We start from the raw sequence: 72,089 nt of genomic DNA, 5'->3' as shown, positions 1-72,089 counted from the left end.
ATACAACAAATTGTGTGTGCAGGTCTTTTGTTATGTGGTGCTTAATTACTGATATATACTGTGCATATATAAATATTTACTATGTTTGCAGATCTCTTGTAATGCAGTACTTAATTGCTGATATATACTGTGCATGTATATATATATATATATATGTACTGTATGTGCAGACCTTTTGTAATGAGGCGCTTAATTACTGATGCATACTATACAAATAAACATTTAATCTGTGCACAGACCATATGTAATGTGGCAATTACTGATATTTTTTGTGCACATATAAAAAATGATTGTATCTGCAGACCTTTTGTAATTAGGAGCTTAATTACTGATATATACTGTGCAATGAGCAAATATAGCTATTAACTGTTTGTGCAGACCTTTTGTAATGGAACACAATTATTGATATATACTGTGCATATATAAACATTTATTGTGTGTGCAGACTTTTTGTAATGACGTGCTTAATTACTGATATATACTGTGCATATATAAATATTTACTGTGTGTGCAGACCTTTTGCAATGCAACACTTAATTACTGATATATACTGTGCATATATAAACATGTATTGTGTGCACAGACTTTTTGTAATGCAGCTCTTAATTACAGATATATACTGCTCATATACAAACATTTATTATGTATACAGACCTTTTGTAATGCAGCACTTAATTACTGATATATACTGTGCATATATAAACATTTATTGTGTGCATACCTTTTGTAATGAGGAGCTTAATTACTGATATATACTTTGCATATATAAACATTTATTGTGTGCAGACCTTTTGTAATGAGGTGCTTAATTACTGATATATACTGTGCATATATAAATACTTATGGTGTGTGCAGTCCTCTTTCCAGAACAGCGTGTAACCTGTTGGCAACGACATCTGAGTGGATCATTCTATAGCAAACCTTTCTTTGAGATCACAGACACACGCAAGACCTTGGATGTGGCGTGAACCACGGTCAGCTGTTTGCTTTGTTCGCAGCAACTCCTTGAAGAACTCAGAAGAAAGAAGAAGAGTGAAGTAAGGTAAAAAGGGTATTAAGAGGTGAAAGGGTGGGAATATTACTCTAAAATAAAACCTTTTCTGCATCATTGTAAAAACTATGTTCTAGATTCCGAGTTGCGCATTAGGGTTAAAAAGCAGCGTTGGCAGGTCCCAATGCTGCTTTTTAATGCCCGCTGGTATTACGAGTCTTGCAGGTACGGGTGTACCGATCACTTTTTTGGCCACACTCGGAAATACCGCAAATCCACTTACATCAATTGCGTATCCTATATTTTCAATGGGACTTGCATAGCGCCGGTATTACGAGTCTGACCAAAAGTGAGCGGTAGACTCTCTCCTGTCAAGCCTGGTACCACATTTAAAAGTCAGTAGTTAAGAGTTTTACACTACAACGCCATAGCATAAACTCTTAACTAAAGTGCTAAAAAGTATACTAACACCCATAAACTACCTATTAACCCCTAAACCGAGGCCCCCCCCACATCGCACAAACTAAATAAATATTTTAATCCCTAATCTGCCGAACCGGACATCGCCGCCACTATAATAAATATATATTAACCCCTAAACCGCATTGCAAACACTAGTTAAATATTATTAACCCCTAATCTGCCGTCCCTAACATCGCCGCCACCTACCTACATTTATTAACCCCTAATCACCGCCACTATATTAAATGTATTAACCCCTAAACCTAAGTCTAACCCTAACTTAAATATAATTACAATAAATCTAAATAAAATTACTACAATTAACTAAATAATTCCTATTTAAAACTAAATTCTTACCTATAAAATAAACCCTAAGCTAGCTACAATATAACTAATAGTTACATTGTATCTAGCTTAGGGTTTATTTTTATTTTACAGACAAGTTTGTATTTATTTTAACTAGGTATAATAGTTATTAAATAGTTATTAACTATTTAATAACTACCTAGTTAAAATAAAGACAAATTTACCTGTAAAATAAAACCTAACCTAAGTTACAATTACACCTAACACTACACTATAATTAAATAAATTAACTAAATTAAATACAATTAATTACAATTAAATAAAATTATCTAAAGTACGGAAAAAACCCCCACTAAATTACAGAAAATAATAAAGAAATTACAAGTTTTTTAAACTAATCTAATCCCCCTAACAAAATAAAAAAGCCCCCCCAAAATAAAAATGCAATCAGCCAATAGGATTGAAGTTCAATCCTATTGGCTGATCCAATCAGCCAATAGGATTGAGCTGTCATTCTATTGGCTGTTCCGATCAGCCAATAGAATGCCAGTTCAATCCTATTGGCTTATTGCATCAGCCAATAGGATTTTTTTCTACCTTAATTCCGATTGGCTGATAGAAATATCAGCCAATCGGAATTGAAGGGATGCCATCTTGGATGACGTCATTTAAAGGAATCTTCATTCAGTCGTTGGTTGTGGAAAGAAGAGAATGCTCCGCGTCGGATGCCTTGAAAATGGACCCGTTCCGCGCCGGATGGATGAAGATAGAAGATGCCGTCTGGATGAAGACTTCTGCCCGGTTGGATGAAGACTTCTCCCGGCTTCGTTGACGACGTAACCCGGTAAAGTGATCTTCAGGGGGTTAGTGTTAGTTCTTTAACGGGGGATTGGGTGGGTTTTAGAGTAGGGTTGGTTGTGTGGGTGGTGGGTTTTAATGTTGGGGGGGTATTTGTATTTCTTTTTTACAGGTAAAAGAGCTGATTACTTTGGGGCAATGCCCCGCAAAAGGCCCTTTTAAGGGCTATTTGTAATTTAGTGTAGGGTAGGGTTTTTTTTTATTTTGGGGGGGCTTTTTTTATTTTGTTAGGGGGGTTAGATTAGGTGTAATTAGTTTAAAAATCTTGTAATTTCTTTATTATTTTCTGTAATTTAGTGTTTGTTTGTTTTTGTACTTTATTTAATTGTAATTAATTGTATTTAATTTAGGTAATTCATTTAATTGTAGTGTAGTGTTAGGTGTAATTGTAATTTAGGTTAGATTTTATTTTACAGGTAAATTTGTCTTTATTTTAACTAGGTAGATATTAAATAGTTAATAACTATTTAGCAACTATTCTACCTAGTTAAAAAAAATACTAACTTGCCTGTAAAATAAAAATAAACCCTAAGCTAGCTACAATGTAACTATTAGTTATATTGTAGCTATTTTAGGGTTTATTTTATAGGTAAGTATTTAGTTTTAAATAGTAATTATTTAGTTAATGATAGTAATTTTATTTAGATTTATTTAAATTATTTTTAAGTTAGGGGGGCTAGGGTTAGACTTAGGTTTAGGGGTTAATATGTTTATTATAGTGGTGGCAACATTGGGGGCGGCAGATTAGGGGTTAATAAGTGTAGTTAGGTTGCGGCAACATTGGGGGCGGCAGATTAGGGGTTATTAAATATAATGTAGGTGTCGGCGATGTTGGGGGCAGCAGATTAGGAGTTCATAAGTATAATGTAGGTGGCGGCGGTGTCCGGAGCGGAAGATTAGGGGTTAATAATATAATGCAGGTGTCGGCGATGTTGGGGTCGGCAGATTAGGGGTTAATAAGTGTAAGATTAGGGGTGTTTAGACTCGGGGGTTCATGTTAGGGTGTTAGGTGTAGACATAAATGTACTTTTCCCATAGGAATCAATGGGGCTGCGTTAGGAGCTTTATGCTGCTTTTTTGCAGGTGTTAGGTTTTTTTTCAGCCTGCTCTCCCCGTTGATTCCTATGGGGAAATCGTGCACAAGCACGTTTTACCAGCTCATCGCTAACGTAAGCAGCGCTGGTATTGAGGTGAGATGTGGAGCAAAATTTTGCTCTTCGCTCACTTTTTTTGCGGTTAACGCCGGGTTTGTAAAAACCCATAATACCAGCGCTGTCTGTAAGTGAGCGGTGAGCATAAACTGCTCGTTAGTACCGCATAGCCTCTAACGCAAAACTCATAATCTAGGCGTATATGAGTTTCATTTGATATGAAAGGTTTGCTGGCATCTGGGAAAAAAGTGCTTTATACCTAAATGGTGAATGATCAGTGCCAATCTTGCTAAAAACACAATAGTTTGGCTGCTGACTGCTATATGTACCATATGTATAACCATATGTATAACCAAGCATGCTAGCTAACCTTGCAAACTAACAATGAAGGGCTTTTTTGTGCTATAAAATTCATGCATGATCTATTAACAAGTTGCTTTGTTTTTTTTTGTGGATAATTACTTAAAGGGACAGTAAAGTTATAATTACACATTCATGTTTGTACTGTTGTGTGCATTTTTAACAATTGAAGCAATAAACTTTGACTCTTGATCTTTAACAGAGTGCTGAATTCCCTTTTCCTTTAAAGGGACACTCAAGTCAAAACTAAAAACTTTCATGATTCAGATAAAGCAGCTATTTCAAACAAGTTTCCAATTTACTTCTATTAACAAAATGTGCACAGTCTTTTTATAGTTACACTTTTTGAGTCACCAGCTCCTACTGAGCATGTGCAAGAATTAACGGAAACATAATTTATGCTTACCTGATAAATTTATTTCTCTTGTAGTGTATCCAGTCCACGGATCATCCATTACTTATGGGATATTAACTCCTCCCCAACAGGAAGTGCAAGAGGATTCACCTAGCAGAGCTGCTATATAGCTCCTCCCCTAACTGCCATTACCAGTCATTCGACCGAAAACATGCAGAGAAAGGAAAACCATAGGGTGCAGTGGTGACTGTAGTTTAATGGAAAAATTACCTGCCTTAAAGTGACAGGGCGGGCCGTGGACTGGATACACTACAAGAGAAATAAATTTATCAGGTAAGCATAAATTATGTTTTCTCTTGTTAAGTGTATCCAGTCCACGGATCATCCATTACTTATGGGATACCAATACCAAAGCTAAAGTACACGGATGACGGGAGGGACAGGCAGGCTCTTTATACGGAAGGAACCACTGCCTGAAGAACCTTTCTCCCAAAAACAGCCTCCGAAGAAGCAAAAGTGTCAAATTTGTAAAATTTGGAAAAAGTATGAAGAGAAGACCAAGTTGCAGCCTTGCAAATCTGTTCAACAGAAGCCTCATTCTTAAAGGCCCAAGTGGAAGCCACAGCTCTAGTAGAATGTGCTGTAATTCTTTCAGGAGGCTGCTGTCCAGCAGTCTCATAGGCTAACCGTATTATGCTACGAAGCCAAAAGGAGAGAGAGGTAGCCGAAGCTTTTTGACCTCTCCTCTGACCAGAATAAACGACAAACAGGGAAGACGTTTGTCGAAAATCCTTAGTTGCCTGTAGATAAAATTTCAGGGCACGGACTACATCTAGATTGTGTAGCAGACGTTCCTTTTTCGAAGAAGGATTAGGACACAAAGATGGAACCACAATCTCTTGATTGATATTCCTGTTAGTGACCACCTTAGGTAGGAACCCAGGTTTAGTACGCAGAACTACCTTGTCTGAATGAAAAATCAGATAAGGAGAATCACAATGTAAGGCAGATAACTCAGAGACTCTTCGAGCCGAGGAAATCGCCATTAAAAACAGAACTTTCCAAGATAACAACTTGATATCAATGGAATGAAGGGGTTCAAACGGAACCCCCTGTAAAACATTAAGAACTAAGTTCAAACTCCATGGTGGAGCAACAGTTTTAAACACAGGCTTGATCCTAGCTAAAGCCTGACAAAAAGCTTGAACGTCCGGAACTTCTGACAGACGTTTGTGTAAAAGAATGGACAGAGCTGAAATCTGTCCCTTTAAGGAACTAGCGGATAAACCCTTTTCTAAACCTTCTTGTAGAAAAGACAATATCCTCGGAATCCTAACCTTACTCCATGAGTAACTCTTGGATTCGCACCAATATAAGTATTTGCGCCATATCTTATGGTAAATCTTTCTGGTAACAAGCTTCCTAGCCTGTATTAAGGTATCAATAACTGACTCAGAAAAACCACGTTTTGATAAAATCAAGCGTTCAATTTCCAAGCAGTCAGCTTCAGAGAAATTAGATTTTGATGTTTGAAGGGACCCTGGATCAGAAGGTCCTGTTTCAGAGGTAGCGACCAAGGTGGACAGGATGACATGTCCACTAGATCTGCATACCAAGTCCTGCGTGGCCATGCAGGCGCTATTAAAATCACTGATGCTCTCTCCTGTTTGATTCTGGCAATCAATCGAGGAAGCATCGGGAAGGGTGGAAACACATAAGCCATCCCAAAGGTCCAAGGTGCTGTCAAAGCATCTATCAGAACCGCTCCCGGATCCCTGGATCTGGACCTGTAACGAGGAAGCTTGGCGTTCTGTCGAGACGCCATGAGATCTATCTCTGGTTTGCCCCAACGTCGAAGTATTTGGGCAAAGACCTCCGGATGAAGTTCCCACTCCCCCGGATGAAAAGTCTGACGACTTAAGAAATCCGCCTCCCAGTTCTCCACTCCCGGGATGTGGATTGCTGACAGGTGGCAAGAGTGAGACTCTGCCCAGCGAATTATCTTTGATACTTCCATCATTGCTAGGGAGCTTCTTGTCCCTCCCTGATGGTTGATGTAAGCTACAGTCGTGATGTTGTCCGACTGAAACCTGATGAACCCCCGAGTTGTTAACTGGGGCCAAGCCAGAAGGGCATTGAGAACTGCTCTCAATTCCAGAATGTTTATTGGTAGGAGACTCTCCTCCTGATTCCATTGTCCCTGAGCCTTCAGAGAATTCCAGACAGCGCCCCAACCTAGTAGGCTGGCGTCTGTTGTTACAATTGTCCAGTCCGGCCTGCTGAATGGCATCCCCCTGGACAGATGTGGCCGAGAAAGCCACCATAGAAGAGAATTTCTGGTCTCTTGATCCAGATTCAGAGTAGGGGACAAGTCTGAGTAATCCCCATTCCACTGACTTAGCATGCACAATTGCAGCGGTCTGAGATGTAGGCGTGCAAAGGGTACTATGTCCATTGCTGCTACCATTAAGCCGATCACCTCCATGCATTGAGCTACTGACGGGTGTTGAATGGAATGAAGGACACAGCATGCATTTTGAAGCTTTGTTAACCTGTCTTCTGTCAGGTAAATCTTCATTTCTACAGAATCTATAAGAGTCCCCAAGAAGGGAACTCTTGTGAGTGGAAAGAGAGAACTCTTCTTTTCGTTCACCTTCCATCCATGCGACCTTAGAAATGCCAGTACTAACTCTGTATGAGACTTGGCAGTTTGAAAGCTTGAAGCTTGTATCAGAATGTCATCTAGGTACGGAGCTACCGCAATTCCTCGCGGTCTTAGTACCGCCAGAAGAGCACCCAGAACCTTTGTGAAGATTCTCGGAGCCATAGCCAATCCGAATGGAAGAGCTACAAACTGGTAATGCCTGTCTAGAAAGGCAAACCTTAGATACCGGTAATGATCTTTGTGAATCGGTATGTGAAGGTAAGCATCCTTTAAATCCACTGTGGTCATGTACTGACCCTTTTGGATCATGGGTAAAATTGTCCGAATAGTTTCCATTTTGAACGATGGAACTCTTAGGAATTTGTTTAGGATCTTTAAATCCAAGATTGGCCTGAAAGTTCCCTCTTTTTTGGGAACCACAAACAGATTTGAGTAAAACCCTTGTCCTTGTTCCGACCGCGGAACCGGATGGATCACTCCCATTAATAAAAGATCTTGTACGCAGCGTAGAAACGCCTCTTTCTTTATTTGGTTTGTTGACAACCTTGACAGATGAAATCTCCCTCTTGGGGGAGAGAATTTGAAGTCTAGAAGGTATCCCTGAGATATGATCTCTAACGCCCAGGGATCCTGGACATCTCTTGCCCAAGCCTGGGCGAAGAGAGAAAGTCTGCCCCCCACTAGATCCGTTCCCGGATCGGGGGCCTGCGATTCATGCTGTCTTAGGGGCAGCAGCAGGTTTCCTGGCCTGCTTGCCCTTGTTCCAGGACTGGTTAGGTCTCCAGCCTTGTCTGTAGCGAGCAACAGCTCCTTCCTGTTTTGGTGCAGAGGAAGTTGATGCTGCTCCTGCTTTGAAATTTTGAAAGGAACGAAAATTAGACTGTCTAGCCCTAGGTTTGGCTCTGTCTTGAGGCAGGGCATGGCCTTTACCTCCTGTAATGTCAGCGATAATTTCTTTCAACCCGGGCCCGAATAAGGTCTGCCCTTTGAAAGGTATATTAAGCAATTTAGATTTAGAAGTAACGTCAGCTGACCAGGATTTTAGCCACAGTGCTCTGCGTGCCTGAATGGCGAATCCGGAATTCTTAGCCGTAAGTTTAGTTAAATGTACTACGGCATCTGAAATAAATGAGTTAGCTAACTTAAGGGCTTTAAGCTTGTGTGTAATCTCATCTAATGGAGCTGATTCAAGTGTCTCTTCCAGAGACTCAAACCAAAATGCTGCTGCAGCCGTGACAGGCGCAATGCATGCAAGAGGTTGCAATATAAAACCTTGTTGAACAAACATTTTCTTAAGGTAACCCTCTAACTTTTTATCCATTGGATCTGAAAAGGCACAGCTATCCTCCACCGGGATAGTGGTACGCTTAGCTAAAGTAGAAACTGCTCCCTCCACCTTAGGGACCGTTTGCCATAAGTCCCGTGTGGTGGCGTCTATTGGAAACATCTTTCTAAATATCGGAGGGGGTGAGAACGGCACACCGGGTCTATCCCACTCCTTAGTAACAATTTCAGTAAGTCTCTTAGGTATAGGAAAAACGTCAGTACTCGCCGGTACCGCAAAATATTTATCCAACCTACACATTTTCTCTGGTATTGCAACTGTGTTACAATCATTCAGAGCCGCTAACACCTCCCCTAGTAATACACGAAGGTTTTCCAGCTTAAATTTAAAATTTGAAATATCTGAATCCAGTTTGTTTGGATCAGAACCGTCACCCGCAGAATGAAGCTCTCCGTCCTCATGTTCTGCAAATTGTGACGCAGTGTCTGACATGGCCCTAATATTATCAGCGCACTCTGTTCTCACCCCAGAGTGATCACGCTTACCTCTTAGTACTGGTAATTTAGCCAAAACTTCAGTCATAACAGTAGCCATATCCTGTAATGTGATTTGTAATGGCCGCCCAGATGTACTCGGCGCTACAATATCACGCACCTCCCGAGCGGGAGATGCAGGTACTGACACGTGAGGCGAGTTAGTCGGCATAACTCTCCCCTCGTTGTTTGGTGAAATATGTTCAATTTGTACAGATTGACTTTTATTTAAAGTAGCATCAATACAGTTAGTACATAAATTTCTATTGGGCTCCACTTTGGCTTTAGCACATATAGCACAGATATCTTCCTCTGAATCAGACATGTTTAACACACTAGCAAATAAACTAGCAACTTGGAAATACTTTTCAAGTAATTTACTATAATATGAAAACGTACTGTGCCTATAAGAAGCACAGAAAAAGTTATGACAGTTGAAAATTAATAAACTGAAAAGTTATAGCATCAAATCTTTGTAAAAAACACAATTTTAGCAAAGGATTGCTCCCATTAGCAAAGGATAACTAACCCTGATAGCAGAAAAAAAATACAGAAATAAACGTTTTTTTATCACAGTCAACTACAATCTCACAGCTCTGCTGTGAGTGATTACCTCCCTCAAAACAAGTTTTGAAGACCCCTGAGTTCTGTAGAGATGAACCGGATCATGCAGGGAAGACAATAAACTTCTGACTGAATTTTTTGATGCGTAGCAAAAGCGCCAAAAAAGGCCCCTCCCCCTCACACATAACAGTGAGAGAGATCAGTAAACTGTCATAAATTAAATAAAACGACTGCCAAGTGGAAAAAATAGTGCCCAAAACATTTTTTCACCCAGTACCTCAGAAAATTAAACGATTTTACATGCCAGCAAAAAACGTTTAACATTAATAAATTGAGTGTTATTAAAAAGCCTGTTGCTAGTCCCTGCAAATTAGGCTAAAGTTTTATGCATACAGTATAATTCCAGTGAAGTGCCATTCCCCAGAATACTGAAGTGTAAAATATACATACATGACAGCCTGATACCAGTTGCTGCTACTGCATTTAAGGCTGAGTTTACATTATATCGGTATGGCAGAATTTTCTCATCAATTCCATTGTCAGAAAATAATAAGCTGCTACATACCTCTTTGCAGATTAATCTGCCCGCTGTCCCCTGATCTGAAGTTTACCTCTCCTCAGATGGCCGAGAAACAGCAATATGATCTTAACTACTCCGGCTAAAATCATAGAAAAACTCAGGTAGATTCTTCTTCAAATTCTACCAGAGAAGGAATAACACACTCCGGTGCTATTATAAAATAACAAACTTTTGATTGAAGGTATGAAACTAAGTATAATCACCAAAGTCCTCTCACACATCCTATCTATTTGTTGGGTGCAAGAGAATGACTGGTAATGGCAGTTAGGGGAGGAGCTATATAGCAGCTCTGCTGGGTGAATCCTCTTGCACTTCCTGTTGGGGAGGAGTTAATATCCCATAAGTAATGGATGATCCGTGGACTGGATACACTTAACAAGAGAAATTTACGTATATGCATTTGTGATTGGCTGATGGCTGTCACATGATGCAGGAGGAAATAACTTTGAAAGCTGTCAGAAAAAAATCTACTGCTCATTTGAAGTTCAGACTAAGTGCTATTACGTTATCCTTTTATCATGTGTTTGTTGATTATGCAAATCTACTGTATTTACTGGTCCTTTAAGTGAAATCCAAATTAGGTTGCTTTCACAGCTTAATATATGATATGCTTTTTAGGGTCTGCACCACGATAAATAAATATGATGAATAATAATTTTGTGACTTATTAGCCTGGAGGTATAAACCCTTTGTTCTCTTCCATATAAGGATAACTATCGTAGAAAATATACAAATATTTATGCACCCTACCAGTGTCAATAGGAAAGCAATATCCTTAGCATTTAAAGTGATATGCAAGTCAAAATGAAACTTTCATGGATCAGACACAGCAGCAGTTTTAGATATTTTAATTTGCTTCTATTGACACATTTACTTTATACTCTTAGTATTCTTTGTTGAAAACCTAGTTAGGCTCAGAAGCAGCAATGCACTACTGTGAGCTGGTTGCTGATTGGTGGCTACACGCATATGGTGAATGCCGTTGGCTCATCAGATATATGCAGCTAGTTCCCAGTAGTGCATTGCTGCTGTGGAGCTCACTTTAAAAGGACAGTCTACTGCAGAGTTTTTATTGTTTAAAAAGATAGCTAATACTTTTATTACCCCTTTCTCCAGTTTTGCATAACCAACACAGTTATTTTGATACACTTTTTACCTCTGTAATTACCTTGTATCTAAGCCTCTGCAGACTGACCCCTTATCTCAGTTCTTTTGGCAGACATGTATTTTAGCCAATCAGTGCTGACTCATAAATAACTCCACAGGCATATGCACAATGGTATCTATATGGCACACATGAACTAACGCTGTCTAGCTGTGAAAAACTGTCAAAATGCACTGAGATAGATCAAAGAATAACATGAGAACAAAGCAAATTTGATGCTAAAAAATAAATTGGAAAGTTGTTTAAGATTACATTACTTATCTGATTCATAAAACATTAATTTTGACAAGACTGTCCCTTTAAGTATGTGTTTTGCTAGGATAAAATCCATAGGTCTATACAAACAATAGTGTAACAATAGACTGCTCTCACACAGAGCATATTCTACTTACTTAGGCCTTTGACAAAGCCCGGAGGGGCGAAACGCGTTAGGGGACTATTGTGAGCGTTTGGGCGCTCTAATTTTAACTTGCCAGACACTCGCCAGTTTGTGATTTAGCAATAATACTTGTCGCTCCAAGCAGTTAACTTGTTGTATAGTCTGGGTTGTGCCAGACTTAGCTAGAGTCACAGATCAATACAGATTTTCCAAAGGACTAACTGCTAGACTCTTCCCGTGCACGCTACATAGTAACAAAGCTACATAAAATGATTTATTGACCTAAATGTAATTTGTGTATATAATAACAAAATATTGCTAATCCGTGTAGGGCAGCGCAGAAAAAAATAGATTCAACTCTGTATATGTGAAAGCATTACATATTACATTGAGAAGATAATCACAACTACCTAACTTATGGTGTTTTATTTTATATTTAAAAATCAAGTATGTGGCCAATTGATTTAAGCACCTACAAATACACTCTTTAGGTGGTATGTGACGTTGATTACACAGATACAATAGTAGCCATTTTTGGCAACCTTTATGTATAATATCCTAGCTCTTGCTTATCTTCACATGGATGATACAATTAATGTATTATAATTTATATAGGAATCCAATAATTAGAAGTCAATAGCCAAACATTAGCTTCACAATCAGTGAAGTACATGAATAGAGCAAGGAATATATAGATGTAACAAACGTCCTAAATATCTGTGTATTATTCAGCATTAGCATTTTATTGCATAATACTAAACACAGATAAAACAACGAGGATCATAAAATTATAAAGGCCACACGCATTAGCTTTATATGTAGCTACAAAATTATAATGCACAAGGGAATTTACATGGTTTAATCACAACATTTGACCTCACAATATTAATGTGGGCAGTATAACAGATAGCACATATTTAGACCCAACCCGTATGAGAACTTATTCAAACTTAGACGAGAGCAAATCCAATTGTATATTTGGAACAGATGATAATAAATTAATATTGTGAGACTCAATTCGCAGCTAATATTATTAAGTAATTTCCAATACTTTGTGTGCATATTTTTCAAGTAGACGGTCGCAATTCTCTCGCGATACTCTACTTTTTGTTCACACATTCTACTTACTGCTTGTAACTATATATGATGTAAATAACCTGCCTAATTTAACTTTTTGTGTTCGTGGAAAGACTTTCACCATAAAGAAATAGTTGCTGCCTTCTGGGAGCACAAAATTGAAAAAGTACCTTTTCAGGTGCAACTAAGTGCACAACCAATGAACATAGTTCAAGTTATTGATTCCCTTAAGACACTCAGTTCCTCTAAAGTTTTCTGTAGTCTGTTGTGCGCAACCTGAACAACATAAATAAATAATATACTGTATTACAAATTATTTTACTATGCATAAGGGGTTCAATCGGAGTTGTACATCCCTTTAAAGTTATAAAGGAAGTCCCTAAACTCTACCCATTGAAATCCATTCTGTAACGAAGAACGCCAGGGTGTTTTTAATTAAAGGGACAGTCTACACCAGAATTTGTATTGTTTTAAAAGATAGATAATCCCTTTATTACGCATTCCCCAGTGTTGCATAACGAACAGTTATATTAATACCTCTGTGATTACCTTGTATCTAATTTGGAATGGATAGAGCAATGGCACCACTGGCAGACACACTCAGTATTATAGTTACAGTAATAAGCTTTATTTACCTGATATATCTTTTAATAGTATGATAGGGAGGGGTGCTTCGCACAGTTAAATTATTAAGAGCACATTGTGGGAATGCAAGGGAGATTCCCACCAAAGAATGCAAATACAGCACTCACTGTCCTAACTACTAGGCGGTTATGAGAGACAACTATATTAAAACATAACTTTTAATATTGTTATATAAAAAGGGGGGGGCATGTTTAAAACCAATGAAAGGAGTAGTTCCAATTCCGTGACCTTAATATATATAATATTAATAATAGGCCTCTGAGGTATGATAGCCTTGATAAATATTAAAGTGAATGTAAATTTTGATGCTAAAGTGCCCAGTTTTTAAAAATTCGATTAAAAACAGGGGCACTTTAATTCTTTAAAATTTACATTTCCCTCTTGTTGTGAAAGAAAATTACCTTTGAATCCTGACAGCCGCTCCAGCTTCCTCCGCCCGTTGCAAGCCTCTTCCTGGGTGTAAAATGATGAATCCGGCTTCCTCCAATCACGGTATTGAATCAGACACTGATTCCCCCGGGTGGAAGCCGTGATTGGAGGATGACCGATCCATCATTTCTGACGTCAGAAATGGCTTGCGACGACCGGGAGAAGCTGGAGCAGCTGTCAAGTTTAAAAGGTAAGTTTTTTTCACAACAGGAGGGAAATGTAAATTTTGATGAATTAAAGTGCCCCTGTTTTTAATCGAATTTTTAAAAACTGGCACTTTAGCATCAAATTTTACATTCACTTTAAGGTAAAGTACACAGCATCAGTTTGTGACTAGAACAAATATCTAAACATGTAATTGAGTATACTTTGCATTCAATTCAACTTGTTGGGATAGAGGTGGGAGCTAGCTCATGGGATACTCATATATAAATGCGTTAGCATTATGACTCCATTGAGAATATCGTCTGCTAAGTCCTGCCTAAATTCTGGTGCTTGTCAATGGAACCCTTGAGAGTATAATGTTAGGCTTTAACACCTGTGTCTAAGTATTCATCTAATTCCCATCATCTTGTGGAACCATCATACCCAGAGTAGCTTCAAATTTTATTACAAAGATTAATTGCACCGCCACAGTGTAAAGTAATATTCTATCAATGGAATCCTAGCAATGTAATGTTGTGCTTAAACATGTGTATCTAAATACTGATCCTAGGACAGACGTCTGATTCCTGATGTGTCATTTCTCTAACATCACCTTATAGCTCTTAACTACTTTGTGTTAAATTATGCTCAAATACTCAAGTTGAATTCAATGCTGTAGCTTAGTATCAAGATGAATTATATATGTTGGTCATGTGCTGCTGTTGATCTTTATTTTTTAACATATGTTAAATGTGAGATTAATCTTGTGCAAAATCTTATCCATACATCACTAGTCTTAGGTGTAGGTCGCTAATAGTGGGCCACTTGGCTAAGGTAGTTATGCACTACTAAAAGTTCTTTTGTTACTGGGTATCCGTCTTAAGGGAGACTGCGGTAACAGCCATGTGCAATAACGCTGGGATTCCATACAATTACACCAATTGTAACACAGTATCTCTATCGCCTGCAGTTATTGAAAGTATCGCCAGGATATCTAGCTCCAAGCGGTTATGTACACCAATCTAGATAATTATGTTCCATAAAGTACAGGTGGTTTTCAAAGGTATTATGAGCCCTGTACTGCCTATACTGCTGACAGCATATGCTATATATTGTGCTACAATTATTTCCCAAGGTAGGTATATAAATAACTGTGGATGTGTGATCTTATTACTTGAGTCAGAGAATATCGCTCAACAATTAGAGCATAATATAAAACATTTGTACTTGGTAACTAGTATTAACATTCAGAGCGTCCTACTGACCCATCTTGTGCTACAAATCAGTTCCCAGTACTTGTAACTCTCTAGGTGAGCTTAGTTTGAATTATTATGTTACACTACCCAGCCAAAGCGGATGGCTGCACCTGTATAGTATACTGCTAAGTCGATTATAGAGAAAACTAAATGCTATAACTACTCCTATCCTAGTTTAAAAAAGAGCTCCCTTGTGCTCTTCAGTAGACTCCTAACACGTTTCACCCGACTGGGCTTTATCAAAGGCTTTTTTAAAGAGCCCTGAGTATTATACCAATACAATTGCAGATACACAAGTGTAACTCTCATTATTATATCTATCAGGAATCAGATGTCAGTCCTAGGATCAGTATTTAGATACACATGTTTAAGCACAACATTACATTGCTAGGATTCTATTGATAGAATATTACTTTACACTGTGGCGGTGCAATTAATCTTTGTAATAAAAATTGAAGCTACTCTGGGTATGATGGTTCCACAAGATGGTGGGAATTAGATGAATACTTAGACACAGGTGTTAAAGCCTAACATTATACTCTCAAGGGTTCCATTGACAAGCACCAGAATTTAGGCAGGACTTAGCAGACGATATTCTCAATGGAGTCATAATGCTAACGCATTTATATATGAGTATCCCATGAGCTAGCTCCCACCTCTATCCCAACAAGTTGAATTGAATGCAAAGTATACGCAATTACATGATTAGATATTTGTTCTAATCACAAACTGATGCTGTGTACTTTACCTTAATACCTTATCATACCTCAGAGGCCTATTATTAATATTATATATATCGAGGTTATGGAATTGGAACTACTCCTTCCGTTGGTTTTAAACATTTCCCCCCCCCCCCCCATTTTTTATATAACAATATTAAAAGTTATGTTTTAATATAGTTGTCTCTCATAACCGCCTAGTAGTTAGGACAGTGAGTGCTATATTCACATTCTTTGGTGGGATTGGGAATCTCCCTTGCATTCCCACAATGTGCTCTTAATACCTTGTATCTAAGCCTCTTCTGACAGCCCCCTGATCACATGACTTTTAATGTATTATCCATTGACATGTATTTTAGCTAATTAGTGCTGTGTTGTGCTGACTCTTAAATAACTCCACAGGCATGATCACAATGTTATGTATATGGCCCACGTTAACTAGTAGTCGCCTGTTGTGAAAAGCAAATAAAAAAGCATGTGATAAGAAGCTGTCTGTAGTGGCTTAGAAACAGGCAGAAATTTAGGTTTAAATGTTATAAAGTAAATTAATATAACAGTGTTGGCTGTGCAAAGCTGGGGAATGGGTAGTAAAGGCGTTATCTATCTTTTTTTAAAAAAAAAAAACAATTTTAATGTTGACTGTTCCTTTAAATTAAAGGTCACAGGTGCAGCTAAATAATCTATAGAAGTGACACTGCCTCTGCCTGCAGGAGTAACTCAGAATTTCCCAAGAAATCTCTGTAGACTCACAAGCAAATTTGAATGAGGTTAATTACCTTAATTAAAGTCAATGACACATTAATTCAGATTGGAAAACAGTTAGTGTTCTAGTGGTGCAGTCACCTTTATGCCAAAGATTTCAGCCACTACAGTGTTAACGCGTGAGTTTGGTCACATTTTTGTACAAACCTTTTATCTTCCATCTACCATCCCAGGCTATTCATTACTATCAGTGCGTGTCTGTTCTTGCTCTCTCATTCACATACGTTTATTTTTACCTCTGCTCCTAACACAAATGCAATACACACTGTTCAGTCATTGTAGCCCTCGCTTACAGTGTTTAACCCCTGCAAAAGGGAAAAAGCGCATTGTTAAACATACGATAGATAAAAACCAAAGGGCTGTCAAGTCTCCCCAGATGACTTATTTCTAAGGATAGCCTCCTGCATGTCCCAGGCATTTTTTTCACTCTTTTACCGTCTCTATTGGAAGTTTATTCCAGGTATACAGCATCCTTTCTGTAAAAACCTGCTTCCCTCTAACTTAAAGTGAATCAAACGCCATATATTTAATCTTTGCCATTAAAAAATATGTGTACCTTTTTGTTTTTGATCTGTGAAAGGGTTAAATTAATGCATATAGTAATGTTATGCCGGCCCACTTGGATTAACTCTTTTTTTTATGACAGTTCAGATAGAACATACAATTTTATACAACTTTCCAATTTGCATAGGGTTGCCACCTCAGCCATGTTTTCCTGGACACTTATGAGTTACACATGCTGCAGGGTGTGCAGGGAGGAACATGTATTGTGTTTCTGGACAGCACTATTCATATTCCTCCCTGCACACCCTGCAGCATGTGTAACTTATAAATGTCCAGGAAAACATGGCTGAGGTGGCAACCCTAAGTGTGCAGCCATGTTTTCCTAGACACTTACACATGCTGCAGGGTTAGCAGGGGTGAACATGTATTGAGCCTCTAAACATCACATGAATGAACAACACATGTTCCTGCCTGCAGCATGCGTAACTCATAAGTGTCCAGGAAAACATAGCCGAGGTGGCAACCCTAGCGTGCGCATGTCTGAAGCACTATATGGCAGCAGTTTTGCAAGAATGTTATCCATTTGCATGAGCAAAAGACGGGAGCACTATTTCCTGCCATATAGTGCTTCAGACCCCTACCTAGGTATCTCTTCAACACAGGCTATCACGGGAATGTTCTGTCTGAGTCACAAAAGAAAATGTTTGATATTCATATCCCTTTAATCTTTTAACGCTGTTATGCCGTTCTATTCCGTCATAATTACACTGGGCTTTAGAGCCGTTATGCCGTTCTATTCCGTCATAATTACACTGGGCTTTAGAGCCGTTATGCCGTTCTATTCCGTCATAATTACACTGGGCTTTAGAGCCGTTATGCCGTTCTATTCCGTCATAATTACACTGGACTTTAAAGCCGTTATGATGGAATAGAACGTCATAGCCAACGGCTGTACTGAAGCCTACTGTGCTTCTCAGATTTGATCACGGCCTGGAGGGCATTCCTAGGGTTATAGGGATGCCCCCCAGACCCGATCCAATAATTGAAATCTCGCGATCATGTGCACGATCGCATGATTTCAATTTGTCTACATCGGAACAGTTGTTCCGATATAGACACTTTAACCCCGGCAGCAAAGGGTTAAGATTGTCACTTGTTATGTTATTACTTTTTTGTGGAAAATGCTTTCAGCTTCCACTTTATGAAGTCCTTTCTTATATATGAAGGTTTCTATCATGTCACCTCTTCCCTTCTCTCCTCTAAACTATAGATCAGTATTTGTACAATTTATATTGTAGACCATAAAGGGACACAAAATACCTTGTGATTACAGGAGTTTTACAATAAAGGTTAATGTAGTAATTGAATGGGATTTTTAATAACATTAACACTGTGTTTGCTGCAGTTGTTTTCAATAAATAACCAGGAACCACTTGGCCTGTTAAGAGGAGCCACTCCAGAGTAGACAGAGTATAATAATTATAAGACAATTCTGTTCTGCTGCTAAAGAATAACATATATAAGTCAAGTATTAACATTTTCAAAACAAAAAAACATCATTTTTATTGCAATTATTTTTAAATTGCCAAACTATACCCATCATTTGTCTTATTTGGAGGAGCCAATTAGGGTTTTAGTCTGCAGACAACAAGGCTAGACACTATGATATTGTTAGTAGAAAATACTATATCATTTTTTTACAATCGTCATCTGATAAACATTTAGGGACATATATGTATCAGGGTTAGCCTTACAAAGTTGTCCAATTTTCAGAGCTAAATTACATGAAAGGGGTGCAAAATAAATAAATAAAATACATTGTAAAGATGTTTCATTATTCATAACTATACATTATATATACAAATCTCAAGGTGTTTACTGTGCAATATTGCAAAAATATCAGTCTAACAAATGAGTATTCTATTTGTATCATTATTATGTACCTTTCAGTGTGTTTATACAATTCCCCAATGTTGTTGAACATTTAGTAAATGATACTGTATAAGCCGATCTATGTGTGTCAGTGCTCACAGATATCACCAGTGACATTCCGACAGATGGCACCAGTGAAATTCCCACCGATAGCACTAGTGACATTCCCATCAATAGCACCAGTGACATTCCCACAGATAGCACCAGTGACATTCCCACAGATAGCACCAGTGACATTCCAACTGATAGCACCAGTGACATTCCAACTGATAGCACCAGTGACATTCCCACTGATAGCACCAGTGACATTCCCACAGATAGCACCAGTGACATTCCCACAGATAGCACCAGTGACATTCCAACTGATAGCACCAGTGACATTCCCACTGATAGCACCAATGACATTCCCACTGATAGCACCAGTGACATTCCCACCGATAGCACCAGTGATATTCTGACAGATGGCACTAGTGAAATTCCCACAGATGGCACCAGTGACATTCCCACAGATAGCACCAGTGACATTCCCACTGATAGCACCAGTGACATTCCCACTGATAGCACCAGTGACATTCCCACAGATAGCACCAGTGACATTCCCACAGATAGCACCAGTGACATTCCAACTGATAGCACCAGTGACATTCCCACTGATAGCACCAGTGACATTCCCACTGATAGCACTAGTGACATTCCCACAGATAGCACTAGTGACATTCCTACAGATAGCACTAGTGACATTCCCACAGATACCACCAGTGACATTCCCACAGATAGCACTAGTGACATTCCAACTGATAGCACTAGTGACATTCCCACAGATAGCACCAGTGACATTCCAACTGATAGCACCAGTGACATTCCCACTGATAGCACCAGTGACATTCCCACTGATAGCACCAGTGACATTCCCACTGATAGCACCAGTGACATTCTGACAGATGGCACTAGTGAAATTCCCACAGATGTCACCAGTGACATTCCCACAGATAGCACCAGTGACATTCCCACTGATAGCACCAGTGACATTCCCACTGATAGCACCAGTGACATTCCCACAGATAGCAATACGTAGAAAAAAGGAAATTATAGGCGCTAAAGGACAGTACCCAGCTTAACTAGTGAATTCCCCTCCAAGAATACAAAGTGGCAAAAGCAATGTGAAAAAGTGAAGTTAAGCGCTCAAAGCACGGGTATATCTAAGAGATGTGTATTTAAACAAAGGGAACAGTGTCCAGTCTGTAATCAACGAAAAATTAATATATTCATCAAAGTAATAATATATAATAATATATAGGAAGGAATATATATATATGTACCAGAACAGAGACAGAGGCGTAAATATAGTTCAAATGGAAAATTCCAAAAGGCAATTTATTATACTAGTAAAACAGAGGTGTCAAGATATCTAAAATGATACAAAATGATACAATGTAAAACAAAGGGACGTCTCCCTTAATAAATGTATAGATACATATAAAATAAGCATAAAAGAACGATAAGAAAAAGTACTTGCGCTTTAGCGAAAAATGTACTGATGTCCCAAGATATTAACTTGCCAAGTGACAAGAAAGTAACTGTCCAGTTGTAGGCTTGAATTGCCTGTATTAGGTGGTTGGCGTTACTGGATGAAAGAAAAGGGCGCCTTTTTGTGTAAAGGTGACGTGACGTCACGTTTTAAAATGGTAGGTGATGTTGCCGTGGCAACCCCTATTCCTAAATCTGTAAGGAAATCCTGGGGGATTTGAAGATAATCTTTGCGCTCACGAAAGATGATAGCTTTGTTGTCGTGAGGAACGACTAGCAGGATCTTGAAATTTAGAAATGGGTCTTTGCGGTCGCTAGTGGCGACTAGTTTATCCTTTGTTGAAGGACTTGGCGGTCGCAAACAGCGACTAGGAGAAACATATAGATCCTTCCAGTTGAAGATAAGGTGGTCGTTAGTAACGACTTGAGGATCTTTAAGAAGTATAGGTTGGTCTTTGCGGTCGCTGGTAGCGACTGGTTTATCCTTTGTTGAAGAACTTGGCGGTCGCAAGTAGCGACTAAGGAATTCTTTGGTTTAGGATTAGGTGATCGTTATTAACGACTAGCGGATCTTAGGATAAGTAAGATGGTCTTTGCGGTCGCTGGTAGCGACTGGGTTATCCTTTGTTGAGGAACTTGGCGGTCGCAGGGAGCGACTAGGAAATTCTTAGGAGACAGTCAGTTTTGTGGTCGCTAGTAGCGACTAGGAGTTTCTTTGTAGCAAGGTTGGTGCCAAATGGCACAGCAGTTGGTGGAGTTAGTTGTCAGTTGACCAAAGACCAAAGACCAACCTATACTTCTTAAAGATCCTCAAGTCGTTACTAACGACCACCTTATCTTCAACTGGAAGGATCTATATGTTTCTCCTAGTCGCTGTTTGCGACCGCCAAGTCCTTCAACAAAGGATAAACTAGTCGCCACTAGCGACCGCAAAGACCCATTTCTAAATTTCAAGATCCTGCTAGTCGTTCCTCACGACAACAAAGCTATCATCTTTCGTGAGCGCAAAGATTATCTTCAAATCCCCCAGGATTTCCTTACAGATTTAGGAATAGGGGTTGCCACGGCAACATCACCTACCATTTTAAAACGTGACGTCACGTCACCTTTACACAAAAAGGCGCCCTTTTCTTTCATCCAGTAACGCCAACCACCTAATACAGGCAATTCAAGCCTACAACTGGACAGTTACTTTCTTGTCACTTGGCAAGTTAATATCTTGGGACATCAGTACATTTTTCGCTAAAGCGCAAGTACTTTTTCTTATCGTTCTTTTATGCTTATTTTATATGTATCTATACATTTATTAAGGGAGACGTCCCTTTGTTTTACATTGTATCATTTTGTATCATTTTAGATATCTTGACACCTCTGTTTTACTAGTATAATAAATTGCCTTTTGGAATTTTCCATTTGAACTATATTTACGCCTCTGTCTCTGTTCTGGTACATATATATATTCCTTCCTATATATTATTATATATTATTACTTTGATGAATATATTAATTTTTCGTTGATTAAAGACTGGACACTGTTCCCTTTGTTTAAATACACATCTCTTAGATATACCCGTGCTTTGAGCGCTTAACTTCACTTTTTCACATTGCCACAGATAGCACCAGTGACATTCCCACAGATAGCACCACTTGACATTCCCACTGATAGCACCAGTGACATTCCCACAGATAGCACCAGTGACATTCCAACTGATAGCACAAGTGACATTCCCACTGATAGCACCAGTGACATTCCCACTGATAGCACTAGTGACATTCCCACTGATAGCACCAGTGACACCCACAGATAGCACTAGTGACATTCCCACAGATAGCACCAGTGACATTCCAACTGATAGCACTAGTGACATTCCCACAGATAGCACCAGTGACATTCCCACTGATAGCACCAGTGACATTCCAACTGATAGCACTAGTGACATTCCCACAGATAGCACCAGTGACATTCCCACTGATAGCACTAGTGACATTCCCACTGATAGCACCAGTGACATTCCCACAGATAGCACTAGTGACATTCCCACAGATAACACTAGTGACATTCCCACAGATAGCACCAGTGACATTCCAACTGATAGCACTAGTGACATTCCCACAGATAGCACCAGTGACATTCCCACAGATAGCACTAGGGACATTCCCACAGATAGCACTAGTGACATTCCCACAGATAGCACCTGTTAAGAGGAGCCACTCCAGAGTAGACAGAGTATAATAATTATAAGACATTTCTGTTCTGCTGCTAAAGAATAACATATATAAGTCAAGTATTAACATTTTCAAAACAAAAAACATCATTTTTATTGCAATTATTTTTAAATTGCCAAACTATACCCATCATTTGTCTTATTTGGAGGAGCCAATTAGGGTTTTAGTCTGCAGACAACAAGGCTAGACACTATGATATTGTTAGTAGAAAGTACTATATCATTTTTTTACAATCGTCATCTGATAAACATTTAGGGACATATATGTATCAGGGTTAGCCTTACAAAGCTGTCCAATTTTCAGAGCTAAATTACATGAAAGGGGTGCAAAATAAATAAATAAAATACATTGTAAAGAAGTTTCATTATTCATAACTATACATTATATATACAAATCTCAAGGTGTTTACTGTGCAATATTGCAAAAATATCAGTCTAACAAATGAGTATTCTATTTGTATCATTATTATGTACCTTTCAGTGTGTTTATACAATTCCCCAATGTTGTTGAACGTTTAGTAAATGATACTGTATAAGCCGATCTATGTGTGTCAGTGCTCACAGATATCACCAGTGACATTCCGACAGATGGCACTAGTGAAATTCCGACAGATGGCACTAGTGAAATTCCCACCGATAGCACCAGTGAAATTCCCACCGATAGCACCAGTGACATTCCCACAGATAGCACCAGTGACATTCCCACAGATAGCACCAGTGACATTCCCACAGATAGCACCAGTGACATTCCCACTGATAGCACCAGTGACATTCCCACTGATAGCACCAGTGACATTCCCACTGATAGCACCAGTGACATTCCCACTGATAGCACCAGTGACATTCCCACCGATAGCACCAGTGACATTCTGACAGATGGCACTAGTGAAATTCCCACAGATGGCACCAGTGACATTCCCACAGATAGCACCAGTGACATTCCCACTGATAGCACCAGTGACATTCCCACAGATAGCACCAGTGACATTCCCACAGATAGCACCAGTGACATTCCCACTGATAGCACCAGTGACATTCCCACAGATAGCACCAGTGACATTCCCACAGATAGCACCAGTGACATTCCAACTGATAGCACCAGTGACATTCCCACTGATAGCACCAGTGACATTCCCACTGATAGCACTAGTGACATTCCCACTGATAGCACCAGTGACACCCACAGATAGCACTAGTGACATTCCTACAGATAGCACTAGTGACATTCCCACAGATATCACCAGTGACATTCCAACTGATAGCACCAGTGACATTCCCACAGATAGCACCAGTGACATTCCAACTGATAGCACCAGTGACATTCCCACTGATAGCACCAGTGACATTCCCACTGATAGCACCAATGACATTCCCATTGATAGCACCAGTGACATTCCCACTGATGGCACCAGTGACATTCTGACAGATGGCACTAGTGAAATTCCCACAGATAGCACCAGTGACATTCCCACTGATAGCACCAGTGACATTCCCACTGATAGCACCAGTGACATTCCCACTGATAGCACCAGTGACATTCCCACTGATAGCACCAGTGACATTCCCACTGATAGCACCAGTGACATTCCCACTGATAGCACCAGTGACATTCTGACAGATGGCACTAGTGAAATTCCCACAGATGGCACCAGTGACATTCCCACAGATAGCACCAGTGACATTCCAACTGATAGCACTAGTGACATTCCCACAGATAGCACAAGTGACATTCCCACTGATAGCACCAGTGACATTCCCACTGATAGCACTAGTGACATTCCCACTGATAGCACCAGTGACACCCACAGATAGCACTAGTGACATTCCCACAGATAGCACCAGTGACATTCCCACTGATAGCACCAGTGACATTCCCACTAATAGCACCAGTGACATTCCCACAGATAGCACCAGTGACATTCCCACTGATAGCACCAGTGACATTCCCACAGATAGCACCAGTGACATTCCCACTGATGGCACCAGTGACATTCTGACAGATGGCACTAGTGAAATTCCCACAGATAGCACCAGTGACATTCCCACTGATAGCACCAGTGACATTCCCACTGATAGCACCAGTGACATTCCCACTGATAGCACCAGTGACATTCCCACTGATAGCACCAGTGACATTCCCACTGATAGCACCAGTGACATTCCCACTGATAGCACCAGTGACATTCTGACAGATGGCACTAGTGAAATTCCCACAGATGGCACCAGTGACATTCCCACAGATAGCACCAGTGACATTCCCACTGATAGCACCAGTGACATTCCCACTGATAGCACCAGTGACATTCCCACAGATAGCACCAGTGACATTCCCACTGATAGCACTAGTGACATTCCCACAGATAGCACAAGTGACATTCCCACTGATAGCACCAGTGACATTCCCACTGATAGCACCAGTGACATTCCCACAGATAGCACCAGTGACATTCCAACTGATAGCACTAGTGACATTCCCACAGATAGCACAAGTGACATTCCCACTGATAGCACCAGTGACATTCCCACTGATAGCACTAGTGACATTCCCACTGATAGCACCAGTGACACCCACAGATAGCACTAGTGACATTCCCACAGATAGCACCAGTGACATTCCCACTGATAGCACCAGTGACATTCCCACTGATAGCACCAGTGACATTCCCACTGATAGCACCAGTGACATTCCCACTGATAGCACCAGTGACATTCCCACTGATAGCACCAGTGACATTCCCACTGATAGCACCAGTGACATTCCCACTGATAGCACCAGTGACATTCCCACTGATAGCACCAGTGACATTCTGACAGATGGCACTAGTGAAATTCCCACAGATGGCACCAGTGACATTCCCACAGATAGCACTAGTGACATTCCCACTGATAGCACCAGTGACACCCACAGATAGCACTAGTGACATTCCCACAGATAGCACCAGTGAAATTCCCACAGATAGCACCAGTGACATTCCCACTGATAGCACCAGTGACATTCCCACTGATAGCACCAGTGACATTCCCACTGATAGCACCAGTGACATTCCCACTGATAGCACCAGTGACATTCCCACTGATAGCACCAGTGACATTCTGACAGATGGCACTAGTGAAATTCCCACAGATGGCACCAGTGACATTCCCACAGATAGCACCAGTGACATTCCCACTGATAGCACCAGTGACATTCCCACTGATAGCACCAGTGACATTCCCAGATAGCACCAGTGACATTCCCACTGATAGCACTAGTGACATTCCCACAGATAGCACAAGTGACATTCCCACTGATAGCACCAGTGACATTCCCACTGATAGCACCAGTGACATTCCCACAGATAGCACCAGTGACATTCCAACTGATAGCACTAGTGACATTCCCACAGATAGCACAAGTGACATTCCCACTGATAGCACCAGTGACATTCCCACTGATAGCACTAGTGACATTCCCACTGATAGCACCAGTGACACCCACAGATAGCACTAGTGACATTCCCACAGATAGCACCAGTGACATTCCCACTGATAGCACCAGTGACATTCCCACTGATAGCACCAGTGACATTCCCACAGATAGCACCAGTGACATTCCCACTGATAGCACCAGTGACATTCCCACAGATAGCACCAGTGACATTCCCACAGATAGCACCAGTGACATTCCCACTGATGGCACCAGTGACATTCTGACAGATGGCACTAGTGAAATTCCCACAGATAGCACCAGTGACATTCCCACTGATAGCACCAGTGACATTCCCACTGATAGCACCAGTGACATTCCCACTGATAGCACCAGTGACATTCCCACTGATAGCACCAGTGACATTCCCACTGATAGCACCAGTGACATTGACAGATGGCACTAGTGAAATTCCCACAGATGGCACCAGTGACATTCCCACAGATAGCACCAGTGACATTCCCACTGATAGCACCAGTGACATTCCCACAGATAGCACCAGTGACATTCCCACAGATAGCACCAGTGACATTCCAACTGATAGCACAAGTGACATTCCCACTGATAGCACCAGTGACATTCCCACTGATAGCACTAGTGACATTCCCACTGATAGCACCAGTGACACCCACAGATAGCACTAGTGACATTCCCACAGATAGCACCAGTGACATTCCAACTGATAGCACTAGTGACATTCCCACAGATAGCACCAGTGACATTCCCACTGATAGCACTAGTGACATTCCCACTGATAGCACCAGTGACATTCCCACAGATAGCACTAGTGACATTCCCACAGATAACACTAGTGACATTCCCACAGATAACACTAGTGACATTCCCACAGATAGCACCAGTGACATTCCAACTGATAGCACTAGTGACATTCCCACAGATAGCACCAGTGACATTCCCACAGATAGCACTAGGGACATTCCCACAGATAGCACTAGTGACATTCCCACAGATAGCACTAGTGACATTCCAACTGATAGCACCAGTGACATTCCCACTAATAGCACTAGTGACATTCCTACAGATAGCACCAGTGACATTCCCACGGATAGCACCAATGATATTCCCATATATAGCACCAGTGATAGTCCCATATATAGCACCAGTGACATCCCCATATATAGCACCAGTGATAGTCCCATAGATAGCACCAGTGACATTCCCATATATAGCACCAGTGATAGTCCCATAGATAGCACCAGTGATAGTCCCTTATAATTGCCAAACTATACCCATCATTTGTCTTATTTGGAGGAGCCAATTAGGGTTTTAGTCAGCAGACAACAAGGCTAGACACTATGATATTGTTAGTAGAAAGTACTATATCATTTTTTACAATTGTCATCTTATGAAAAACATTTAGGGACATTATATGTATCGGTTAGCCTTGCAAAGTTGTCCACTTTTCAGAGCTAAATTACATGAAAGGGGGCAAAATAAATAATGACAAATACATTGCAAAGATGTTTCATTATTCATAACTAACCATTATATAAACAAATCTCAAGGTGTTTATACAATTTCCCAATGTTGTTGAACATTTAGTAAATGACACTGTATAAGTCGATCTATGTGTGTCAGTGCTCACAGATAGCACCAGTGACATTCCCACTGATAGCACTAGTGACATTCCCACAGATAGCACCAGTGACATTCCCAAAGATTGGAAATTTGTGCGGAAGTACCGCTACCTACAGGAAAGTATACACTACACCTATTGCCAAACATTGGGGTATATTTCTACTTGGGACTTACCAATATTGTTTTCAGTGATCATTTGATAAAAGACTGTCCTTGGGGAGACGTCCCTCCTTTTTATGATCCAAAGCATTTAATATTGTGTTCATTTTGATTTTATACATTATCTATGTTTTATGGTGATTGAAGAGTCTTACACTGATAAGCGCTTTTAAAAACCACTATATAAGATTTACCTATACTGAATAAATTATATACATTTTAGTTTGATCTGTTTCTCCTATACAAATACATATTTAACCCTTGGTGTGAGCTAGTGATAGCGCCCTCTTATATACCTGATTTAACAGTCATGAAGGCCTCATGCTTTTAGAATGTCAGGGGTTAAAATTACCTTTGCTTTTCTTCTCTGCTATTTACAACCCTGTATAAGAAATGTCTAACAGAATCAGACTTATGGGACCACTGACTTTTATTATTTGCACCTAGTGCAACAGGATACCGATAGAGAGCTGAGGTTAATCAGAGGTGACACTAGTATATCTGGAAACATGCTTTTATTACATACAGTATATGACACTGGATGATAGAAATATGACAACCATGTCATATTTGTTATCAAAATGCCCCCTGCTGCCTAAAACTGTATTGGGCCAGCTGGCAGGTAACTTAATTGTATCTGGGAAATGTTAAAGGGACATTGAACCCAAATTTTTTTCTTTCATGATTCAGATAGAGCATGCAATTTTTCCTTGAGTGCTAATGACTGCTCAGAGCTGTTGCTAGCACTCAACCACCTTTTGAGCAATCTAGGGGCTCCCCCCCGACTCCTACCCCGGCGATCGGGCCTGTATAGTGACAGGCATTGCCGGGGCTTCCTGTTACGTGCGGTGATGTCACGCGCAATGACGTGATTATGTCACCGTAGAACTTTATTTAACATTAACAATACAAAGTATAGGGAAAGGGGCATGCTGCTTAGAAGCCTGTATCTCAGGCAACTAAGCATCTACAGACCCCCAAGACCCACCATTGGAAAGGTAATCACCTAAACCTGTCCAACGGTATAAGTCTTGGTGATCTGGGGGGGGGGGGTGTCAAAATTTTTTTCTAAATAGTGAAAAACTGAAAAAAATCAAATCCTGCTTAGCACTCAAAGGGTTAAGCAACTTTCTAATTTACTCCTATTATCAATTTTTCTTAATTTTCTTGCTATCTTTATTTGAAAAGCAAGAATGTAAGTTTAGAAGCCTGATTGGACAGCACCAATAAACTAGCGCTGTCCAGGTTCTGAAACAAAAATTGTCTAGCTCCTTAGATTAGATGCCTTCTTTTTCAAATAAAGATAGCAAGAGAACGAAGAAAAATTGATAATAGGAGTAAATTAGAAAATTGCTGCTCTATCTGAATCATGAAGGAAAAAAATTGGGTTCAGTGTCTCTTTAAGTTACTGGAATAAATTTGGGATTTGCTCTTCATTAAAATATAAATGCTGGGGGCGGACTATCTAACCCCCCCCTAACCCAGAGAGGCTGGCTTAGGAACCTGAGATGATTTTGTCATGTATATAATTGTGAAAGTTACACAATAACTGTGTCATTTTACATGGGAAACTGTGCATAACAGCATAACTGGCCATTTCCTAATTCCATTTCCCTGGAAAGATAAAACTATAGGACGGGTAAAGTTACAAGTTTCTGTTGTTTCTCCTTTTTATTTTAAAAAACAGTTTGTTTGTGTGCAAATTGTTAACTGTTTTTTATATCAATGCACTTCGACTAATTTTTTGCTCACAATAAATGTTCATTTATTAAGTTTTGCTTATGTCTAATATTTAAACCATGTTACTGAAAAAGACTGGTAATATAAATACTTTTTTCTATAGCTTAATTTTGTTTAATTGTATTCTGGGATTTTAATTTGTTAGTATGGGAGTTCCCAATTAATAAATCTTAAGTGGTGGCAGCTTAGATATAGTTTAGTGTGGGTGGCATTAAAGTGAAGGTAAACTTTGGTGAATGAAAGCGCGTTTTTTAAAAATACTATTAAAAACAGGGGCACTTTCATTCATCAAAGTTTACAAAGCAGCCGTTTTGTTAAAAAAATTACCTTTTTTTCTTTTCACAGCCAGAGCAGCTTCCCTCACCTAGAGATCCTCTATTCACACGTCAGCAATGACTAATCCGGCTTCCTCCAATCACAGCATGGCCTCAGGCAATGACTACCCTGGGGGGAAAGCTGTGATTGGAGGAAGCAGGATTAGTCATTGCTGACGTGTGAATAGAGGATCTCTAGGTGAGGGAAGCTGCTCTGGCTGTGAAAAGAAAAAAAGGTAATTTCTTTTAACAAAACGGCTGCTTTGTAAACTTTGATGAATGAAAGTGCCCCTGTTTTTAATAGTATTTTTAAAAAACGGGCTTTCATTCACCAAAGTTTACCTTCACTTTAAAGGGAAGTTTGGGCATTTTTTTTCTAGGTCTAGAACAAACTAGAGTGTTTGTTAACCCTTGCACCCACTGAACTAAGTCACAGGCTTGCCCGGACTGGCTATACTGTAACAAATTGATTAAGGTGCAAAGGGTCTGTTAACCCTTTCTGTGCCAAACAAGTGACTGGTGCAGGATTGGTAAACCATGGCTGTCACAGGAACTTTCTGCTATGGGTTTACAGACCTATGCACCAGGAAGCCTTAAACACTCAATGTGTTTCCTCTAACAATTGGTGGTTCAGGTTCCATTTTTATTTAATAAAGATAGTTTGCCAGAATCACGTCAGGACTTCCAAACATAAACAGCAGATTGTTTTGTGCACCAGGCAGAGGAGCTGGGTTAGTCTCTTGTTTTTGCCAGAGAGCTATCTGACTTTACCTATGAAAGGTTATATGTTAGTATAAAGTCTGCCCTTTGATTGATCTGCCCAGTGTAACATATCTTGTAACTATAACAACTATATACAATAGACTTTAATTGCAGTTGGTGCTCAGTGGGTCTTGTTCGGATGATCCCTCTCCATGACGCGTGGGTCTTGTTCGGATGATCCCTCTCCATGACGCGACATCCTCATCATCCACATCGAACCAGTTAAACTGAGCAACTAGACTAAGTTAGAAACTGTGACAATAAAATACTTATTACAGAGAAAATGTAATGTCATAAAATAAGTAGAAAAGAAGGTAGTGTTGTCATTTTAAATACAGGCAGTTATGTAAACAAGACTCTACACCAATTAGGTAATTTAGACAAATACCCAGATAAATGGCCATTTTGTCTTGCAATCCATGCATCAGGCTATATTTATTTATGTTTTTGTTTTGTTTTTTAAAAGGAGGCAGACCTTCTTTGTCCTGACGAGTGGTCGATGTGCCTTTCATAGGAAACAGGGGTCACTGCCTGAACAAAAATCCGCCCACAATGCCAGTGAACTCAGTTCTCGCCAGTGGGGAGAGGGCATGTATTCAAATCATGTTAACACAACATATACTGTGTATTCAAACGTAAAACTGGTTTCTGTGTAGCAACAGCTCAAATAATATATATTTAAACTAGGTTTTAATATACATTCAGTAGATTTCTTTCAATTGCAAATCTCACCACTGAAAGGCTGGTGAGCCTGGCATAAGTGAAACTGTGCACCTAAGATGGAGGATAGTCCTTTGAAAATGAAAAACTCCTGCCAATGTTTCCCCATTAAAATAAACATTACTCCCATGGCACACACATGAAACTCCCATGGAATGCATTTATATTTGTTACAAATGTGATCAACATTGTTAATAATAAGAACACTGTATCCCAAAGATTGGAGTCAGAGACCAGAGGCTTGGTAACAATTTATTTCAGCAAAGTTGCCAGGTAAAGGTGAATAACCCAAAGATCACCTGACGCGTTTCACGCATGCGCTTCATCAGAGGCCTCAGGTGATCTTTGGGTTATTCACCTTTACCTGGCAACTTTGCTGAAATAAAGCCTTGAGCCTCCGACTCCTCTCTTTGGGATACAGTGTTCTGCATATAGCGGATGGGATACCGCTTCAGGCTGACTGGGGACTCTGCCCTTTGTTCGCTTCCCATTGGTGCCTATTGCTTTCCTCACTGACCTCATCATCGAGCGCTTACAATTAGCGCTGTCGCTCTGACGTCAGAGCATTCCTGTTACCACGTGTTGACGGCTGAACCAGCGTGCTGTGGCCATTCCCTACCGACGGGACCGGGAGGTTTCTGCCTATCGGGACACGCCAGTGGATGTTGACTACAGCAGCAGTCTATACAGACCGTCTGGTATTGAGGTTCAAGATTGGACTTCTATGTCTATGAGGATCTAGCAACACTTTGGTCAAGCGGAGCTAAGCTAAGTATTAATTTAAAGGGACACTGAACCCAAATTTTTTCTTTCGCGATTCATATAGAGCATGACATTTTAAGCAACTTTCTAATTTACTCCTATTATCATCAAATTTTCTTCAGTCTCTTGGTATCTTTATTTGAAATGCAAGAATGTAAGTTTAGATGTCGGCCCATTTTTGGTGAACAACCTGGGTTGTCCTTGCTGATTGGTGGATAAATTCATCCACCAATAAAAAAAAGTGCTGTCCAGAGTGCTTAAAAAAAAAAAAAGCTTAGATGCCTTCTTTTTAAAATAAAGATAACAAGAGAATGAAGAAAAAATAATAATGGGAGTAAATTAGAAAGTTGCTTAAAATGGCATGCTCTATCTGAATCACGAAAGAAAAAAATTTGGGTTCAGTGTGCCTTTAATGGTTACACCATATATTGGTTGACTTCCAGGACTGAGTCTATTACCAGAATAATGTGACTAGAACTGTCTGTCTTTGGATATCTTCCGGTTCAGGAGTTTCTTTGTAAAGGGACTCTGTTTTGGACACTAACACACTACACTAATTAAGTGTTTTATCTACTACATTTGGAGGACTCCATATCTTTGGATACACTTGTACCACTGGAACTTTTTCCTGTATTTACCTAGCTGTAGCTAATATTTTACTATCTTACTTAACAGTTTTATATTCATTGTGCTCTGTTACAATTGTTAATAATAAACCTAACCTCTAGGAGCTGTGTGAATCTGGGTATATTATACATGTGTATGCAGTTTCTTAGATGTATGTATTAGTGTAAAATACTATAATATGTTTTTAAAGTCTTTTTGTTATTTAAATAAACGTGGTTTTAACTTTTGGCGTGTTCTCATCTTAGAACGATTTAGTTATGAGATTTTAATATCCCATAGAAGACAGAAGCCACTGCTTTTCCGTTTTACAAGTTTGCTTGCACTCATATTTTTTGGATTTGACATCTTTTCACTGTACCGAACACGCATTCGCAATATTAGAACTAAAACACACGTTCAGTACAGTGAAAACATATAGTGGCTAAACAAATACAATATTAAAAAAGCCGTCAATCCAAAAGAGAAGTGTTGTAAAACGTGTCTTGGTGATACTTCTTCAAACACTTATTTTGCAAGACAGATCCCTTTTAAAACAATGCTATCATCACAGTGCATTTAACATTGGGGTCCTTCACTCATCCCTTTTACAGTTGCCTATTTGTGAGATCATACAAACCACATTGCTGCTATTTTTCATAACTTTTTGTGAAAAAGGTTAAATTGGTTTACATTAATCACCTTGCTGTATTTTTCAATTTGCATAAACGTTGCACTGTGAGGTTTTAAGATATCAATAGGTTTACACAGTTTCGGTTACAACACAACTGCTTCACAATTGATATCTGTTCTCTCTGGATGAGCAGCACTGCGACAGGCGCTACGTTTCACCCATGATAATCTCTTTGAGTATATACATACTGGTTATATTGATGACCTTTTGACTTAGTGGCAAGTAGGCCTGTGCATTCAGCAGCCATCTTAACTGGCGGCTGTTCAAGGCCTTCAGTTCTTTTCAGAGCCGGATTTATTCTTGTGTTAGTTCAGCACAATATGATCCGGATTTGCACAGATATTAGTGTATTGAACTTTCACAAGAATAAATCCGGCTTAAACCGAGTGGCAAGGCAGTAAAAAAAAAAAAAAAGCAAGACACTATATAGTACCCGCATCCTGGAACAAAAGTTTCACTTTTGTTTACTTTATAGGAATCAGGAAGTTGGTGGTTGAGGTACAAAGGTACTTTTTATTGCAGCAACAGCAGATGTGTATATTTTTTCATGTAATTAGTGAAAGGTTTTATCAGCCTTGTGATGTATCTGATTACATACTGGTTTATAGGGACTTGTACAGCCAATGTCTTTAACTACATGAACTAGAATACATAACCATGTGATGATATATCTGATTACATACTGGTTTATAGGGACTTGTACAGCCAATGTCTTTAACTACATGAACCGGAATACATAACCATTTGATGATATATCTGATTACATGCTGGTTTATAGGGACTTGATGGGTGTTGACTCGTACGGCATATGTCTTATGTCCCTTTAACTACATGATCATGTGATGATATATTGGATTACATGCTGGTTTATAGGGACGTAATGGGTGTTGTACAGCATATGTCTTATGTCCCTTTAACTACATGAACTAGAATACATAACAATGTGATGATATATCTGATTACATACTGGCTTATAGGGACTTGTACAGCCAATGTCTTTAACTACATGAACCGGAATACATAACCATTTGATGATATAACTGATTACATGCTGGTTTATAGGGACGTGATGGGTGTTGACTCATACGGCATATGTCTTATGTCCCTTTAACTACATGAACTAGAATACATGATCATGTGATGATATATTTATTATTATTATCGGTTATTTGTAGAGCGCCAACAGATTCCGCAGCGCTGATTACATACTGGTTTATAGGGACTTGATGGGTGTTGACTCGTACTGCATGTCTTATGTCCCTTTAACTACATGAACTAGAATACATAACCATGTGATGATATATCGGATTACATGCTGGTTTATAGGGACGTGATGGGTGTTGTACAGCATACGTCTTATGTCCCTTTAACTACATGAACTAGAATACATAACCATGTGATGATATATCGGATTACATGCTGGTTTATAGGGACGTAATGGGTGTTGTACAGCATATGTCTTATGTCCCTTTACATGAACTAGAATACATAACCATGTGATGATATATCGGATTACATGCTGGTTTATAGGGACGTGATGGGTGTTGTACAGCATATGTCTTATGTCCCTTTAACTACATGAACTAGAATACATAACCATGTGATGATATATCTGATTACATACTGGTTTATAGGGACGTGATGGGTGTTGTACTGCATATGTCTTATGTCCCTTTAACTACATGAACTAGAATACATAACCATGTGATGATATATCTGATTACATACTGGTTTATAGGGACTTGATGGGTGTTGTACAGCATATGTCTGATGTCCCTTTAACTACATGAACTATAATACATAACCCTGTGAACACTATTACTTTGGGTAAACCATGTTCTACTGTTGAACGCCATTTCATTGTTAAACTATGTACACAATCCCCTAATTTCACTAGGATAACGATTACATACTTTCAAAATCCAGTGAAATCAGCTTCTAACCCAGATGATAAATGGCTTTAAAAGGGACAGTCTACACCAAAATGTTTCTTATTTAAAAAGATATATAATCCCATTATTACCCATTCCCCGTTTTTGCATAACCAACACAGTTATATTAATACACTTTTTACCTCTGTGATTACCTTGTATCTAAGCCTCTGCAGACAGCCTCCTTATCTAAGTGCTTTTGACAGACATGCAGTGTAGTCAATCAGTGAAGACTCCTAAATAACCTCACGGGAGTGAGCACAATGTTATCTATATGACACACACATGAACTAACACTGTCTAACTGAAAAACTTTCAAAATTCTCTGAGCTAAGAGGAGGTTTTCAACGGTTTAGAAATCAGTTTGAGCCTAGCTAGGTTTAGCTTTTCAAAAATACCACCAAGGGAACAAAGCAAATTTGATGATAAAAGTAAATTGAAAAGTTGTTTAAAATTGCATGCCCTATCTGAATCATGAAAGTTTAGTTTTTACTTTACTGTCCCTTTAATTCCGAATGTGATGTCATCGACTTTTGGCAATGCTAATATTAAGAGAAAATAAAGAGACGTTGAAATCATTGTATATATTTATGCATAATTAATTACTCACTGTATTGCTAAAGATTTGCAAAGAAAAATGTTTTTATCATTTAAAAATTGCCATTTGTTTAAAAAATATGAAATTTTGTAGCCCCAGGACACACCCATTGAAAAGCCTCTTTAAGGATTACTTTCTGTTATAATTTTTAAGCTAAACAACTAACATATTAAAGTTAATAAACATTAATTAAAACCTACTGACCTATATTTTCTCCAAAACGAAGTTTCATAACGTTCTAAAAGTTATATCTTTTATTCGCCGATGATGTCACGTTATCCTGCCCACTATTTTCAGCACTGAGTGTTCAAAATACTTAAACCAATGAAATTGTGTTTATTTGCATCTCATTATCTACCTATATGTTCCCAATACGTATGCGTTTAAATGCTGCTCTAATGCACATGCGCAATATGACCTGTTGAAGACGAAGTTGCACAAACTTTTTAAAGCGCCATTTTGAAACCTAGGTATTGTAAACGGATTGGTACAGAGCAAAGGATACTCACGGAGTGGGTTTGGATAACAATTAAATTTGCAGACAAGATTTCTGATATATGGTAGAGATATGTTAATGAAATGCTATTGATAAAAAGCGTATTTGGGGTAGTTTGTTAGTAACAGGCATAGAGAATATTTACTTACAGTGGCCCTTTAATGTCATCAAATCATCTTTGCTGTGATCAATTAGAGACTAGTATAAACAAGCTCCAGCAAATCAACCAATCACTGTGCAGGCATGTGAGAGTTCTGCATTCCCATCTCTGAATAGAGTACAACCGCTACAATTACAGGAAAAGCAGGCAAAATAAACAAAAAAAAGTGCAAAGCAGTTTTCTTGAATTATGCATAATTATGCATTTTATGGGGAATAAAACTGAATTTAAAGGGACAGTACACACTTTAATTACAATATTTTTTTGTTGTCTTCATAAAGAAAAACAAATCAGCCAAGTCTAAACATTTACAAAAACAAACTAAAACATTGTTAGTCAAACTCCACCCACCACTAGTCTTAGAGGAGCCAATCCGGGCTTGAGTCTGCAGACAAGGCTAGCTAAGGTCATTATGTTAGTATAAAATGCACTGTTCAGCAGTTTTTATCTGTTAAAGCCAGCTCTCTGACTACAGCAGGGGACGTACCACATCTCTAGGGGATAGGTATGGCTACAATTTAATGCTCCAGCACTGTGACTACAGCAGGGGACGTACCACATCTCTAGAGGATAGGTAGGGCTACAATTTAATGCTCCAGCACTGACTACAGCAGGGGACGTACCACATCTCTAGGGGATAGGTTTGGCTACAATTTAATGCTCCAGCACTGTGACTACAGCAGGGGACGTACCACATCTCTAGAGGATAGGTATGGCTACAATTTAATGCTCCAGCACTGTGACTACAGCAGGGGACGTACCACATCTCTAGAGGATAGGTATGGCTACAATTTAATGCTCCAGCACTGACTACAGCAGGGGACGTACCACATCTCTAGGGGATAGGTTTGGCTACAATTTAATGCTCCAGCACTGTGACTACAGCAGGGGACGTACCACATCTCTAGAGGATAGGTATGGCTACAATTTAATGCTCCAGCACTGTGACTACAGCAGGGGACGTACCACATCTCTAGAGGATAGGTATGGCTACAATTTAATGCTCCAGCACTGACTACAGCAGGGGATGTACCACATCTCTAGGGGATAGGTATGGCTACAATTTAATGCGCCAGCACTGTGACTACAGCAGGGGACGTACCACATCTCTAGAGGATAGGTATGGCTACAATTTAATGCTCCAGCACTGACTACAGCAGGGGATGTACCACATCTCTAGAGGATAGGTATGGCTACAATTTAATGCTCACGCACATGTTTAGCATCTTTGCTAATGGATCCACAGAGAGTTGTGAATGTGCTGGATCTACAGTGCTCTGCTGCATTACCACAGGTGAAAGAAAAGTTATAGAACTATGTAGGGAACTTTGGGGATACAACATTCCCTTTAGTTGACAAAGGAAAATGCAACGCTTTGTATCACTCTCTGGCAGCCAAGGGGTTAAGAGATTGTTTTTTTTTGAGACTCTTAAAACTAACAAAAAAAAAAAAAACAACAAAACAACAAAAAAAACACGTTTTTAAAATAAATAGCTTATGCAATATATTGTATTGTATATATGTAAAACCACTGTATAGAAAAGCATGAATACAGAGTCCACTTTAAAAAGATCAAATTTGAAATGCACCAATTTGCAAGTGTTGTAGATCTGGTAGAAGCGATGCACTAAGAGGACTGAATAATCGCTTCAGACTGTCTTATGCAAGTGTTGTATAGCTGGTAGAGGCAATGCACTGAGAGGAGGACTGAATAATCACTTCAGACTGTCTTATGCAAGCGTTGTACATCTGGTAGAGGCGATGCACTGAGAGGAGGACTGAATAATCGCCTCAGACTGTCTTATGCAAGCGTTGTACATCTGGTAGAGGCGATGCACTGAGAGGAGGACTGAATAATCGCTTCAGGCTGTCTTATGCAAGTGTTGTACATCTGGTAGAGGCGATGCACTGAGAGGAGGACTGAATAATCGCCTCAGACTGTCTTATGCAAGTGTTGTATAGCTGGTAGAGGCGATGCACTGAGAGGAGGACTGAATAATCGCTTCAGACTGTCTTATGCAAGTGTTGTACATCTGGTAGAGGCGATGCACTGAGAGGAGGACTGAATAATCGCTTCAGACTGTCTTATGCAAGGGTTGTACATCTGGTAGAGGCGATGCACTGAGAGGACTGAATAATCGCTTCAGACTGTCTTATGCAAGTTTTGTACATCTGGTAGAGGCGATGCACTGAGAGGAGGACTGAATAATCGCTTCAGACTGTCTTATGCAAGGGTTGTACATCTGGTAGAGGCGATGCACAGAGGGGATGACTGAATAATCGCTTCAGACTGTCTTATGCAAGGGTTGTACATCTGGTAGAGGCGATGCACAGAGGGGAGGACTGAATAATCGCTTCAGACTGTCTTATGCAAGCGTTGTATAGCTGGTAGAGGCGATGCACAGAGGGGATGACTGAATAATCGCTTCAGACTGTCTTATGAAAGTTTGGAATTCATTGTATAGTTTTTATTTCTGTAAGTAGAATTATTTGAGTCGGATTAAAAGGTTTGAAGATTTTACCTTATTTGTCCCTCTATGTCTCTGTTGCTTCAGGAATTGCTTAGGTGTATAAACATCTACAGGTCTCCACATTTTTAAATTTAAAAAAACATAACATACCCCAAGAAAAATAAATATCAGTGTTTTAACCTCTTAAGGACATATGACGGAATTTTTCCGTCATAAAACAATTGAGCAAACTGAAAGCTGTGTCCTTAAAGGGTTAAATGCTAGAGCTGGCTTCTAGATTAAAGGGATAGTAAAGTCCAAATTAAAACGGTCATGATTCAGATAAGGCATGTAATATTAAAGGGACAATCAACACCAGAATTATTATTGTTTTAAAAAGATAGATAAACCCTTAATTACCAATTTCCCAGTTTTGCATAACCAACAGTTATAATTATACACATTTTACCTCTGTGATTACCTTGTATCTAAGCCTCAGCAGACTGCCCCCTTATTTTAGTTCTTTTGACAGGCTTGCATTTTATCCAATTAGAGCTGACTCCATGGTAAATTCATGTGCATGAGCTCAATGTTATCTATATGAAACACATGAACTAATGCCCTCTAGTGGTGAAAAACTATCAAAATGCATTTAGATTAGAGGCAGCTATAAGGTCTAAGAAATTAGCATATAACCCTCCTAGGTTTAGCTTTCGACTAAGAATACCAAGAGAACAAAGCAAAATTGGTGATAAAAGTAAATTGGAAAGTGGTTTAAAATTACATGCCCTTTTTGAATCATGAACTTTTTTGGACTTGACTGTCCCTTTAAACAACTTTCTAATTTACTTTTATCATCAAATTTGCTTTGTTCTCTTTGTATTCTTAGTTGAAAGCTTAACCTAGGTAGGCTTATGCTAATTTCTAAGCCCTTGAATAGCACCTCTAATCTGAATGCATTTGACAGTTTTTCCACAGCTAGAGGGCATTAGTTCATGAGTTTCATATAAATAACATTGTGCTCCTGCACGTGGAGTTATTCAAGAGTCAGCACTTATTGCCTGAAATGCAAGTCTGTCAAAAGATCTGAGATAAGGAGGCAGTCAGCAGAAGCTTAGATACAAGGTCATCTCAGAGGTAAAAAGTATATATTTCTATAACAGTGTTGGTTATGCAAAACTGGGTAATGGTAAATAAAAGGTAGTATCTATCTTTTTAAACAAAAACATTTTTGGTATTTACTATCCCTTTAAGAAGAAACATGCCAATTCCTGCATTAAGTAAAACTTCAACAAGCTTATTCTGTTTTTTATTTTTTTATTTTGTGCAGGTATAAATGTTGTAGCTTCAAATACATGATATAAACTATAAATATACCTTTAAAAAAAAAACTGGTTTAAATCTGTCTAGTTGAGACCAACAGTTTTTTTGGGTGGGGGAGAGTTGGAGAGAATGATTTGGTTATATGAATAGAATACACAAGTCCTTCACGTTTAACAACACTTATTCCCGACACTAAGATGTTCTCTGCTATAATGACCCGTTCTTTACGAGTCATCCTCACTGCAGGAATCTGCCTTTAGTCTGATATTTTTCCTGCTGCGTTTCTTGACTCCATGGAACCCAACACTCTCAGTCTGCACTTGTAAAGGTTTACCCTCTTCCTGGCCTTCATCACCCAAATCCTCTGCGATAAGAATTAAACCCTGCTGTGCCCCTCTCTTTTCCGTAGTCCCTTTGCATTCTTTAAGGGGCTTGCTAAACAGAATTCTACCCTCGTTGGAGCTGGAAGCGCCTTGATTGTAAGAGCGTGAGCTGGAGTCAGACGTTGACTCCTTGTCCTCTTTTTGCTGCTGCAATTCAGCCAGGAAGCGTAGAGCGGCACTGCGGTTGCTGCTGTCACTTGTTTCTGGAACTTCCTCTAGACTGTATTTAGTCCAGCGCTCTGGATGGGTAAGGTAATCGGGCAGCCGCGAAGCTGCCTGGGGAACCTCTGCAACATCTGCACTCACAGAGACAGTAGCTGTTTCTTCTGCAGTAGGCGAGTGCGACGTGCTTGATGAGTCACTTTGCTTGGATACGTTTGGTGGTGAGTAAGTCTCCAAGGGACATTCTTTCACTGAACTGAGGGACTTCTGGCGTTTTCCTCTATTCCTGCTCTGGCTAGGAGAAAACATTGTTTCCAGCTCCTTTAGTCCTCCAAATATGTCAGTGCTGCGCTGTGAGAAACCGGCATTAGCGCCCTTAAGCATAAATGGCAGAACTGGAGGCTTCTGCTCTCCGTCCCTGCACAGTTCCTCTTCTACCTCCTCTTCTTCTGGAGTGAGAGATGCAACTTCAGCATCATCTGACAGGCTTGGATCAGAGTCGCTCAAGGAGAGGGTGCCTGGGTCTGCTTGGGCGTCATAAACAAAGGCGCTGTATGGCTTAGGGGGAGCAACTTCTTCTTCTGGATCAGACATGGTTTATGAGTTGGTGGGAGAGGAAGGTGGAGCAGCCGCAGCAAAAAGTGTATTCCAGATAGACAGAGAATCAGACACCTGATGATAGTAGAGGAAATATATATTACAAAAGCTTTAGGCAAGGGCAAAGTGACATCCATTTAAACCCAATATTGTTTTTTTAATTTAAATGCTTTATCAGTTGTATGATTTAACAGATGTGAATTTACAGGACCAGTGAATACAGTAGATTTGCACAATAAACAAAAGCATGATAAAAAGACAATGCAATAGCACTTAGTCTCAACTTTGAGTAGAAGATTTTTTTTCTGACAAATTTCAGTTATGTCGTTTTCCACTCCTCCTGTATCAAGTAAATTGGAAAGTTGTTCAAAATTGCTGCTCTATCTGAATAATGAAGGTTAATTTGACTTGAGTGTCCCTTTAAAGGACCACTCAATACAATAGTATTGCATAATTAACATGTACATAATAAAAGATGCAATAACACCTACTCTAAATTTAAAATAAGCAGATTTTTGTTTTCTGGCATTTTTTTTTTTCCTCACATTTTCCGGCCCCATGTATCATGTGACAGACATCAGCCAATTACAGACTAGTATATGTATACCCTGTGAACTTGTGCACATGCTCAGTAGGATCTTGTTCCCCACAAAGTGTGCAATATTTGATAATAAAAGTAAATTGGAAAATGTCTTAACCTCTTAAGGACATATGACAGAATGTTTCCGTCATAAAACAATTGAGCAAACTGAAAGCTGTGTCCTTAAAGGGTTAAAACTGCTGCTCTATCTGAATCATAACATTTTTCACTTGAGTGTCCCTTTAAAAGGGACATTAAACACTAAATAAATGCTAGTTAGATTGAAGCATTCAAAGAAAAGATGAGTGAGAATAACACGTAGATGTATTTTTTATAGTCTCATTAGCTGTTTAAATATTGACAAAATAAATGTTTTAGTGTCTATAAAACAATGGGAGCTACCATGTTGTAACTTAGGTTATCTTCTATGCTGTGAGACAGTTATAAATAGGTCACTATAGTGTGCAGCCAATGGCTGTGTGGAATATAACAGTGTTATGCACTTCCATTTCTAAGAGGAACTGAAAATCTAAGTTTCAGAATGGAATTAGAGGAAAAGGGGACAAAATAAATAATGAAAGTATATTGCAGAGGTTTTTTTACATATATAATTTTATATTACAATCTTAAAGTGTTAATGTCGCTTTAAGCATGTTGGCTATTTCTGAAGTTCCAAGGGTCTCTACTTTCAGACTAAATATAATACATTGTATAATATGTGTGCCTAAATTACTGTGTAAGAGATTGATTCCATATCCTCATTTCTACATAAAAAACAAACCCACAGGTGAACTTGCAGAAGTGTTTGCTCCTCTGCAACTGGAGATTTAAATATTGTTATAAAATGTTGTCATATACTGAAAATAGGGTTAAATATATAGCTAAGATCTCACTTGGGTGCTGCAAATACTGTAGCTTATGAGTATAACGAGGCTGGGAAGCCATTCAGGAGAGGCATATGCAAGTAGCTAACAAACACCAGCTGTGTCCTGCAGGTCTTGACATGAAGCACAACATATTTATTTCATTATTCAGATACAATTTTAAACAACTTTCGAATTGACTTCTATTATCTAATTTGCTTCATTCACTTGGTATCCTTTGTTGAAGCAGCAACAATGCACTACTGGGAACTAGTTGAAAGCATTGTGTGAGCCAATAACATGAGGCATATAGATGCAGCCACCAATCAGCAGTTATTGAGTCTACTTAGGTATCCTTTTCAAAAAAGGATATCAAGAGAACAAAACAAATTAGATAATAGACGTAAATTGGAAAGTTGTTTAAAATCACATGACCTATCTGGATCATGAAAGAAAAAGAATAGGTTTCATGTCCCTTTAAATTTTGTGTTTGATCCTTTGCAGGGGTTAAAACACCTTGTGCCCCTAATGCAAGAATAGCACACAACTGTAGTAAACGTAATTTACTACAGCAGGGAAAAGAATGAGTGTGAACTGCATTGCTACACATTAAAGTGAAGGTCCATTTTGATGATGAATTAGTGCCCGGTTTTTAATAAACCTATTAAAAACAAGGGCACTTTAATTCATCAAAAACATAATTTATGTAAGAACTTACCTGATAAATTCATTTCTTTCATATTAGCAAGAGTCCATGAGCTAGTGACATATGGGATATACATTCCTACCAGGAGGGACAAAGTTTCCCAAACCTCAAAATGCCTACAAATACACCCCTCACCACACCCACAAATCAGTTTAACGAATAGCCAAGAAGTGGGGTGATAAGAAAAAAGTGCGAAAGCATAAAAAATAAGGAATTGGAATAATTGTGCTTTATACAAAAAAATCATAACCACCACAAAAAAGGGTGGGCCTCATGGACTCTTGCTAATATGAAAGAAATGAATTTATCAGGTAGGTTCTTACATAAATTTTGTTTTCTTTCATGTAATTAGCAAGAGTCCATGAGCTAGTGACGTATGGGATAAGGACTACCCAAGATGTGGAGTCACTAGAGAGGGAGGGATAAAATAAAGACAGCCAATTCCGCTGAAAAATAATCCACACCCAAAATAAAGATTAAATTTTATAATGAAAAAAACTGAAAACATAAGCAGAAGATTCAAACTGAAACAGCTGCCTGAAGTACTTTTCTACCAAAAACAGCTTCAGAAGAAGAAAACACATCAAAATGGTAGAATTTAGTAAAAGTATGCAAAGAAGACCAAGTTGCTGCTTTGCAAATCTGATCAACCGAAGCTTCATTCCTAAACGCCCAGGAAGTAGAAACTGACCAAGTAGAATGAGCTGTAATCCTTTGAGGCGGAGTTTTACCCGACTCGACATAAGCATGATGAATTAAAGATTTCAACCAAGATGCCAAAGAAATGGCAGAAGCCTTCTGACCTTTCCTAGAACCGGAAAAGATAACAAATAGACTAGAAGTCTTTCGGAAATTCTTAGTAGCTTCAACATAATATTTCAAAGCTCTAACTACAGCCAAAGAATGCAATGATTTCTCCTTAGAATTCTTAGGATTAGGACATAATGAAGGAACCACAATTTCTCTACTAATGTTGTTGGAATTCACAACCTTAGGTAAAAATTCAAAAGAAGTTCGCAACACCGCCTTATCCCGATGAAAAATCAGAAAAGGAGACTCACAAGAAAGAGCAGATAATTCAGAAACTCTTCTGGCAGAAGAGATGGCCAAAAGGAACAAAACTTTTCAAGAAAGTAATTTAATGTCCAATGAATGCATAGGTTCAAACTGAAGAGCTTGAAGAGCCCCCAGAACCAAATTCAAACTCCAAGGAGGAGAAATTGACTTAATGACAGGTTTAATACGAACCAAAGCTTGTACAAAACAATGAATATCAGGAAGATTAGCAATCTTTCTGTGAAAAAGAACAGAAAGAGCAGAGATGTGTCCTTTCAAGGAACTTGCAGACAAACCTTTATCCAAACCATCCTGAAGAAACTGTAAAATTCTCGGAATTCTAAAAGAATGCCAGGAAAAATGATGAGAAAGACACCAAGAAATATAAGTCTTCCAGACTCTAATATATCTCCCTAGATACAGATTTACGAGCCTGTAACATAGTATTAATCACAGAGTCAGAGAAACCTCTTTGACCAAGAATCAAGCGTTCAATCTCCATACCTTTAAATTTAAGGATTTGAGATCCTGATGGAAAAAAGGACCTTGCGACAGAAGGTCTGGCCTTAACGGAAGAGTCCACGGTTGGCAAGAGGCCATCCGGACAAGATCCGCATACCAAAACCTGTGAGGCCATGCTGGAGCTACCAGCAGAACAAACGAGCATTCCTTCAGAATCTTGGAGATTACTCTTGGAAGAAGAACTAGAGGCGGAAAGATATAGGCAGGATGATACTTCCAAGGAAGTGACAATGCATCCACTGCTTCCGCTTGAGGATCCCTGGATCTGGACAGATACCTGGGAAGTTTCTTGTTTAGATGAGAGGCCATCAGATCTTTTTCTGGAAGTCCCCACATTTGGACAATCTGAAGAAATACCTCTGGGTGAAGAGACCATTCGCCCGGATGCAACGTTTGGCGACTGAGATAATCCGCTTCCCAATTGTCTATACCTGGGATATGAACCGCAGAAACTAGACAGGAGCTGGATTCCGCCCAAACCAGAATTCGAGATACTTCTTTCATAGCCAGAGGGCTGTGAGTCCCTCCTTGATGATTGATGTATGCCACAGTTGTGACATTGTCCGTCTGAAAACAAAATGAACGATTCTCTCTTTAGAAGAGGCCAAGACTGAAGAGCTCTGAAAATTGCACGGAGTTCCAAAATATTGATCGGTAATCTCACCTCCTGAGATTCCCAAACCCCTTGTGCTGTCAGAGACCCCCACACAGCTCCCCAACCTGTAAGACTTGCATCTGTTGAGATTACAGTCCAGGTCGGAAGAACAAAAGAAGCCCCCTGAACTAAACGATGGTGATCTGTCCACCACGTCAGAGAGTGTCGTACAATCGGTTTTAAAGATATTAATTGAGATATCTTTGTGTAATCCCTGCACCACTGGTTCAGCATACAGAGCTGAAGAGGTCGCATGTGAAAACGAGCAAAGGGGAATCGCGTCCGATGCAGCAGTCATAAGACCTAGAATTTCCATGCATAAGGCTACCGAAGGGAATGATTGCGACTGAAGGTTTCGACAAGCTGATATCAATTTTAGACGTCTCTTGTCTGTCAAAGATAGAGTCATGGACACTGAATCTATCTGGAAACCCAAAAAGGTTACCCTTGTCTGAGGAATCAATGAACTTTTTAGTAAATTGATCCTCCAACCATGATCTTGAAGAAACAACACAAGTCAATTCGTATGAGATTCTGCTAAATGTGAAGACTGAGCAAGTACCAAGATATCGTCCAAATAAGGAAATACCACAATACCCTGTTCTCTGATTACAGACAGAAGGGCACCGAGAACCTTTGTAAAAATTCTTGGAGCTGTTGCTAGGCCAAACGGCAGCGCCACAAACTGGTAATGCTTGTCTAGGAACGAGAATCTCAGAAACTGATAGTGATCTGGATGAATCGGAATATGCAGATATGCATCCTGTAAATCTATTGTAGACATATAATGCCCTTGCTGAACAAAAGGCAGGATAGTCCTTACAGTTACCATTTTGAATGTTGGTATCCTTACATAACGATTCAATATTTTTAGATCCAGAACTGGTCTGAAGGAATTCTCCTTCTTTGGTACAATGAAGAGATTTGAATAAAACCCCAGTCCCTGTTCCAGAACTGGAACTGGCATAATTACTCCAGCCAACTCTAGATCTGAAACACATTTCAGAAATGCTTGAGCCTTCGCTGGATTTACTGGGACACGGGAAAGAAAAAATCTCTTTGCAGGAGGCCTTATCTTGAAGCCAATTCTGTACCCTTCTGAAACAATATTCTGAATCCAAAAGATTGTGAACGGAATTGATCCAAATTCCTTTGAAAAAACGTAATCTGCCCCCTACCAGCTGAGCTGGAATGAGGGCCCCACCTTCATGTGGACTTAGGAGCTGGCTTTGATGTTCTAAAAGGCTTGGATTTATTCCAGACTGGAGATGGTTTCCAAACTGATACCGCTCCTGAGGATGAAGGATCAGGCTTTTGTTCCTTGTTGTGACGAAAGGAACGAAAACGATTATTAGACCTAAATTTATCTTTCGATTTTTTATCCTGTGGTAAAAAAGTTCCTTTCCCTCCAGTAACAGTTGAGATAATAGAATCCAACTGAGAACCAAATAATTTATTACCCTGGAAAGAAAGGGATAGCAGAGTAGACTTAGAAGACATATCAGCATTCCAAGTTTTAAGCCATAAAGCTCTTCTAGCTAAAATAGCTAGAGACATATACCTGACATCAACTCTAATGATATCAAAGATGGCATCACAAATAAATTTAGCATGTTGAAGAAGAATAATAATGCTATGAGAATTATGATCTGATACTTGTTGCGCTAAAGCTTCCAACCAAAAAGTTGAAGCTGCAGCAACATCCGCCAAAGATATAGCAGGTCTAAGAAGATTACCTGAACACAAGTAAGCTTTTCTTAGAAAGGATTCAATTTTCCTATCTAAAGGATCCTTAAAGGAAGTACCATCTGCCGTAGGAATGGTAGTACGCTTAGCAAGAGTAGAGACAGCCCCATCAACCTTAGGGATTTTGTCCCAAAATTCTAATCTGTCAGATGGCACAGGATATAATTGCTTAAAACGTTTAGAAGGAGTAAATGAATTACCCAAATTATTCCTTTCCCTGGAAATTACTTCAGAAATAGCACCAGGAACAGGAAAAACTTCTGAAATAACTACAGGAGATTTAAAAACCTTATCTAAACGTTTAGATTTAGTATCAAGAGGACCAGAATCCTCAATTTCTAATGCAATTAGGACTTCTTTAAGTAAAGAACGAATAAATTCCATTTTAAATAAATATGAAGATTTATCAGCATCAACCTCTGAGACAGAATTCTCTGAACCAGAAGAGCCATTATCAGAATCAGAATGATGTTCATTTAAAAATTCATCTGAAAAATGAGATGTTTTAAAAGACTTTTTACGTTTACTAGAAGGAGGAATAACAGACATAGCCTTCTTAATGGATTTAGAAACAAAATCTCTTATGTTATCAGGAACACTCTGAGTATTAGATGTTGATGGAACAGCAACAGGTAATGTAACTTTACTAAAGGAAATATTATCTGCATTAACAAGTTTGTCATGACATTCAATACAAACAGCTGGAGGAACAGCTACCAAAAGTTTACAGCAGATACACTTAGCTTTGGTAGCTCCAGCACCAGGCAGTGATTTTCCAGAAGTATCTTCTGACTCAGCTTCAACATGGGACATCTTGCAATATGTAATAGAAAAAACAACATATAAAGCAAAAATGAACAAATTCCTTAAATGAGAGTTTCAGGAATGGGAAAAAATGCCAGTGAACAAGCTTCTAGCAAACAGAAGCAATAAAAAAATGAGACTTAAATAATGTGGAGACAAAAGTCACGCCCATATTTTTTTAGCGCCAAATAAGACGCCCACATTATTTGGCACCTAAATGCTTTTGGCACCAAAAAATGACGCCACATCCGGAACGCCGACATTTTTGGCGCAAAAGAACGTCAAAAATGACGCAACTTCCGGCGACACGTATGACGCCGGAAACGGAAAAAAAAATTGGCGCCAAAAAAGTCAGCGCCAAGAATGACACAATAAAATGAAGCATTTTCAGCCCCCGCGAGCCTAACAGCCCACAGGGAAAAGTCAAATTTCAAGGTAAGAAAAAAATTGTTTTATTCAAATGCATTATCCCAAATATGAAACTGTCTGAAAATAAGGAATGTTGAACATCCTGAGTCAAGGCAAATAAATGTTTGAATACATATATTTAGAACTTTATAAAAAAAGTGCCCAACCATAGCTTAGAGTGTCACAGAAAATAAGACTTACTTACCCCAGGACACTCATCTACATGTTGTAGAAAGCCAAACCAGTACTGAAACGAAAATCAGCAGAGGTAATGGTATATATATATATATATATATATATATATATATATATATATATATATATATATATATATATATATATATATATATATATATATATATATATATATATATATATATATTCGATCTGAAATGGGAGGTAAGAGATGAATCTCTACGACCGATAACAGAGAACCTATGAAATAGACCCCGTAAAAGGAGACCATTGAATTCAAATAGGCAATACTCTCCTCACATCCCTCTGACATTCACTGCACGCTGAGAGGAAAACCGGGCTCCAACCTGCTGCGGAGCGCATATCAACGTAGAATCTAGCACAAACTTACTTCACCACCTCCATAGGAGGCAACGTTTGTAAAACTGATTTGTGGGTGTGGTGAGGGGTGTATTTGTAGGCATTTTGAGGTTTGGGAAACTTTGCTCCTCCTGGTAGGAATGTATATCCCATACGTCACTAGCTCATGGACTCTTGCTAATTACATGAAAGAAATTGACATTTCACTGTTTTCTTCAAAAACTTACCTTTTAATCCTGATCCAGCGATTACCCCCGGCCATCGGAAGCCTCTGCAGACGTCAGAAATTACGAATCAGGCTTCCTCCAATCACAACTTCCCCCCGGGGGAAATCTTGGCATGATGCAACGCTGTGATTGGATGAAGCCGGATTCGTCATTTCAGACCAGCGAAGACGGTTTGCGACGGGCGGAGGAAGTGCTGGAGCGGCTGCCAGGATTAAAATGTAAGTTTTTGAAGAAAACAGTGAGATGTCAACTTTGAAGAAATAAAGTGCCCTTATTTTTAATAGGTTTATAAAAAACCGGGCACTAATTCATCAAAATGGACCTTCACTTTAATATGTTTGCACGTAAGGTGCATGTAGTACTGATGTTTTTGTTCTATGGCTAAAACAGAAACAAACATCTCATTGTTACCTTGCTTTGAGCTTGTAGGAGTTCCCCCTTCTCAGGATCAGTGAAATCTACTAAGCAGCGCAGGGACTTCACTCTATAGAGGAGAGAGGAGGAAGCGATCAAATGTGATGTGCTTGAGACTCTGCTTATATACAACTGGTGCACCCTGCTCCATATATGTTCCTCAATCACCGGGCAGTGCAATATACAACCCCACATGATATTCTCCCCAACTAGATCAAACAGAGTGAATAGGGAGCGCTACAAAAAAGCGAAAGAGGGTATAAAAATCAAAGGGAGATTGTATGAATATTTTAAAAAACAAGTTAATAATATTTATTTAACATAATAACAATAAATGTAAATAAATAGCAAATATATTGTGTGACCACCGGTGGTTTTAAAATGAATTGGTTAAATGTTCAGATAAAAGGTCTTGGCAGTATAGAGTTGAAATTTGTCTCTAGCAAATGTGTGATTCTGAGACCGGATGAAAGATGAATCAGTTGAGCAGTTTGTAACGCAGTATGGTTCAATGAATTGACTCACCCAGAATATGAAGCTTGTTTGTAAAGTGCTTCTCCGTGTGTTATGGAAAAACGGATTGGTATCCACTTAAGAAGTTACCTTAGCGGTGTGCTTAAAGACGCTTAAGGTGTATCCTAGCTGATACTCGTTCCTCGGTGTGCGTGGAGTCACGTGACTGTTATCCAAACAATCAGAGTCATGGATTACCGGGTGGTCTGCGTCTCACTGAAGTTTGCAAATCCAGGTTGCAACAAATATACCAAGTATATGCTGTGTGTCGTAACTCTGTTACAATTCGAGTCAGGCTATTTCTTTGAAGTTATCAACAATATAACAGAGCGCTCTGTATACAATCTTTAATTATAAGCCATTCAGGGAGTGCAAATCAACGCGTTTCTACTTGTGTAGCCTTTTTTAAGATGAGGCGTCTTTCAGCACACCGCTAAGGTAACTTCTTAAGTGGATCCGTTTTTCCATAACACACGGAGAAGCACTTTACAAACAAGCTTCGTATTCTGGGTGAGTCAATTCATTAAACCATACTGCGTTACAAACTGCTCAACTGATTCATCTTTCATCCGGTCTCAGAATCACACATTTGCTAGAGACAAATTTCAACTCTATACTGCCAAGTACTTTCTGACTGTCTATTGTGCCACAGAATCACTCCCTTGTTTTGCTTTTGTTTTTAATAAGACATACTCTCCTCCAGCAGCGGAATTGTTTCTTTTTTAATTAACTTTTTATCTGAACATTTATCCAATTCATTTTAAAACCACCGGTGGTCACACAATATATTTGCTATTTATTTACATTTATTGTTATTATGTTAAATAAATATTATTAACTTGTTTTTTAAAAAAATCATACAATCTCTATTTGATTTTTATACCCTCTTATATAGCAGCTTTTTTGTAGCGCTCCCTATTCACTCTGTATGATTTATTTTATTGTTTGGGGGGTTTTTTTTTTGGAACTAACCTCCTTTTTTAGGGTAGCCTTTTTGTGCTATATGTAGGCCTGTTTGTTTGTTATATATTCTCCCCAACTAGCCCATGGGTCCTGATAGTGACACACAGGCCCTTTAATTCATATATCAGCCATACAGGGTAGTCTATAGAAGTAAAGTAGAAGTAATATTTGTACCAGGATAAGTTGACTTTTACAACTGTACATCTACATTTTGCATTGCTCTAAATATATTTACATATCCTTATCCATCTATTTGTCTTTCTTAGCGCAGGCATCTTGCTTGAGTATATGTGAACATAAAATAATTCATTATTTCCTTACTTGCAGATTTCAACTAATACAATAATATAAAACTGGTTTTGTTTAAGGTACAGGACTTGTAGTATCATTCCACTACACCACCAATAAAATCCGATCACCTTAAAGGGAGAGTCTACTTTATTTTATTGTTTATAAAGATACGTAACACCTTTACTACCCATTCCTTAGCTTTGCACAACCAACAATGTTATATTCATATGCTTTATAATCTTTAAATCTAAACATCTGACAGTTTCTAAGCCCCTGCAGGCTGCCTTTTATCTCAGTGCATTTTATCAGCGTTTCACAGTCAGAAAGTGCTAGTTCATGTGTGCCACATAGATAACATTGTGCTCAATCCTGTGGAGTCATTTATGAAGCAGCACTGTTTGGCCCAAATGCAAATTTGTAAAAAGCAATGAGATAAGGGGGCAGTCTGCAGAGGTTTAGATACACGGTAATCACAGAGGTAAAAAGTATATTAATATAATAAGTGTTAGTTATGCAAAACTGGGGAATGGGTTAAAAAAAAAAAAAAGAGAGATTATCTATCTCTTTAAACAATTTATTTTCGTGTTGACTGTTCCTTTAAATGTATTGTAGGTTAATTAAACTAATTATATTAACATACAGTTGGAACCAAGTGTCTTCAAACCATAAGCACTAACGGTATGGCCCAACACAAACCCCCTATGCACCAGCACTAACGGTATGGCCCAACACAAACCCCCTATGCACCAGCACTAACGGTATGGCCCAACACAAACCCCCTATGCACCAGCACTAACGGTATGGCCCAACACAAACCCCCTATGCACCAGCACTAACGGTATGGCCCAACACAAACCCCCTATGCACCAGCACTAACGGTATGGCCCAACATAAACCCCCTATGCACCAGCACTAACGGTATGGCCCAACACAAACCCCCTATGCACCAGCACTAACGGTATAGCCCAACACAATCCCCCTATGCACCAGCACTAACAGTATAGCCCAACACAATCCCCCTATGCACCAGCACTAACGGTATAGCCCAACACAATCCCCCTATGCACCAGCACTAACGGTATAGCCCAACACAATCCCCCTATGCACCAGCACTAACGGTATAGCCCAAAACAAACCCCCTATGCACCAGCACTAACAGTATAGCCCAACACAAACCCCCTATGCACCAGCAGTATAGCCCAACACAAACCCCCTATGCACCAGCAGTATAGCCCAACACAAACCCCCTATGCACCAGCAGTATAGCCCAACACAAACCCCCTATGCACCAGCAGTATAGCCCAACACAAACCCCCTATGCACCAGCAGTATAGCCCAACACAAACCCCCTATGCACCAGCAGTATAGCCCAACACAAACCCCCTATGCACCAGCAGTATAGCCCAACACAAACCCCCTATGCACCAGCAGTATAGCCCAACACAAACCCCCTATGCACCAGCAGTATAGCCCAACACAAACCCCCTATGCACCAGCAGTATAGCCCAACACAAACCCCCTATGCACCAGCAGTATAGCCCAACACAAACCCCTATGCACCAGCAGTATAGCACAACACAAACCCCCTATAAACGAGTACTAACGGTATAGCCCAACAAAAAACCCCTATGCACCAGCACTAACGGTATAGCCCAACACAAACCCCCTATGCACCAGCACTAACGGTATAGCCCTACACAATCCCCCTATGCACCAGCACTAACGGTATAGCCCTACACAATCCCCCTATGCACCAGCACTAACGGTATAGCCCTACACAATCCCCCTATGCACCAGCACTAACGGTATAGCCCTACACAATCCCCCTATGCACCAGCACTAACGGTATAGCCCAACACAATCCCCCTATGCACCAGCACTAACGGTATAGCCCAACACAATCCCCCTATGCACCAGCACTAACGGTATAGCCCAACACAATCCCCCTATGCACCAGCACTAACGGTATAGCCCAACACAATCCCCCTATGCACCAGCACTAACGGTATAGCCCAACACAATCCCCCTATGCACCAGCACTAACGGTATAGCCCAACACAAACCCCCTATGCACCAGCACTAACGGTATAGCCCAACACAATCCCCCTATGCACCAGCACTAACGGTATAGCCCAACACAATCCCCCTATGCACCAGCACTAACGGTATAGCCCAACACAATCCCCCTATGCACCAGCACTAACGGTATAGCCCAAAACAAACCCCCTATGCACCAGCAGTATAGCCCAACACAAACCCCCTATGCACCAGCACTAACAGTATAGCCCAAAACAAACCCCCTATGCACCAGCACTAACAGTATAGCCCAAAACAAACCCCCTATGCACCAGCACTAACAGTATAGCCCAACACAAACCCCCTATGCACCAGCAGTATAGCCCAACACAAACCCCCTATGCACCAGCAGTATAGCCCAACACAAACCCCCTATGCACCAGCAGTATAGCCCAACACAAACCCCCTATGCACCAGCAGTATAGCCCAACACAAACCCCCTATGCACCAGCACTAACAGTATAGCCCAAAACAAACCCCCTATGCACCAGCACTAACAGTATAGCCCAAAACAAACCCCCTATGCACCAGCACTAACAGTATAGCCCAAAACAAACCCCCTATGCACCAGCACTAACAGTATAGCCCAATACAAACCCCCTATGCACCAGCAGTATAGCCCAACACAAACCCCCTATGCACCAGCAGTATAGCCCAAAACAAACCCCCTATGCACCAGCACTAACAGTATAGCCCAATACAAACCCCCTATGCACCAGCAGTATAGCCCAACACAAACCCCCTATGCACCAGCAGTATAGCCCAAAACAAACCCCCCATGCACCAGCAGTATAGCCCAACACAAACCCCCTATGCACCAGCACTAGCAGTATAGCCCAACACAAACCCCCTATGCACCAGCACTAGCAGTATAGCCCAACACAAACCCCCTATGCACCAGCAGTATAGCCCAACACAAACCCCCTATGCACCAGCAGTATAGCACAACACAAACCCCCTATAAACGAGTACTAACGGTATAGCCCAACAAAAAACCCCTATGCACCAGTACTAACGGTATAGCCCAACACAAACCCCCTATACAACGGAACTAATGGTACATTCCGGGCTACCCATCCCCCCATATATATATATGTAATTGCCGTTGCTGGCTTCTCTGCGGGGTCTCACAAGCTGTCAGTGCTGTTTTCTATCGCCCTCAGCTCGGATATAATCGCCTCTCTCTGTTTGGCTTCCATGCCGTGAGGTTAGAGGTCACCGATCTTCCCGCCAGGCACTCGCGGTATTAGAGGCTTCCGAACTACAATTCCCAACATGCAACACAACAATCTATTTAACTTCAGTCCGCGTGCGCCCTCTAGCGAGCATACTACATATTGTCTAGTGCGTCTGATGAGTCAACCTTATTCCGAATCCTGTTATTTTATAATGTTAGAGGCTCTAATGGGTCTTTTTCTGAAAATCTATTTTCTGCTTTAGTTAAAGCCACAGTCATCCTTATAGAAGCCAGGCATAGCAGAATGGCTGCAGCTGTCCTCTTTGTGACATTGTGTTCCATCACTGGATGACTCTAATGGGAGATGGTGGTAAAGGGCTTCCTATCTTAAAGGGACAGTCAAGTATAAATTAAACTGTCATTATTCAGATAGGACTTTTAATTTTAATCAACTTTCCTATTTACTTTTATCATCAAATTTGCTTTTTTCTCTTGGTATTCTTAGTTTAAACTAAACCTAGGTAGGCTCATATGCTAATTTCTAAGCCTTTGAGGGCTGCCTCTTATCACATGCTTTTTAAATCTCTTTTCAACACAAAGAGACAGAAAGTACATGTGGGCTATATAGATAACACTGTGTTCAGGCACAGGGGGTTATTTAAGATTTAGCACAAAACAATGCTAAAATTAAGACAATAGAAAATAAACAGTGACAGTCATGTGATCAGGGGGCTGGAAAAAGGTTCCTAGATACAAGGTAATCACAGAGGTAAAAAGTATATTAATATAAATGTGTTGGTTATGCAAAACTGGGGAATGGGTAATAAAGGGATTATCTATCTTTTAAAACAATAGCAATTCTATGGTAGACTGTCCCTTTAAGGGGGCAGGGGCAAGTTAGGGTTTTCAGGTCTCACTTAGTCTCTAACTCAGAGTCTTTATCTATAGAGTGGTCAATGGCAATGACACAAAGGTCCATCCTGGCATAGAGATGGATATAAGTACCAGACCTCATGCAGACAAGATAGCGCCATAGTAATCCTCAGAAGAGAGTACTTTGTACAAGAGCTACTGAAACAAACAATTCCACTATGAATAAACAATTCCCATTCTAAATCAAACTTTAAATATCAGCTAAAACATTTATTAGACAAAACAACATGGCTACACAAGCTAATAAAACAGAATATCACATGGTCAGAAACCCAAATGTTCCCAATATTATATAAATGTTTAAATACATAGTTACATTGCCCAATCGGCTTTGCTGGTTAGGGGAATCACTAGCTCCACATTTGCCTGCAGAGCAATCATTATATGAGAACCTAAGGAACATCCAACCAAATTATTAGATTTCCATCTATAGGAACCTGAGTACAATTGACTGTTCATAGATATTAAAAGGACATTAAAGGGACAGTCAACACCAGAATTTTTGTTGTTTTAAATGATTGATAATCCCTTAATTACCCATTCCCCAGTTTTGCAAAACCAACACAGTTATAATTATACACATTTTACCTCTGTAATTACCTTGTATCTAAGCCTCAGCAGACTGCCCCCTTATTTCAGTTCTTTTGACAGACTTGCATTTTAGCCAATCAGAGCTGACTCCATGGTAAATTCACGTGCATGAGCTCAATGTTATCCATATGAAACACGTGAACTAATGCCCTCTAGTGGTGAAAAACTATTAAAATACATTTAGATTAGAGGCGGCCTTCAAGGTCAAAGAAATTAGCATATGAACCTCCTAGGTTTAGCTTTCAACTAAGAATACCAAGAGAACAAAGCAAAATTGGTGATAAAAGTAAATTGGAAAGTTGTTTAAAATTACATCACCTATTTAAATCATGAAAGTTTTTTTGGACTTGACTGTCCCTTTAAACACCTTTTGTCTTTGAGTAAAATGTGTGCTTCGTCCTAAACTATATAGAGACCAAAATGCCTAAACCAGACATCCCAACCTGGAAAAACTAATTTCACCGGCTACTGACCCCCCACCCCCCCACCTCCAATCTCCAGAATTTAATATATATAACATATATTTTACATACCTGGTTCTGACATCTATTAAAAGTTATAACAGCTTGACTTATCTAAATAAGTCATCATTTAGTACAATGTAAAAATTCTTCTTTATGTAAATGACAGCACTAAATAAGACATCAGCTCATCTCACTGAAACTGTCAAAATGTGGAGAATTAAGAATTAAGCAGATTAACCAGTGTTGCTATTGTACAAGTTAAACAACTGTATTTAAATGTAGCACTAACAATCAGCAGGCATGGTACCTTTGTTTGTTTGGGGCTTGCTCCTGTGACGTCACTTGGGGGTGATGCATACATTTGTACATAAGATCCTTGATTAACTGCTTTTGTTATCTCCATAATTTGCCTACAGTTAAATTTAACCCTAGGAACATGAATAGGACTAAATCTGTGAACAGCTGGTGCCGAGTTAACTTTAAATTACAATATGAATTTAATAACCTACAATGCCTCACCTAACCTTTGTCCCCAGCAATACTAGCAGCATATGACTAATGGAAACTCTCCGTGGCCTAGGGCTTCTTCTGATCTGAGCTTCCCACCCGCACCTTAGTCCCAAACCTACCCTGCTCCTCCTCCCTTCAGGCTGCGCTGAAGGTGTGCTAGCCGGTATTTCAGCTTCTTGGTTCTTATCTGCTCCAAGGCGGGGCTAGGATTGCTGTTGATGGTGCAACCCAGACCTAGCTCCAGCAGGCTACCGATCTCATTGCTTAGGCAGCAGATCTCCTCTTCCTTAAAGGAAAGCCAGTCAGCGATCTTCGCTGCCATGATAAAACGTGACAAGTAAAAGAGACACGAAGTGACAGCTTTAGCTAGGCATTTACGGGATAGTTTATCTATCTTGCGGGTGTCAGGGAGCTGCTATAGCAATGCGGTTGACTCCCAGAACTTCCGGGAGAGTTGGGATGTCTGCTAAACCAGCTGTTTGATTTGCAGGTTATAGAATTTGCTTTTTGGCCTCACGAAGGTGCATGGAACCAGCCCAAGCTTACACAAAATCAAGAGGTCTTCGTTTATTATACCCCTGGAAGAGCCTTGACAGCATTGTGGTCAAGTATCATAAAGTCTACATGATTTGGGATTAATACATTTAAAGAATATTTAACTTTTTGTTTCAGTTGGGCACTTCTGTGATCTTCTGGTTATTATATCTTGAATGTGAACTATTCCAAGTTAAAAATAATTGATTCATTACAAATTTAGATTTACTAGAAGGGGTGCTGTGTATAAAATACAGGGGTGTTGGAATGTCTGTGGGTTCCCTTTTAATGGGGCATGTGTAATATAAGCTTGTGGTGCCAATGTTCGATGTATATATAAAAGTTTAGCAATTTTTTGAAACTGTGTCATTGCAGTATATAGTGCACAAAATTAGTACTCGGTTATAACCACTACTAGTGATGAAGAAGCTAGGGTGTGATTTTCACTCGGGATGTGCATTTATTTTGTTACGTTTTGTTTTATTTAAACAAATATCAGAATGAATGCACTGACTATCTGAAAGAATAACGAATATAATTCATGAGTATATTTGTTTTTCTTTTAATTAGGTGTATTACCGTCCTGTAGCGCGGTGCGGAGATGCACTAATCTTCTTCTTCATAGACTCCAGGACCGCGCTTATGCTCCCCAGCTCGCTACAGGTACATTAGCGGGGCGGATCCCTTTTCCTTTAGCGCAGGCGGGGGTGCGCTAATCCAATCTTCTTTACATAGTCCAGGGCCGCGATAATGTTCCTACTAATGCAGCTCCCCAGCGTGCTACAGGTACATTAGCGTGGTAGAACCGAATACCAAATAGTGCAGCACATGAATATTTTAAAAAATATTTACATTTTATTTGCTCCAGATGATTAGTCTGAAACAAATTATTCAGTGCTGCAAAAGTATAATTTTCAACCCCTGATTATATGCAAAAAATCAACAACATATTTTTTGTTTGCCTGATTAATTACTTTCATGGTAGTGAGAGTCCAAAGATTTCCAAGCCCCAAGAACTTTATAAACCCCTCCCACCTCACAGGTATCTCAGTCTAACATATAGCTAAGCAAAATGAGGTAGGGAAAAGCAATAAAAGGAGCAGAGAAGTAGATGTGCTTTAAAAATAACAAACAAAAAAACACAATGGACTCTCACCACCATGAAAGAAATTAATTAATCAGGTAAACATAAATTCTGTTTTCTTTCACACTGGTGGTGAGAGTCCATGATCCATTACTTCTGGGAACCAATACCCAAGTTGTGGAGTCCATGACTAATGAGACATACAGGGTGGGATTTAAAAACATTTTTTTCACTTAAAAACTAAATCCACAACCCCACAAAAACCCTAAAATCATACTGAGGCAACTGCCTGAAGGACCTTCCTACCAAAGGCTGCATCAGAAGAAGCAAAAACATCAAAGAAGACCAAGTAGCTGCCTTGCAAATTTGGTCAACTGAAGCCTTATTCTTAAAAGTGGCAACTGACTTAGTAGAATGAGCAGTAATCAGTCGCGGTGGAGGCTGACCTGCCTCCAAGTAAGCCTTATGAGTCAAAAGTTTCAACCAAGAGGCCAAAGAAACAGTAGAAACTTTATTTCCTTTCCTAGAACAAGAAAAGTTAAACAAACTAGATGTTTGTCTGAAATCCTTAGAAGCATCAATGTAATACTTCAATGCTCTAACAACATCAAAATTATGCAAAGATCTCTCTAAAGCATTCTTGGGATTAAGACACAAAGAAGGGACAAAAAATACTGATATTGTCTGAAGACAAGAAATCAAACAGCCTTATCCTGATGAAAGATAAGGAGGGTCACACGAAGTAGCAGACAATTTGAAAACTCTTCTTGCAGAAGAGCTAGCCAAAAGGAACAAAACCTTCCAAGAAAGAAGCTTAAGATTCACTGTATGCTCAAAAGAAGGAGCCTGCAAAACCTTTAACACCAAGTTAAGACTCCAGGGAGGAGATATGGGCTTGATCACAGGCTTAATTTGTGCCAAAGCCTGAACAAAACCATGAATGTCAGTAAGATCAGCAATCTTCCTATGAAACAAAACTGAAACAGGCAGAAATATGCCCTTTCAAAGAGCTGGTAGAAAAGCCTTTATCCAAATCATCCTATAAGAACTGCAAAAAGCTAGGAATTCTAAACGAATACCAGGAAAAATCATGATTCTATACACCAGGCATTAAAGCCTTACAGACCGTATGATAAATTACAAAATCTAAGAAACCCCTATGCTTAAGTCTTTAAGAACTAACCCTTCAATCTCCATGCCATCAAGCTCAGAGATTTGAGATCCAGATGGAAAAATGGACCTTGAGACAGAAGGTCTGAAAGCATAGGAAGTGGCCAAAAAGGACAACTGGACATCTGAACCAGATCTGCATACCAAAAATCCTGGAGCAATCAGGATTACTAACAATTCCTCTAGCCTTATCTTGGAAATCATTTTGGAAGAAGTACCAGTGGGGGAAACAGGATAAGCCAGCTGAAATGACCAGTGAGCTACTAGAGCGCCCACAAACTCTGCCTGAGGGTCCATAGTACCTGGGAAGTTTGTTATTCAAACAAGAAGCCACCAGATGTGTCTCTGGGAGACCCTGAAGATCCACAATCTGATTGAACACATCCTTTTTTTTTTTTTAAATTGTTTATTTATCACCAGTAGTGTATATTACAAGCAAGAATGTGTCACAAAATCAAACAACAATATATTACTTGTTTTGCGCCACGCAGGGCCAATGGTATAGTTCTATAAAGAAAACAAAGTATGTCAGGACAACATTTTCTTGTTGTACGCCGCACCCATTCAAAATTTAAACGAAAAATAGAGTACATGTCAAAACCAAAGGAAACATTATAGGTTGTTTAACATTCTTTTACTCCTGTTTATACCTGAAAATCTTATGTTCTTTATACACACTACTATTTTCATAACACATTTTTTTAAACATACACCCACTCATACCGCACCACACTCGTAACGACAAAAAAAAAAAAAAAAAAAAAAAAAAACACATTTACCTAACTTAATTGGCTCCTTCCCTAACCTCTCCCCACTGGTAGGGTAACCTCTCCTCTGCTATCAGATTTAAGAAGGATACTAAATTCCTAAGAGGGGAAATAAATTGTCTTTGTTTATCTAGCGGCCATTGCCGAAGTACCTTTAACCATTTGTTAAAATACTTCCTAAGCTTTGTCTCCTTTCTTAAATTATGGTCATAAATTTCTGCTCTCATCTGGCAATACATTAGCTTAATAAATTCCCCTAACACAGGGGGTCTTCTTCCTATCCAGTTCCTAACTATCAGATTTCGGGCTGCCATAATACCAGTATTAACTAACTGACTCTCACCTGGTTCTAAACGACCTTGGTACAAGAAAAAGATTATAGATGGAGTAAATTCAATCCGTGACCCAATATATTTATTTAACCAATAATTTACCTTCGCCCAGAATTGTCTAATTTTGGGACATGACCATAAACAATGCAATAGGTCTGCTCTCCCTGCACTGCACTTATAGCAAGAGGTATTCAAATTTGTAGTAGCCCATTTATTTAATCTATCCGGTGTTAAGTAATAATTGTTAATGATTCTCCAATGCGTCTCCCTCCAACTAGTTACTGTCGTCACTGAGGTACTTAAACTGATACTTTTCATTACATCTTCTTCCTTCACATTAGGAACATATTTTTGCATCTTCTGTGTGATTACCTTGATATGGTTAGAGCCTAGCCTGTCAAATAGGATGTTATACCAATATCTTAATGATCTAATACCTGCTTTATACAAGGTAAGTCCCGCCTCCATCTCTTGTAGGTCCCAACCTGACTCACTTGGATGGTCAAGTGCTGTCATAAAACTTCTAGCTTGCAGGAAGGCATAGAAATTATTTTGGGGTAGCTGAAATTTTTTTGCTATCTCACCATACGTTTGTACTTTATTTGTGCCTGTTATTAAAAGTTGCACAAAATATAGGATTCCTTTTTCGTGCCATTTTCTAAAGACTATATTATTTTGTCCTGGAGAAAAATCCGGTGTACCAATGATCGGTAAGAATCTCGATTTTCTATAGTCCACGCCCATTAGGTTACAGTATTTTTGCCAGGCCAAGATAATGTTCGAAATTGTTGAAAATTGTTTAATGTTCTCAGGTAATTTTGCATATGTGTGATGTAGGGCCGATTTTAAGCTGAAAGGTTTTATTAATTCTGTCTCAATCTCATAGTAGGTAATGTATTGTGATTCAAATAACCAGTCTAACCCATATTTTATCATTGCTATCCAGTTATAATAGCGTAAATTTGGTAAAGCCATACCTCCATATTTTTTAGGTATAGTTAATCTGTCTAGTGAGATCCGCGGTTTCATCTTACCCCAGATAAATTTAGTACATGCCTTTTTAAATTTAGTAATATCTTGTCTTGTAATAAATAGTGGTATGTTTTGAAGTAGAAACAATAGACGAGGAAAAGTAATCGTCTTGATAAGCATAATTTTAGCTGATAATGAAAGAAAATATATATTCCATCTCTGTAACTCAGCGTGAAATTTGGCAAAATAGTCAGTGAAATTGAGTTTATACCACTCGCCTGGATCTGTCCCCAAGATGATTCCCAGGTATCTAAAATGTGCTACTTCCCTATATGGATGATCTTTATAGCTACTTTTATTTTTGTTGATCCATAATATTTCTGACTTTTGTATATTTACTCTATAACCTGTAAATTTACTGAACTGATTAATAATCTCCAGACTTACTGGGATACTTACTCTGGAGTTGCTAAGAAATAGAATAACATCATCTGCATATAGTGAAGTGACTATCTTTTGATCTCCTATCTTAATACCTTCTAGTCTATCCCTGAGATGGATTGCCAGAGGCTCTAGCGCAATATTGAAAAGAAGTGGGGATAATGGTCATCCCTGCCTAGTACCTTTTTGCATGGTGATATATGGTGTATATCCCCCATTTACAATTACTTGAGATCTTGGCGATTTATATATTAAATTCACCAAGTTCACTAAATTGCCTGAGAACCCGAACTGTAATAATGAGGTCGTCAGATGATCCCATATTATCGAATCAAACGCCTTTTCCGCGTCTATTGTAATTAAGGCATGATCTACTTCACTGTATTTTCTTGTATTATGGAATTTATTATGGTAATGCTCTATTGTTAATAGTACCCTGCGTATATTTCTCGCTACGTTCCTGCCTGGCATAAAACCCGTCTGATCGGGATGGATTATGTCTCCAATCACTTTTTTTAGCCTCTCAGCAATGATATTCATTAATAACTTGTAGTCATTATTGAGTAGCGATATGGGTCTATAAGAACCCATATCGTCTAATGGTTTACCCTTTTTGTGAATCAATGTGATAGCTGAATCGGTGAAATAGAGAGATTTCATTCTATTCTGAACAAAATATAAATTGAAAAGTTCTGTTAAGATATCAGCTATATCTGTTTTCAATATTCTGTACCACTCTGCCGAGAGGCCATCTAGACCTGGTGCTTTCCCGATCTTTATTTTATCAATGGCCCCCTTAACTTCCTCAATGTGGATTGGTAGGTTTAGTTGTGCCATTTTCTCACTATCAATTTTTGGTAGATTAACCTTATCCCAGAACGACTCTTTTGCTTTAACATCTAGGTCCCCAGAGGCATAAATGTTCTGATAATATTTAAAAAAGGCATCTCGAATATTATGGGATTTGGTATAAACGTTATGATCCTGCCTTATTGACATAATCATGTTCTTATTTTTCCTGAAATTTATGATTTTAGTCAGATTTTTAGCTGATATTCCCTCCGGACCCTGCCAGTAATGCCCATTTTTTGTTCATAAAATGATCTCGTTCTTCTTGAGCCGTTCTGTATTTATTCCATAATAAGCTATCTGGCTTAAGAATATATTTTCGGTATGCATTCTTTAACTGGTTTGCTAGTTGCAGTTCCCTGTTAGCCATCTTTTTCCTCATTCTAATCATGTATTGTTTAATTTCACCTCTCAAAACAGCTTTACCAGCTTCCCAAAAAATTTCTGTCTTGTTCCTATATGTATCATTTAAGATAGAATATTCTCGCCATCTTTGCGTTAACCAGTTACAGAAACCCAAATTATTCATCATTTAACCTTGAAATCTAAAGGAATTCCTATTTGAAACCTCTTGCAGATTACACTTTAATTTTAACGATATAATGGCGTGATCTGATATAGTGAATTCAGATATTTCAGATTCTAAGTCTAGTTTTGATATATTTTCATCAATAAGAAACAAATCTATCCTGGAGAAATTCTTATGTGATTTAGACTCACAAGAATATTCTTTTATATCCGGATGTTGCACTCTCCATATATCTTTTAACTTTAATGTTTTACACAACTCTCTGAAGAAGCACGCCTCTCTTATGTGTTTCCCTCTATTTTTCTTTATCAATAACCTGTCTAGTTCTGGATATAGGGTCATGTTGAAGTCCCCTGCTAAGATCAAGTTTTGCCCTAAATAAGGAATTAATTTAGTTTGGATGTTAATCCAAAACCCTTTATCAAATTCATTTGGCCCGTATACATTGCATATTGTCCAGACTTTGGCATCGATTTTTATTTGCATGATTAAATAACGACCTGCTAGATCGGCCTCGACGCTAATTATATTATATGTTAAGTTTTTATTAATCAGAATGGCTATCCCTCGCTTTCTTGATACACAGGGAGTGGCTAAAATTTCAGCCACCCATTTTGCCCTTAACTTTGGAATCTCTGTTGCCTTTAGGTGCAATTCCTGTAGGAGGACTATATCAGGGTTGAGTTTTTTTAGGGTTTTTAGGATGTTTTTGCGTTTTATTGGGGACGTGACTCCACCTATATTCCATGATACAAAACTTAAATTCATGCTCCTTTAATCCAATCTGCTAACATTTTCACATCAAATGCTAATCTCACACAGAGGGGGGAAAAAAAAAAAAAAATCCAAGCAAGAGAAAAAAAGGAAAAAAATCCACACTCACACCACAATCCACACTCATACCACAATCCTCAACCTTGCCATTGTTCCACACAAATCCATCAATTTCCATAGCCATTTTGTTCATGTACCACTTAACATTGTGCTCAAAGGAAATACTTCAAAATTGTACATTTTTTTTGAGACAAAAAGCCTTCGCTTCACTTGGTGTATTTAGAACTACCTGTCCCTCGTCTGATTCTATTACTAGTTTAGCAGGATACTTTAAGATAGCTTTCATTCCGTTTTTTATACATCCAGAACAATAAGGGGACATTTCTTTCCTTTTTGCAGACGTGTCTGCCGAAAAATCCTGGAACAAAAGAATCTTTCTATCTTCAATAACTGGTGGATTTGTCTTCCTATACTGCCTTAATATTGAAACCTTATCTTGAAAATTCAAGTAGCGTATCATGATCATTCTTGGGCGATTTCTATTATCTGCCTCTGTTCTATGAAGACCCACACGATGAGCTCTTTCTACTTCTATGTTTCTTCCCTGCACTGGCAAGTTTATCAGTTTTGGGAGAGTAGTTGATGCAAATTGTATAAGGTCTGCATATTCTGAAGTTTCAGGAACTCCCACTACCCTTACATTGTTCCGCCTCGACCTATCTTCTAAGTCCTCTATCTTTGACTGCAATATCTTAATAGTATTCGAGAATTTCTGATTACTATCTTCCTGGTTAGTATACAAGTCCTCTAGATCTGATACTCGGGTTTCAACTTCTGTTAGCCTACTAGAAAATTGCCTAACTTCAACAGTAAGTCCCATAATCTCCTTTTTATGCCTTCAAACTGGGGCAATATTAGTTCCACTAACTGGTTATTAGTTAATTGTGTCTCCACACCTTTTCCCATATCTTGCGGGGAGGAAGGGATTATCTCTCCTAATTGATCTTGTGTCAATTTATTCAGCTTTTTATCTCTCCTGGATGACATAGCTGGGGACCTGGATTTCAAGTTTGTTATATATTTTTCCATTAAGATCTGGGATTTATACTAAACCCAGAAATGTGTCTTATTGTGAATTTATATCAGTGACTGATTGTGTATGTACAAAAAATCAACGCAGGGGGAACCAGAAAAAGAAAAAAAAAACAGACCCCCTGCCACCCTCTAAACTCTCCAATCTACTCCCCTTGAACTACTGTGAGTAAAAAGAAATTAAAAAAGTGAATAAAAACCAAAAAGTGCGAGAGAGAGAAAAAAAAAAAAAAAAAAAAGAGGATTACAACATATATATCTTATTCCAGTATCCACTACAGCAATGTTATCTCACCAAAGAGCCTTTTATATATTCTGCCTCCTTTTCTATTTCCACACCCGGCCTAACTTAACCTATAGGTTTAATGTTTTGTTTTAACCTAAGATACACAAATAACCTTTATTGTAACACCCGTACTTGTATTCCACTAGGATAATAGCAGTGAAGCACACCTCGCTATCTGGTTTCTGCCTGATTATCTTTACCTAGCCAACTTCAATATTCCCTTATCAATACTCTATGTGTAAAAAAAAAAAAAAAAAAAAAAAGGAAAAATAGAAAAAAAAGACAATATATATTGCAGTATTACACAGTATTGCGCCCCAATTTCAATATGTCTTTGTTAATATGTTCTCTGAGGAAAAACCAACAATATTCACATTATTTGTCCCAGATTTCAGTGATACCTAGCTGTTACATTCACTTAAAGATTAGATAGGCAGAGATAATATTTCACTATTCCCTCACTAGCATACACTTGCAAACAGAAAAAACAGCCATCATTATACATGTGAGGGACTATTTTTAGAACATTTGTAGTTTTTATCTATATAGTCCATGTCATAAATTTCTCTCTTTTGCCTACAGGCAAGGATCTTTGCCAGCTTTTATCTGTTGTTAGAGCGTCCAGTTATAAAAAGACAGTCTCCATCTGAACCTAGTATGACAGTTCCACAGGGGTTAACTTTCAACCATGCTTGCATGCAACTTTAATGCGTTGAACTAGGCCAGAGTGGCTCCTTTTCCATGTGCCACAGACAGCACTCAAAGCTACCTCCCAGTTAATGAAATTTACACTGGAGCCTATATTTTCCAGGGACGTGGTTAAGTTTGCCTCTTGAAAAGAAAAAAATGTTCCTAGCTTTCCAGCTTATCCTTATCCTTCTACCAGCTCCACTATGAACCTATATACACAGAGGCTACACACAGAACTGTTAATGAATCAAGATAAACAGCAAACTTCCTAAGCTTCAACTTAGTTGATACTGATGTTTTTAATTCTTTACCACTGTCATATGTCTCGTGAGGCTTATAGGCCTATGTACCCAGGTAGTTAGCCTCAGTAATAATCTTGTCAACCTATATCCAAAGTTCGGGTTAGCCTGTGTACAGAGTTTACGATCCCAGTGTTTATAGGAAATGCAGGTTAGCCTGTGTACAGAGTACTTTATCCCAGTGTTTATAGGAAATGCAGATTTCTGTCTGGCCAAATGACTCTAAAAGGTGTACACTTTAACAGGGTGAGGCGCTACTGTTAAATTCTTGGGGCATACAGATTTTATACTTGCGGTTTTACAGGTTTGCAGCTTCCATAGGCTCTCTTCTTATTGCCTTTCACTTTGATCTTGGCTTCCGCAACCCTCAGGGGCTGAAGTGGCTCCTCCAGGATACCTCCCGAATTTACCCCTTTTTGCCACCCGAAAGTGCCGCTTCTCCAATCAGGGGATTCACTTGCTTCCACCTGTCGCCGCTCTGCTCACAACCGCACTTGCCTCTGCTCCTTTGCCCGCTATGCAAGATTTGCCGCCTCACCCTCTGCTTCCTTGCAGATCCTCCGAGTTTCGTTTTGGCTATTAGCCAGCACCACCTGACTGCGGCGGTAACGCCTAGACCTCCGTGCTACAGCACCTGTGCTTCTCTCCCCAGGCGGAGTGCTTCTCTAGCCGCCAACGGGAACACTGTGCTTGGGGGTTTTGGATCTCCAACGCTCGTGGTCCTGAGCTCAGAGCGTGCAACCGTGGTCACGCCCCTCCCCCACCGGAAGAGTCGATTGAACACATCCTGGTGAAGAGACAATTCCCTTGGATGCAGAGACTGACTGAGAAAATCTGCTTCCCAGTTGTTCACTTCTGGAATAATAACTGCAGAGACTAGAAAGGAATTGAATTCTGCCCATGAGAGAATTTGAGACACTTCTTTCATGGCTAGGGAACTGTGAGACCCCCCTGATGATTGACATAAGCCACTGCATTGACATTGTCTGATTGAAAGCAGAGCTGACATTCCCTTTTCAACAGAGGCCAAGTCTGAAGAGCCCTGGAAATAGCACAGAGTTTTAGAACATTTATTGGTAACCTCGCCTCCCGAGGGTCCCAAACCCCTTGTGCTCTCAGAGACCCCCAAACAGCTCCCCAACCTGAAAGACTTGCATCAGTAGTGATCACAAGTACAGGTAGGATGAGCAAAACAAGCTCCCTGAATAATGAACTGATGATCCAGCCACCAAGTCAGAGACAGTGATCCAGAAAAATCCTTTGAGATAGCGGAGTATGATCTCTACACCACTGATGAGGCATACAAAGCGGAAGAGGTCTCATGTAATATTGAGCAAAATTAATTGCATCTGTAGCTGCAATCATGAGAGCCAGAACTTCCATACAAAGAGCAGAGGGAAAAGAAAGGGACTGAAGGTTCAGACAAGCTAACACCAATTGTAAGCTTCTCTGCTCTGTTATAAAAAGACTCATGGAAACTAAATCTATTTAAAATCTCAAAAAAGTCACTTTAGTCTGAGGACCCAAAGAACTCTTTGAAAAATTGATCCTCCAACCATGCCGTGGAAGATACAACAGTCTGTTGGTGTGAGATTCTGCTAAAGGAAAGGATTGAGCTTGAACAAAGATATCTTCCAGGTAGGCAAACACTGCAATACCCTGAGATCTGATCACAGACAATAGGGCAACTAAAACCTTTGTGAAGAGTCTTGGAACTATAGCCAGGCTAAATGATAGAGGAACCAACTGAAAATGCTTGTCTAAAAAGGCAAACCTCAGAAACTGGAAATGTTCCCTGTATATTGGAACATGAATGGAAGCATCCTTTAAAGCAGACATCCTCAAACTTGGCCCTCCAGAGGTTTTGGAACTACATTTCCCATGAGGCTCAGCCAGCTGATATGCTGGCTGAGCATCATGGGTAATGATGTCGCAAACCTAAAAAATTGGGTTCACAAACGGCGAACGCGAACTTCCACAAAAGTTCACGAACGGGCAAACTGGGCGAACCGCCATAGACTTCAATAGGCAGGCGAATTTTAAAACCCACAGGGACTCTTTCTGGCCACAATAGTGATGGAAAAGTTGTTTCAAGGGCACTAACACCTGGACTGTGGCATGCCGGAGGGGGATTCATGGCAAAACTCCCATGGAAAATTACATAGTTGATGCAGAGTCTGGTTTTAATCCATAAAGGGCATAAATCACCTAACATTCCTAAATTATTTGGAATAACGTGCTTTAAAACATCAGGTATGATGTTGTATCGATCAGGTAGTGTAAGGGTTACGCCCGCTTCACAGTGCGCAGTGTAGGTGATATACCTGCCCTGACCATGCTTTGCAGACCAGGTATCAGTGGTCAGATGGACCCTTGCCCCAACACTGTGTGCCAGACATGCCATTATAGCAGACTTATATGGCTTTGGCGTTGCTTTTTGGTAATTAGAAGGCTGCTAAATGCCACTGCGCACCACACGTGTTTTATGCCCAGCAGTGAAGGGGTTAATTAGGGAGCATGTAGGCAGCTTGTAGAGTTAATTTTAGCTTAAGTGTAGTGTAGTAGACAACCCAAAGTATTGATCTAGGCCCATTTTGGTATATTTAATGCCACCATTTCACCACCAAATGCGATCAAATTTAAAAAAAACTTAAATTTTTTCGCAATTTTAGGTTTCTCACTGAAATTATTTACAAACAGCTTGTGCTATTATGGCACAAATGGTTGTAAATGCTTCTCTGGGATCCCCTTTGTTCAGAAATAGCAGACATATATGACTTTGGCGTTGCTTTCTGGTAATTAGAAGGCTGCTAAATGCTGCTGCGCATCACACGTGTATTATGGCTAGCAGTGAATGGGGTTAATTAGGTAGTTTATAGGGAGCTTGCAGGGTTAATTTTAGCTTTAGTGTAGAGATCAGCCTCCCACCTGACACATCAGACCCCCTGATCCCTCCCAAACAGCTGCCTTCCCTCCCCCACCTCACAATTGTCCCCGCCATCTTAAGTACTGGCAGAAAGTCTGCCAGTACTAAAATAAAAGGTTTTTAAAAAATTTTTTTATTTTTTTTAGCATATTTACATATGCTGTGGTGTGGCATCCCCCCTTAGCCCCCAACCTCCCTGATCCCCCCCCAAAACAGCTCTCTAACCATCCCCATCTGCCTTATTGGCGGCCATCTTGGGTACTGGCAGCTGTCTGCTATTATTTCACAGTTTTTTAAATATACACTACTGTTACACCAGATATGAGTGGTGGCACTGGGCAAGTGGGCACAGTATAAGCTGTGAGCCTGACACACACGCTGGCAGGCAGGCAACTGCAATTAGATTACACAGGAAAAAAAAAAAAAAGCAGACTGATGTTCTAGCCCTAAAAAGGGCTTTTTGGGGTGCTGTCCTTACAGCAGAGATCAGATAAGTCCTTCAGGACTGTAGTGGACACTGAATACACTAGCCTAGCTATCGATTTCCCTATTAAATCAGCAGCAGCTACACTGACCCTCCTCTCACTAAGAATGCAGCTTCCAAATGAATCTAAAATGTATGCTGTCCAGGAGGTGGGAGGGTCTGGGAGGGAGGGTCTGCTGCTAATTGGCTGTAATGTGTATTCTGACTGTGAGGTACAGGGTCAAAGTTTACTCAATGATGACGAATAGGGGGCGGATCGAACATCGCATATGTTCGCCCGTCGAGGCAAACGCGAACATGCTATGTTCGCCGGGAACTATTCACGGCGAACTATTCTCGACATCACTAATCATGGCAAATGTAGTTCCAAAACCTCTGGAGGGCCAACTTTAAGGATGTCTGCTTTAAATCTATTGTGGACATAAACTGTCCTTGCTGAACAAAAGGCAGAATAGTCAGAATAGTTTCCATTTGAAAGACGCAATTCTGACAAACCTGTCCAGAGTTTTCAGATCCAGGACTTGTCTGAAAGTACCTTCCTTATTTTTGGAGCAATGAAGAAACTTGAATAAAACCAACCCCCTGTTCCTGCACAGGTACTGACACAATCACTTATCACTTACATAGTTTACGGATCAAACTGAAAAAAGGCTTGAGCCTTTAAGGGATTCCTTTGAACATCGGACAGAAAAAAAACAACCTTCCCCTGGGATGCCTTGTTCTGAACCCTTTTCAATAACCCTGGGAAACTATATTCAAAACCCATGGATATGGAACCGCCTGAAACCAAGCCTCCTAAAAAAGGCATAACCTGCCCACTACCAGAACCTCTGGGTCGGGGGCTGCAATCTTCATGCAGTTTTGGTAGTAGGGATAGATTTTGGTCTGTTTTGACTTGTTCCAGTTAGCACTAGGCCTCCAGACTAAGCCAGAGATGCCTTGCTTCTGAGCAGAGGAGTCAACTTTCTGTTGCTTATTCTGACAAAAGGAATGAAAACAATTGGAAGATTTAG

The 72,089-nt window shown here is 39.5% G+C and overlaps 1 protein-coding gene across 1 annotated transcript; it reads right to left on the bottom strand.

Annotated features, from left to right (window-relative positions):
- Positions 1-40,625: 40,625 nt before the first annotated feature.
- TSSC4 (tumor suppressing subtransferable candidate 4) lies at positions 40,626-55,402 on the bottom strand. The gene is made up of 3 exons (XM_053688929.1): positions 55,304-55,402; positions 50,327-50,399; positions 40,626-41,868 (listed from the first exon to the last, which is right to left on the bottom strand). The coding sequence occupies exon 3, from the start codon at positions 41,788-41,790 to the stop codon at positions 40,876-40,878; it is 915 nt and encodes a 304-aa protein (XP_053544904.1). The 5' UTR covers positions 41,791-41,868; positions 50,327-50,399; positions 55,304-55,402; the 3' UTR covers positions 40,626-40,875.
- Between the last annotated feature and the right edge of the window lie 16,687 nt (positions 55,403-72,089).

Source organism: Bombina bombina, chromosome 7 (genome assembly GCF_027579735.1).
Source record: "Bombina bombina isolate aBomBom1 chromosome 7, aBomBom1.pri, whole genome shotgun sequence".
Lineage (NCBI taxonomy): Eukaryota > Metazoa > Chordata > Amphibia > Anura > Bombinatoridae > Bombina > Bombina bombina.
Note: the sequence above shows the minus strand (reverse complement) of the source record. Positions and strands in the feature narration are given on the sequence as shown.

Excerpts from the sequence above, each read along its gene's own strand:
- TSSC4 (XM_053688929.1), bottom strand. The coding sequence starts at position 41,790 with ATGTCTGATCCAGAAGAAGAAGTTGCTCCCCCTAAGCCATACAGCGCC.